Source organism: Triticum dicoccoides, chromosome 6B, assembly GCF_002162155.2.
Source record: "Triticum dicoccoides isolate Atlit2015 ecotype Zavitan chromosome 6B, WEW_v2.0, whole genome shotgun sequence".
Taxonomy (NCBI): Eukaryota; Viridiplantae; Streptophyta; class Magnoliopsida; order Poales; family Poaceae; genus Triticum; species Triticum dicoccoides.
The window spans coordinates 441,009,466-441,081,554 of record NC_041391.1 but is presented as its reverse complement, the minus strand read 5'-3'; positions in this window follow the sequence as shown (position 1 = coordinate 441,081,554).

Genomic DNA, 72,089 nt, shown 5'->3' with positions numbered 1-72,089 from the left:
TCATGGTCCTACTGTCCTTCAGTTCCTGACAAATCTCCGGTATCTCGAGGTTTAGCTCCTCCAGGTTGGCTACTTTCAGCTTCTGGGTCATGAGTTCTCCACGAACTGCTGCCTTGTCAAATATAGCTTCCTGCAGGTCCATCTTAAGGTTCCTGATGTAATTCTCCAGATCCTAGTGATACGCCAGCTAAGGTTAAAATTCCAATGTTAGCTGATAGATGCTCCATTAGCCTTCTACCATCCAATTCTTTCGAAAGATGCATGCTTAACACCTCACGGTGACAATAGCATAAGCGGGTAATAACACCATGGTTAGCTGTGTCTATGCCCATGTTACTGCCATGAGCTTTCATTCCATAATTGATATCTCCTGTGTTAGGGTTTTCCTTGACGTAAACTTCAAGTTCTAATGCTCCATGTTCTGCTCTTTCTCCGATACACCTTGATCTCGGGTATTGACAACTTCCCTAGTCTGCCAAGTTCCATAAGGGGTGCCTTCCTAGGTCATAAAAAAATCTGGGAATTCTTCAGAGCCTTCAAATTCTCCTAGTCTCCAGAGTCATCAACAGTTGTAGTTTCCATTATCATAATGTATGGTAAAATCCTCTTCATTCCGAATAGTCTTAGTTGTCCGATATCTTGTACTTCTTGAAGTGGTCTCATCAGTCGAATCTTCGAGTGGTCAAAAGGGGAAAGGGGTATAGTCTCACTAAAAGGAATTTTTGAATAAGCTCAGAAGAGAAGAGAGGTAAAAGATCCTTTTGAAAATGAAGTTGTAGAGAAAATCTTTCCTACAGGCTTGCCAGTTTCTAGGGTCACGTCCTACAGTCAAGATGGCTCTAATACCATCTTGTAGCAACCCGACCCGAATGGATCAAGTCTCTGTGCTTAAGTGTCATCCCTGGATCGGTATGCTGACACACACAGTACTCGAGGATTTATAACAGAGGTAAATCACATGTATAAAGTAACGTAAATACTATTACCTCAATCCAAATAGCGGAAGTAACAAGGTTGTGGATTCCCATCAACACCAACGGCAAAGTTGAGTGTAGAAATCGTAACCCTAACGTATCACTTACTCGTCGTAAGATTCCTGCAACATGAGACGTTGCAGCCATAGAGGGTCAATACATTGAATGTACTGGCAAATTCACACCATAGAGCAATGATGAATAAAGGCTATCACTACATGCATATTTGGCTGGTGGAGGCTCTATGGTTATAATGTTTTTGCGAAAAGCCAATTTTTCCCTACTGCAAAGGAGTAAATTTAATTAACTATCATGGTGGTTGTTAAACATTGAGAATGGTTGACAGCATTCTCAATCCCAATTAAGCATCACCATCAAAACCCAACAATATTAATTAAAGTAACATGATGAGATTCACATGATAATCCATGTACTAGATACTCAAGATGTCCATAACAGGGGACACGGCTAATCATGATTAGTTTATACACTCTGCAGAGGTTGCGCACTTTTCCCCACATGACTCGATCTCCTCCATTGGGATTCTCGCACTACATGGTGTTTGAGAAACAGATCTTTCAGAAGTGCTAGCACCTTACGATGGGTAGACCGTACCAACCTGCATCCCCTACATCTGCTAGTCTACCACTATAAGAGTTCGCACGACTTAGTCAACTATGCTAGAGCCCATAATAGCATGTGGCTGCACATGGAAGTTTCTAGCATGAATAATCTTATGATCCCTTTGAGCCTGGGTGGCTGTCCAAAACAAACAGGCAATCCTGGAATACCCAAGTGCCTCAATCCACCCATATGTGTATTAAAGTTGCCACCTTAAATAAACCCTTAATTAACAATCTCACATCTGTCATGGAAATTCACTCACCAAATCCACGTCTACTAGCATAGCATGGCATAATAAGAAAATGTAGAAGTAACTCCCAAGGGTTTGATAATAAAAATGCTGATAGGTACTACCTCATCTACTTCCCAAAACCCACATATTAATCAGTTCCTAATCATGTGATTGTTTGAGGATTGATCTAATGCAATAAAACTGGGTAGTAAAGAGGCATGATCAAAGTGTGAACTTGCCTGTACTGTTGATGAAGATGATTCGCACTCAAAACTCTTGATAGTTCTACTCGTCACACTCCGGTCAATCTATCGTGAGCAAGCAATAGTAACCACACATAAGCAATCACTCAAAAGATCGGAAAGAATGAAGAAAACAATTCGAAAAACTTCGAAACCAAGCAAATGACTCTTGCAACAGAAAACAATTGTTACAGTGCCAAAATTAAGTAAATCTGGCCTTATCAGAAAGTTTGGGTCAAGAGCTTCGATTTGCAAAAAGAATCAATTCAAACGGAGTTATAAAACTCAAGTTATGATCAAAAGGTGTTCAAATACTAAACTGTCTGAAATTCAAATTTTAAACTTTCAAAAATATGTTTAAGTTGTTTTACTGGATAGAGGGGATCATAACGAAGAAGTGGGCGTTGGTTTCGTCTGATTCCGACTAACGAGCAAAAAGTTATGGTCATTTGAAAACTAGGGGCTAATCTGTAAATAGATATATTTACAGATAGGTCCCTGATGAAAATAACAAAAAAAGAAAAGGCTATAAAGCGAACGTTCGTTTTTTTTATCTAAACAGCGGACGTTCTCTAAATAAAAACAAAACGTTTCGGAGAAAAAAACTAAAACGATTTGGATCGGTGGATCCAGATCCAACAGCGAGGGATGAGGCGGCGGTTACCGCGGCGGCGGCGGCGATTTCCGGCGGCGGGACGGCGGCGGCGGCTCTGCTCCAGTCGGGACGCTGGCTCCGGTCGTTGAGGAGGGCAACGGAGGGGTCAGGGAGGGGCGGCGCGGCAAGGCGAAGAGGATGGCGGCGTCCGCGGTGGTCCATGGTGGCGGGACGGAGTGGGACGGCGGCGGCTTCAGCGAGCGCGGCGAGAAGTGTGGCGGCGTGTTGTGAAAGAGAGAGAGGGTCGAGGCCGCGGGATTTATAGGAGAGGGGGGTGGGCGGCCTTGGGAGGCGTGGGGAAGGGGCAAGGGGAGGCCGGGGCGAACACGAACGCCGAGGTCGGCGCAGCGGCGCGCCGTGTTGGCGGCGGACTAGGAGCGGAGCTCGGGCACACGGGCAAGCGACATGGGCCGGCTGGGCTGGCCCGGTCCGGTCGGTCCAAAAGAGAGATTTTTTTTAGACAGACAAAGAGAAAAAAAATTAAGAACAATAAAACAAAAATATTATATAGGCATATAATATATCAAAATTTACAGAAAAAGATTCCCTACAACTTGAACATTTTTCTAGCATCAAATAAAATCTACACAAATTTAGATAATTCAAACAGTGCTCCTGCTCTACTAAAATCCAATAAAAATCATTTTCAAAATACCAAAATTAATTCAAATTTATTTCTCTCCATTCTTCTAATGCAGGGAATCATGTTACCCTAATTTCTGTATATTTTATTTTTGGAGAAAAATAATTTGAATAAAACTCAAATAACTCCAAAATTTAAGATATATTCAAAAGAACTTTGAATTTAATTCTTTGAAACTCCCAACTCATATTTCATATGTTTTGAAGAAGTCATTTTATATTCGCTCGTGAAAATCATTGAGTTGCATAAAGTTCCTCGGTTGGAAATATTTTCCAAATGAAATTCAAATATTTTCAACACCCCTTGTCATTTAAATAAATGGAAGAAGTCATGTCATCTTCTCTCCAGGGTTTTGTGGTGAAAAGAATCTGAATTCATGAAGATCACGAATGCAAAATGAAAGTTTGGGAAAGTCCTTTTATTCCCTCTCATTTAACTTTCAAAAAAGTTTCGAATTTACTCACTTTCAGTAAATCAATCAAACATTCAATCAACACTATCTATTTGTTTATAACATTCCAAAATTTAGAATTTTGGGATGTTACATGAACGACAATGTAGGTAATTACCCAAAATTTATCGGTGGTAGGGATCGCAACGGCGAAGGGTACAAGAGTATCGAGAAAACAACGAAGAGTATCTTCAGAATCTTCTAGTGCACCAAGCAATCATCTGGAGTGAGGGGCTCTCCGGGAGAAAGTACCTACGAGAACCTAATGTTAGAGTTAACAAAGTCATTTAACCCGAATAGAAGAGAGGTCAGAGTCCCTGAGTATAGACGAGGAATAAAAGATCCTAATACCACCCAATGTGGACGTGGGTGCATAACCCACACAGCCATGTTAATATAACAGTTTTTTAGTGACTAGACTCAATTTCGGCCAAGCAGTTGGAAAGGGGGGTTCCTACAGGTAGTCGGCTCTGATACCAACTTGTGACGCCCTTGACTCAACCATACACTAAGCATACATGCAAACGTGTACAAGCAAGATCAGGTACTCACGGGAAGATGTCAGAAGACAAATCTAGACACAAATTGAAATAATACAAGCTTCATATTACAAGCCAGAGCCTCAAGGGCTCGAATACAGAAGCTCGAATACAAATGAGTCAGCGGAAGTAACAATATCTGAGTACAGACATAAGTTTAACAAGGATGCCTTAAGAATGCTAGCATAAAAGCAACACGACCAAAGAGGCAGGGCCTCCTGCCTGGGACCTCCTAACTACTCCTAGTCATCTGCGGTCTCCACGTAGAAGTAGGCACCCTCAGGGGGTAGTAGTAGTAGTCTATGTTGGTGGCATCTGGCTCCTGGGATCCACCATCTGGTCGCAAAAACCGGAAAGAAAGAAGAAGGGGAAAAGGGGTAGCAAAGCAACCGTGAGTACTCATCCAAAGTACTCGCAAGCATCAGATCTATACTAAGTATGCATTGGTATCAAATGGAAGGGTTGTATCTGTGGACTCAATTGCATAATGCCAGAATAGAGGGGAAGGCCTAGCCTATGGAAGACTAGCATCTTCAAGTAGCTCCAAGCATTGCAACATTCATAAGAGTATAGAATAGCAGTTTATAATTAACAAGCATGTTGTAACATTAACGCCCAGAGATCCTTCATCGACTCCCTGCGAGAAAGCAATCCTAGAGCCACATATCTATACATGTCTCAAGTAACCAGTTCTAGTTGTAATAGATCAGGATACAAGTCTTAACGTCCATTACCGTGGACATGGTATTCGAATAGATAAGTTCCCTACATGGTGCACCACATTACCCAACATGCTTGATTACTCTGGACGGACAGACTTTTCTGAGCCAATTCCCGGCCTTGGAAGATTAACACGTTGCAACCCTACCTAGGCTTAACAGAGAGGTCCCCATCAGTCCACATCCTAAGTACTCTGGGGTCTTGGGCCCATCGCCCGTTGCACTCTGGGTGGTTGCGAGCAGGGTGGATACCAGCACCGCCTCAGATGGTCGGCACGATCCGACCGTGCTGCAATGCTGAGACATCTGACAAAGCTTTGGCTGATACTGGGACGTCGAGGCCCATAACTATTCTCGTGTGGTGGTTAGTGCTTAAAGGCCAGAGGCCAACTCAGAACAAATACCCGAACCTGTTAGTGCATTGGGGGCTCACGGAGACGAGCAGAGACTCATGATAATGTGACCCCATCACCCCGTCTCATGGACTTACGGCAAGGGCCCAGAATGCCCGGCCGTGCCTCATAGAAAACTCACAGGTGCTCTATGGGCCCGCTCGATTTTCACAACAACTCGCGGGTACCCCTCAGGGTTGACCCGACTTCAACAATGGTCACAAGTAAAATCCGAATAACCGTGTGTCCAAATCATTAAGTGGAAAACCCGAGGAATCGCCCTCGGTGGATTCCAGTCGATGTAATCAAGGTGAACGTTGGAGAAGTCACCCTCGAGGTCCACACTTAAGAGGTTGCATGATAGAGTCATATCAGGAGTGGTGAAGAAGGAATCACCCTCGATGACCATGACCGAATAGCTACTCTATAGAGTTATCATCAGGAGTGTGTTACAGGGTATCACCCTTGGCTGGATGGTCAAAAGCAGATGGTCAAAAGCTGACCATATTTAACTAAAATTAACGACATTTCTTCTGGAATGGTTGTAGATGTTTACGACCAAAAAAATGTCGTAGGTTCAATGACCAATTATTTTGGTCACTAGCAATTCGCCCACACCATGCCAGATCCACCATGGCAAGCTGACCTGGCAGAATTACGACCAAATGAAAAGTTTGTAAAATAGAATCAACCCAGTCCATTTCGGCAGTCTACATGGGCCAAGCCCAATAATTCAGCCCATTTGATGTTTTTCTCTTTTATTTTGCTTATCTGCATGGTCCTGGCCCAATAATTTGGCCTTTTATTTTTTGGGATGGAGCCTTTTTCTGATCAATTTTTTTAAAGTCCACTCTTGTTTTGGGCCACAACCTTTTTAATCTAGTTCTAGTTTGGGCCTTGGCCTTTTATTTTCTAGGATGCAGCCTTTTACAAACTATTTTTTACAGTCAACTCTTTTTTTAGGCCCAAGCCTTTTTAGTCTAATTCTTGTTTGGGCCTCAGCCTTTTTACAGTCCAACTAAGTTTAGAGCCCAATTAATCCAAAATAATATTTTGTGATCCAAACAAAACACAAAATTCAGAAAATGCATAACCACACAGGTTCATAGCTTCAGAAAAGGCATAACTTCACAGGTTCATAACTTCACATGTTCATAACCACACAGCTTCCAAAATGCCATAGCTTCACAGCTTCCAAAATGAGGTATCACAACTTCACAGGTTCAACAACAAGTTCAATGACATGTTTTACAACAACTTCAACTTCACAGTTCCAAAATGAGCCATCGGATAGAGCTTCTACAATGCTTTAGCTCCAAAGAGAGCCATCATGTAGGCTAAGTTCTCATACTGTTCTTGAGACTTCTTGCGCAGTAGCTCAAGTTCCTTTTCACGTGCAACTTTAGCTTCTTTCGCCTTCGTCTTGATTGCCGCCAATTCTTCTTGCATCACTTCAGTTTGAAGCTCTGACCTCTCCAGCTTCTGCTCAAGATCACGAACATGAGCAGCCACAACAGCAGTTGCTTTGCCGGAGTTGTTCCTAGATGACTGGAGCCCAAGTCCTTAGGAATGTGCTTCGCTTGTCTTTGGTCTTGAACACTTCATCAACAATTTCAGCAGCAGACTTTCGCTTTTCACCTTCTGGTACCGGCGCGTCATTCATTTTTTCCATCTCAAACTAGCATATGGAGGAAAATGGTAGACATTAGTGGCAGATCTATTTCACATTTTGCAAACCAAACCAAGCAAGAAAACGAAACAAGAATGCCACCAAACCAGCGCACGAAATGGATTATTTGAAGTAATCAAACTAGCACACAAAATATATACGTAGAAATTTTACTCAAACTCAAACAGAAGAAGATGATGCCTAGTAACCTGATAGCATTATTTGAATCTACACGTAGATATTATCAATAACAGATTCATTATGGCAAGTGTGCACACTTATGTGATCTAGAGACATGCAATTGGAACAATATGATGGCTTCATTAAGCGTAGGATGGTGGTTCTATATAACATGGCATCTCGAGTGAGTCGATCATCAAACTAACATTCAGATCAATTTTCATCATATCATAAAAAATGCAACAAATAGCTATAGCAAATTCTGATATCTTTGTTGAACTATCTTAGGCTCTAGCAAACAGCATCAAAGCATGGAACAGAGTGTGTGTTCTTGCTGGCTGTGAATCAAACAAGGCTGAGGTTTCTAGACAAAACTTTGAACTAGCTGGACAAAGCATGGAGTGACTTACTATAGCAATCTTGACTGGCTCCGAAAATCCGTGCTTCTTACTCTTGTGGGTGGCCTTGAACAATTCAATCGTACACAGCTCTCACCCTTACGCTCTTCTTTCTGAAAATTTTTTCAACAAAAAACAAAATGTTATTCAACAAGAATAAGAAATGTTAGTCAACGAGGATCAAAGGGTAAGATCTCTGGAGAAAAGTTCTCACAGTGGCAAAAATGTCTGCTCTGTAGTGCCTAGAACCAGTTCTCTATTGGTACACGACTTTTTATCGATTCATCTTGTTCGACACATAGGTTTCCTAGAAAAAATCATACTGTCAGCATGATCTAGCACTAGCATGTCATGTGTAGAACATAAAGCAGCCAAAAAGCAGAGACAAACCTTGTGTCTTGGGGTAGACCACATCTCCACCAGAGCTTGCCATCCACCATCCGTCATAGCGGCACCACAGACTTGATGCTAACTTTGTTTGCTGCTATGGTATCAAAATACTTCTTCTTGATCTAATGGCGCCTGTTCTTTGAATTTTTCTATAGAATATCTTTGGGCGCGGTCTTGATGGTCTCTGAGTCCATGTTCATCTCAAAATTTGCCTACCAAGACAGCAAACAAGGTAGGAACAGTATTAGTGAGCATGCGTAGGTGTAACAGAAAATAGATAGCACATTAACTATGAAACAAGTAGCTTACATCAACTTTCCCAATGTATTTCTCTAATAGGCTAGCATTTCTTGTATTCCTTGAAGTGAGGAATAACTGGCAGATGGCTTCTTGTAACGAGTCCACACTCAGAAGCAAGCTTTGCTGCCTGCAGAGGCTTCTCTGGACGCTCCACCCCTTCGGCAATTTGGATAGCCACCTTGGTACCAAGCGACTTGGTGATTCTCTCTAGCCCTTTCACCTTTCTAAGTCTAGTCTTGGTAGTCATTGCATCTAAAGAAACTGAACTCATAAATTAGAAGAGAAATCAACAAATGCAGGAATTGTGGCACCCCGGCTCAGAGCGACCGGTTTACCCTGCATTGCGAGCCCAGAGACCTTGTCTTCTGGTAACACACAACAACTTGGTACAGAAAAACAACCGCTTTATTCATGCTAGCGGAGCATAGTTCATATTACAGCTGTTAGCGAGGCAAAGCAGCGCACACAGTGCGGCTGAACAATATGTACATTATTTAGTAAACATAAAGGGGGCCTCGATCATGACAACTACGCGGCAGCGGAACAACGTCATAGCGGGACTCCATAGCACAGGGACACCGATGTGGACACGATCTAGACTCGGACAGCTCTCCTTTCCAATGAGACTTTCCTGAAATCTAGCATGACACGCCAGGTCAATACATTGAATGTACTTGCAAGCTCACATCAAGCATAAACATAATGACAAACAATATCATGATATTTAACCAATTAATTAACAATGCAACAATATATCCAACATGTTGTGATTATGCTCAAGTGGTACTCGTCCCATGGACTGGCTTACCGAACGTGATCATTTCCAGACCACAAACGTGAAGATCTCAAAGACAATCGCGTGATCCTTACTCCCATCACAACCACGACCAACTCTTGGTCTCAAACCGTGATCCTTACGGCAATCACTACTCGACCACACCTGGTCCATCTCAACCCAACGGCCTTATTGCCATCACCTCAGTGCAATCTTAGTGTGCGTATTTATTAAGTGTCGACCCATGGTGTACCCTACTTTCGTGCGTGTCCATAACCGTGGACTCGGCTATCGATAGATTAATACACTCTATAGAGGTAGCGCACTGGACCCACACTACGGAACCCATGGCCTCGCACTCCCATTTGGGTGGACCAAACGACATTCCGATGAAACCACTTCATTGTCATGACACTCTCCCGGCCACTCCGACCGAATCCCCATCGGGCTAGTCCTGGGTGGCCCCGTGTCTACCTCAAGACACCTCAAACCATCGTCGTGGCAACGATCCACTCTGGGACCCAAAAACTTAACTCATCAACGGGCTCACAAGGTTATGCCTGCTTACCGGGCCAGGGTACAGCACCTCCATAACCTTCCCTAGATGGAGGCACTGACCAGAGGCACGACAATGAAACGCATTAAGGCCGTCCCATACCAGTAAATGTGGTTGCACTGGGAAAAACTTTTTTCAGCGGCACCACGACCCGGTCAACAACATATTCAAGTTGAGTTATTTATCAGGTTCAACTTAAAGTGAAAGTAACCGGTGTCATAATGCCATGCTATGCATCACCAACATATGCATCACATATCCATGAAAATAACTAAGTCAACTGTGCTCGCACGGAGCCATCATCAACTCATGATACATATCTGGTTAAGATCCAACCTCACTTAAACCAGAATCATTTCTAACAATCTCATCATTTTTCATCATGCAAGAATAATAATTAAACTAATTATTCATCATCATGACCATATCATTTTATCATTACTAATAACTAAGTTCTTGTTATCTTAGCAACAAGGTTAATTTCAAACTTTCTGTAAATCAAGCATATTTAACATGACAAGCATTTAACAGAATATAATATTCATGCTGATCTCTTACGGGTCTTGTTCAGGAGTCAACGCTATTCCATTGTTCAGCTAAGATACTTGTTCTTTAGGTAACGCTGTTCCATAGTTATCATCCATCAGCCAATGCTATCCCACAGGCCGGTGATTATAGTATCATACCACTTCTAGTATTACCTAAGTTGTTCTTTAATACTTTTTTGTGCCATCTAGTTAATCTCGAGTACAAACGATACATATTCTGTAGCTTTCATCTGTGTTATCCCTTTAGTTTATGAGACCTGTTGCTTCTAGTTAACCCCAATCCTACTATTTTCTTCGTCTCCTATAGGCACTCATTACATAAATCTAACTACTTGTTGTCTTCCATGCATGTCAGATGTAATTGCACACACTGATATATCCACAAGAACCTCACAGAGCAATGTAAAGGCCAATAAAATTGATGTCAATGATACCCAATATGATGGAACATGTAAAAGCAGTTCTTCAGAAGACTTGCAGAAAGATGATGAATCCTCTTCACCCCACAAGGTCCTTGCTCTAACTTGGCCTATGATATGGGTACAACATGCATATAATGTCCTGGAGTGTATCTACTCTGTTGCAATGCCGTGTGCTTAGCATGCTGATCATGCATGTAAATATGTCATGCCTTCCTGTTTTTCAGTACCTATTGCATTCATGTTAACATGTTTTCAAATTCAAGTATTGTCATTCTACTCTATCGCAATGCCATCTGCTTAATTTGGACATCATGCTTCTGAATATCTTATGCATAGTTAGTCATGAGTATGTACATCATCTGTCTACCATACCATATTTTTTTTACATTGAAGTGCTGTTCTAGTGCTCTGTCGCAATGCCATCTTAGTTTCCCAATCATACACGTGTATGTTGCCTTAGTTATTTCTGTACGTATTCCGCTAGCGTACAGTTTTACATTCAACTAGTGTTTTTTTGCTGTGTTGTCCTGTCGTATCCCTAGTTCTTACACCATACTCCCTCCGTCCGGATTACATGTTGCCGAAATGGATAAAAAGGATGTATCTAGAACTGAAATATGCCTAGACCCATCCATTTTTTTCTGGATGGAGGGAATACATGTCAATATGTCATGCCTTCTCTTCAGTACCTATTCCATCTCTCTGCTGTCGCATGTTTTATAATGAAAGCACCATTCTTCTATACAAGGCATGCAAGGGGAAGACGACTATGTTAGAATCTGAAGGGTTACAAACAAGGACTTTGCAAAAGATCCAAATGCCAGGAGATAATAAACCAACTCCAATTTTTATAGATACCGCTCCAGCACAGAGAAACCCAACTCCTACTAATAATAAGCAGATTCCAGTGGCCAAAGAAGTAGTCCGCTCCAGTCCAGCAAAAACATGTCAACTCCATTCTAAGAAGCGTGTGCGTATCCTTGCATCGTGAAATTTTATAGCATGCTGATCATATTTTCTACATGTTTCTTGCCCATCTCTCTTTTAGAAAATAAGCTTAACAGATAGAAGAATTTCTGCAATGGTATCGTTTATGAGGAAAGATTCTTGTAGGAATTCTCTGTGCTCCAATATAGATGTAAGTACCTGTTGTATATCACTACATTTTTACATCAGCATGTATTTTGTTAATTGGCATGAATCCAACCTTTATCTGATCTAAATTTCGTTGTAGCAAAATGTATGATTAAAGGCCACAATGTTGATTTTTGTAAGGAAAACTGCCTGGTAGTTTTGCATCCTGAGCTGCATGAGTGTACTATCTCATATCAGTGGGTTTGAATACTTTGGTTCTGTAGTGGGTTTTTTAGTGTTTATTTACTATGTTGTCCTGTCGTATCCCTAGCTCTTACATCATACTCCCTCTGTCTAGATTACATGTCGCAGAAATGGATAAAACTGGATGTATCTAGAAATGAAATACGCCTAGACCCATCCATTTCCGGATGGAGGGAATACATGTCAATATGTCATGCCTTTCTATTCTTCAGTACCTATTCCATATCTGCTGTAGCATGTTTTATAACTGAATCACCATTCTTCTATATAAGGCATGCAAGGGGAAGACGACTATGTTAGAATCTGAAGTGTTACAAACCAGGTCTTTGCAAAAGATCCAAACGCCAGGAGATAATAAACCAAATCCATTTTTCATAGAAACTGCTCCAGCACCGAGAAACCCAACTCCCACTGATAATAAGCCAATTCCAGTGGCCAAAGAACTAGTCCGCTCCAGTCCAGCAAAAGAATGTCAACTCCATTCTAAGAAGCGCGTGCGTATCCTCGCATCATGAAATTTTATAGCATTCTGATCATATTTTCTACATGTTTCTTACCCATCTCTCTTTTAGAAAATAAGGTTAAACGATAGAAGACTTCCTCCATTGGGATCGTATTCGAGGAAAATATCTTGCGGGAATTCTCTGTGCTCCAATGCTGATGTAAGTACCTGTTGTATATCACCATATTTTTACATCAGCATGTATTTTGTTAATCGGCGTGAATCTAACCTTTATCTGATTTAAAATTAGTTGTAGCAAAATGTTAAAGGCGCCAATGCTGATTTTTGTAAGGAAAACTGCCTGGTAGTTTTGCATACTGAGCTGCATGAGTGTACTATCTCATATCACGCACATTACTGAATTTTAGTGCTTCTCTGGTTGCCCATTCATTCATTGTGTCAATGTTGCTTTCGTATTACCTTACCTGGCTGATGATAGCTGTGCCATATTGTGTTAATTTGGTGTAGGCTAGTTGCCCAAACGTTTGTTTTGTCAATGTTGCTTTCCTATTATCTGACTTGGCAAATGATAGCAGTGCTAGTGTCTTAATTTTGTGCAGGCTGCTGAAGATAAGAAGACACACTCTGAAAATAGCAAGGCAACCCCATTGTTTCTTTCCAGTAAATCTAGGCCAGGTAATATGGCAATAACTCATGATTAATCTGTTTGGTTCCCGTACTAATTTATGATATGATGCAATGGTCGAGACACTCTCCACTATGAATAATACAAGCCTGCCAAAATCGCCATCTGAATCTGTTCAGTATCCTCTGTCTCGAATGCAATGGAATAAATGTATGTTTGTGAACCAATTAATGGCTGAAGCAATGATGGAAATGGTGGATGAATCAGAGGTGCAGAGTCGTGTCACAGAACAACTGATCAATGTTTTCAGAGATAGTGTAGCAAAGCAGCAAGAACTTGCCCACATGCTTATGGGCGTCATCTGTGCTGAGGTTGCAGATTGTGACATTGTAGATGGTTAGGTTCTGCTCATTTATTTGCATTGGCATCAATCTTTGATTGCCCAGTGGATGTAACTTCCTGTAATATATGCTGGATGTGCAACATTATTCCCTGTATGTCGTACCTTTGCTTGATCGGTTTTGGTCTTGTGCATATTTGCTCGTCGTAATGGGCTTAAATTATCTAATTTGGCCTAAAGACATGTACGAACTTTAGTGGGCCCATTAAGTTAATGGGCCATTACTAGGCCGAAAGTTAATGGTCGGCCCTATTACCTCCCGGGTCGGTAATAGGCCGACATCGAAGTGGGCAACGGGTGGGCCCAATTTATTTCACGGGCCGTTAATAGGCCCTTACTAAGTTTGGGCTACATATGGCCCAACTATACTGTAGGCCTTTAGCAAGCCGAAAGAGACAGCGGGCTTGTACTTGACCATGAAGAGCATTGGCCGCTAAGAGGCCGAAAGTCAGGTCGTATTGTAAATGGCCAAACTGTGTTGTGGGCCTTTAGCAGGCCGAAAGAGAAACTGGGTTGGTATTGGACCATGAAGGGCATGGGCGTTAAAAGGCTAGAACTAAGGTCCGACTACAAATGGCCCAACTCATTTATGGTCCGTTAACAGGCCGAAAGGCACACAGGGCCGGGAATTGGCCCAACACTTAAATGGGTCACTAAAAGGCCAAAACTCAGGTCTGATTACAAATGGCCCAACTGATTTATGGGCCGTCAACAGGCTGAAAGAGACACCGGGCTGGAAATTGGCCCAACACTTAAATGCCGCTAAAAGGCCGAAACTCAGGTCCGACTACAAATGGCCCATCAGATTTATGGGCCGTCAACAGGCTGAAAGACACATCGGGCCGGTAATTAGCCCAACATTTAAATGGGTCACTAAAAGGCCGAAAGATGTACATCCTGAAAATTTGCCCATCCATTGAATGGGCCGTTAACAGGCTGAAATCTCATCGGGCCAATATTGAGCCCAAATATATATCGGGTTGTACGGGCTCGAACTGACGATGGGCTGCAATGGTGTCAAATCTTTAACGGCTCATTGACAGGCCGAATTGGCACATCTTGTATGGGCCATGGGCTTAAATGGACCCGACACAAGTAGGCCTTATATGGGCCGGCCTGCTAATTTTTATTGGGCCGGCGTTTTTAATCGGAATGGGCCATTGTTGGGTCGTGCCACGTTTCGACCTATCATAGGCGCCTCCTGTCCAATGAGTGGATGACATCTATCCCAACAGTGAGGCAACACGTGTTTCCTGTGGCCAATGATGATATTACACGTGGAAAATCCCCATTGGTGCGGGCTGTTAATGGGTTATCGGATCCAAAACCGGACCCGATAGCTTAATGGCATTCCGTTACGGTGGATGATACGTCCATTTAGCATCATGCTTTTATAACAATATTTATTGCATTATGGGCTGTGATTTCACGTTATGTCACAATACTTATGGCTATTCTCTCTTATTTTACAAGGTTTACATGAAGAGGGAGAATGCCGGTAGCTGGAATTCTGGGCTGGAAAAGGAGCAAATACTGAAGGACTATTCTACGCAACTCCAAAAGTCCTGAAACTCCACGGAATGTCTTAAAAAATAAAGAAAAATCGTCACCAAAGATGAAGGCCAGGGGGCCCACACCCTTCTCACGAGGGTGGGGGGCGCGCCCTCCCCCTGGGCGCGCCCCCTACCTCGTGGGCCCCCTCGTGGCTCTCTGACGTCCATCTTCTCCTATATGAAGTCTTTCGATGAGAAAAAATAGAAGGCAACCTTTCGGGACGAGACTCTGCCGCCACGAGGTGGAACCTTGGCGGAACCAATCTAGGGCTCCGACAGAGCTATTCTGCCGAGGACACTTCCCTCCGGGAGGGGGAAATCATCACCATCGTCATCACCAACGCTCCTCTCATCGGGAGAGGGTAATCTCCAGCAACATGTTCATCAGCACCATCTCATCTCCAAACCCTAGTTCATCTCTTGTATCCAACTCTTGTCTCCAAGTCCGGGATTGGTGCTAGTAGGTTGCTAGTAGTGTTGATTACTCCTTGTAGTTGATGCTAGTTGGTTTATTTGGTGGAAGATAATATGTTCAGATCCTTTATGCACATTATTACCCCTCTGATTATGAACATGAATATGCTTTGTGAGTAGTTAAGTTTGTTCCCGAGGACAAGGGAGAAGTCTTGCTATTAGTAGTCATGTGAATTTGGTATTCGTTCGATATTTTGATAAGATGTATGTTGTCTAACCTCTAGTGGTGTTATGTGAACGCCGACTACATAACACTTCACCATTATTTGGGCCTAGAGGAAGGCATTGGGAAGTAATAAGTAGATGACGGGTTGCTAGAGTGACAGAAGCTTAAACCCTAGTTTATGCGTTGCTTCGTAAGGAGCTGATTTGGATCCATATGTTTCATGCTATGGTTAGGTTTACCTTAATACTTTTGTTGTAGTTGTGGATGCTTGCAATAGAGGTTAATCATAAGTGGGATGCTTGTTCAAGTAAGAACAGCACCCAAGCACCGGTCCACCCACATATCAAATTATCAAAGTACCGAACGCGAATCATATGAGCGTGATGAAAACTAGCTTGACGATATTCCCATGTGTCCTCGGGAGCGCTTTTCCTATTATAAGAGTTTGTCCAGGCTTGTCCTTTGCTACAAAAAGGAATGGGCCACCTTGCTGCACTTTATTTACTTTTGTTACTTGTTGCTCGTTACCATTTATCTTATCACAAAACTATCTGTTACCACTTATTTCAGCACTTCCAGAGAATACCTTGCTGAAAACCGCTTATCATTTCCTTCTGCTCCTCGTTGGGTTCGACACTCTTACTTATCGAAAGGACTATGATAGATCACCTATACTTGTGGGTCATCAAGACTCTTTTCTGGCGCCGTTGCCGGGGAGTGAAGCGCCTTTGGTAGGTGGAATTTGGTAAGGAAAAATTTATTTAGTGTGCTGAAATTTTCTGTCACTTGTTACTATGGAAAGTAATTGTTTGAGGGGCTTGTTCGGGGTATCTTCACCCCGTCCAGTAGAGCAAAGAGTTTCTCCTCAACCTACTGAACCTACTGAACCTATTGATAATGAAACTCCTTTTGAAATTCCTTCGGGTTTGATGGAAAAACTGCTTGTTAACACTTTTACAGGAGATGGAACAAAGCATCCTGATGAACATCTACGCTATGTGGATGATGTTTGTGGACTATTTAAGCTTGCAGGTATACCTGATGATGTTGTTAAGAAGAAGTCCTTCCCTTTATCTTTGAAGGGAGACACATTGAGATGGTATAGGCTATGTGATGATATGAGATCATGGAACTATAAAAGATTGAAATTGGAATTTCATCAAAAGTATTACCCTATGCATCTTGTTCATCGTGATCGCAATTAAATATATAATTTTTGGCCTCGTGAAGGAGAAAGCATCGCTCAAGCTTGGGGGAGGCTTAAATCAGTGTTATATTCATGCCTCAATCATGAGCTCGCAAGAGAAGTAATTATGCAAAGTTTTTATGCTTGGCTTTCTGATAACAATCGCACCATGCTCGATACTTCTTGTGCTGGCTCTTTTATGATGAAGCCTATTGAATTTAGATCGAATTTATTGGATAGAATTAAACGAAACTCTGAAGATTGGGACCTCGATGAAGGTAATGAGTCAGGTATGACACCTAAGTTTGATTGTGTTAAATCTTTTATGGAGACTGATATTTTCTGTAAGTTTAGCACTAAATATGGACTAGACTCTGAGATAGTAGCTTCTTTCTGTGAATCTTTTTCTACTTATGTTGATCTCCCCAAGGAGAAGTGGTTTAAATATCATCCTCCCATAGAAGTAAAAGTAGCTGCACCTATTAAAGTTGAAGAAAAGATTGTCACTTATAATGATCCTATTGTTCCCACTTCTTATGTTGAGAAACCACCTTTCCCTGTTAGAATGAAGGATCATGCTAAAGCTTCAACTGTTGTTCGTAAAAGCAATACTAGGACTTATACACCTCCTGAGCAAGTCAAAGTTGAACCCAATATTGCTATTGTTAAAGATCTCTTGTCTGATAATATTGATGGGCATGTTATTCATTTCTCTGGTGAAACTGCTAGAATTGCTAAACCATGTGATAGAGATAAACATAGACCTGTGGTAGGCGTGCCTATTATTTCTGTTAAAATAGGAGATCATTGTTATCATGGCTTGTGTGATATGGGTGCTAGTGCTAGTGTTATACCCATTGACTTATACAAAGAAATTATGCATGATATTGCACCGGCTGAGTTAGAAGAAATTGATGTCACAATTAAACTTTCCAATAGAGATACTATTTCACCAGTAGGGATTGTTAGAGATGTTGAAGTCTTGTGTGGAAAAACCAAATATCCTGCTGATTTTCTTGTTCTTGGTTCTCCACAAGATAGCTTTTGTCCCATTATATTTGGTAGACCCTTCTTGAATACTGTTAATGCTAAGATTGACTGCAAAAAGAATGTTGTTACTATTGGCTTGGATGATATGGTTCATGAGTTTAATTTCTCTAAATTTAGTAAACAACATCATGAGGAAGAATTGCCTAGTAAGGATGAAATTATTGGTCTTGCTTCCATTGCCATACCTCCTAGTGATCCTTTAGAACACTATTTGCTAGACCATGAAAATGATATGTTCTTGAATGAAAGAAGGGAAATAGATGAAGTATTCTTTAAACAGGAACCTATTCTGCAACACAATTTGCCTGTTGAAATCCTAGGGGATCCTCCTCCACCCAAGGGTGATCCCATGTTTGAGCTTAAACCGTTGCCTGATAATCTTAAATATGCTTATCTTGATGAAATGAAAATATATCCTGTCATTATTAGCGCTAACCTTTCAGAGCATGAAGAAGAAAGATTGTTGAAAACTCTGAAAAAGCACCTTGCCGCTATTGGGTATACTCTGGATGATCTTAAGGGCATCAGTCCCACTGTATGTCAACATAAAATAAATTTGGAAGCGGATGCTAAACCAGTTTGTGATCCTCAACGACATTTGAATCCTAAAATGAAAGAAGTGGTAAGAAAGGAAATACTCAAGCTTCTGGAGGCAGGTATAATTTATCCCGTTGCTGATAGTCAGTGGGTAAGTCCTGTCCATTGTGTCCCTAAGAAGGGAGGTATTACTGTTTTTCCTAATGATAAAGATGAATTGATTCCGCAAAGAATTATTACAGGTTATAGGATGGTAATTGATTTCCGCAAGTAATCATTACTCCTTACCTTTTATTGATCAAATGCTAGAAAGATTATGCAAACATACACATTATTGCTTTCTAGATGGTTATTCTGGTTTTTCTCAAATACCTGTGTTGGCTAAAGATCAATCAAAACTACTTTTACATGCCCTTTTGGTACTATTGCTTATAGACGTATGCCTTTTGGTTTATGTAATGCACCTGCTACCTTTCAAAGATGCATGATGGCTATATTCTCTGACTTTTGCGAAAAGATTTGTGAGGTTTTCATGGATGACTTTTCCGTCTATGGTTCCTCTTTTGATGATTGCTTGAGAAATCTTGCTCGAGTTTTGCATAGATGTGAAGAAACTAATCTTATCTTGAATTGGGAAAAGTGTCACTTTATGGTTAATGAAGGTATTGTCTTGGGGCACAAAGTTTCTGAGAGAGGTATTGAAGTTGATAAAGCCAAGGTTGATGCTATTGAAAAGATGCCATGTCCCAAGGACATCAAAGGTATAAGAAGTTTACTTGGTCACGCCGGATTTTATAGGAGATTCATTAAGGACTTCTCAAAAATCTCTCGGCCTCTGACTAATTTATTACAAAAAGATGTAACATTTGTCTTTGATGATGATTGTGTAGAAGCTTTTGAAATACTTAAGAAAGCATTAGTCTCTGCACCTATTATTCAGCCACCTGATTGGAATTTACCCTTTGAAATTATGTGTGATGCTAGTGATTATGTTGTAGGTGCTGTTCTAGGGCAAAGAGTTGATAAGAAATTAAACGTTATCCATTATGCTAGTAAGACTCTAGACAATGCTCAAAGAAATTATGCTACTACCGAAAAGGAACTTTTAGCAATTGTATTTGCTTGTGATAAATTCAGACCCTATATTGTTGATTCTAAAGTAACTATCCACACAGATCATGCTGCTATTAAATATCTTATGGAAAAGAAAGATGCAAAACCTAGGCTTATTAGATGGGTTCTCTTTATTCAAGAATTTGATTTACATACTGTTGATAGAAAAGGAGCTGAGAACCCCGTTGCAGACAACTTATCTAGGTTAGAGAATGTTCTTGATGACCCACTACCTATTGATGATAGCTTTCCTGATGAACAATTAAATGTCATAAGCACTTCTCATAGAACTCCTTGGTATGCTAATATGCTAATTATATTGTTGCTAAATTTATACCACCTAGCTTCACATACTAACAAAAGAAAAAGTTTTTCTATGACTTGCGACATTACTTTTGGGATGACCCACATCTTTATAAAGAAGGAGTAGATGGTGTTATTAGACGTTGTGTACCTGAGCATGAATAGGAACAAATCCTACACAAGTGTCACTCCGAAGCTTATGGAGGACACCACGCGGGAGATAGAACTGCACATAAGGTATTGCAATCCGGTTTTTATTGGCCGACTCTCTTCAAGGATGCCCGTAAGTTTGTTTTGTCTTGCGATGAATGTCAAAGAATTGGTAATATTAGTAGATGCCAAGAAATGCCTTTGAATTATTCACTTGTTATTGAACCATTTGATGTTTGGGGCTTTGATTATATGGGACCTTTTCCTGCCTCTAATGGATACACACATATTTTAGTTGCTGTTGATTACGTTACTAAGTGGGTAGAAGCTATTCCAACTAGTAGTGCTGATCATAACACTTCTATTAAAATGCTTAAGGAAGTTATCTATCCGAGGTTTGGAGTCCCTAGATACTTAATGACTGATGGTGGTTCACACTTTATTCATGGTGCTTTCCATAAGATGCTTGCTAAATACGACGTTAATCATAAAATTGCATCTCCATATCACCCATAGTCTAGTGGTCAAGTAGAATTGAGCAATAGAGAGCTCAAATTAATTTTGCAAAAGACTGTCAATAGGTCTAGAAAGAATTGGTCCAAGAAACTTGATGATGCATTATGGGCCTATAGAACTGCATAAAAAAATCCTATGGGTATGTCTCCGTATAAAATGGTTTATGGAAAAGCATGTCACTTACCTCTCGAACTAGAACATAAGGCATATTGGGCTATTAAAGAGCTCGACTATGATTTCAAACTTGCCGGTGAGAAGAGGTTATTTGATATTAGCTCACTTGATGAATGGAGAACCCAAGCTTATGAAAATGCCAAGTTGTTTAAAGAAAAAGTTAAAAGACGGCATGACAAAATGATACAAAAGAGTGAGTTAAATGTAGGTGATTATGTATTGCTATACAACTCTCGTTTAAGATTTTTTGTAGGAAAACGTATCTCCAAATGGGAAGGTCCTTAGGTTATCGAGGAGGTCTATCGTACCGGTGCCATAAAAATCAACAACTTCGCAGGCAGAAATCCGAAGGTGGTAAACGGTCAAAGGATCAAACACTATATCTCAGGTAATCCTATAAATGTTGAAACTAATATTATTGAAACCGTAACCCCTGAGGAATACATAAGGGACACTTTCAAGAACGTTCCATACTCTGAAAGGAATAGGTATGTGGTATGGTAAGTAAACCGACTCCAAAACAAATTTTAAGGCAACATTTCTCCGTTTTGGAATATTTAGAAAAATAGAAAAATAAGTTGTAGTCCGGGGACGACACGAGGCCTTCACGAGGGTGGAGGGCGCGCCCTACCCCCCCCCCCCAAGGGCACGCCCCCCTACCTCGTGAGCACCTCGTGTACCCTCCGGACTCCGTTTCCTTGCATGATACATATTTTGGTCGGTAAAAAATCATTATATATACTCCCGAAGGTTTTGACTCCTGTATCACGCAAATATCCTCTGTTTTTGTTTCGAGCTGTTGCTGCTGCAGATTAGACCAAGATGTCTTCCCAAGATTTGGAGGGAGAGAGCTACATGGCTGATTATATTGCAAATCCAAAAGTATATGGGGACGTGGAGTATTATGGCTGGACCACGGAGGAAGAAGAAGACTATGATCCAAAGAGGAAGGAAGAAATGAGTTCCGATGAAGAGGACTATCCCCTACCTCAACCTGGTGATATGCATGTGGAGTTCAAGAAGTCAAGCCTCCATAAGGTCCAATCTATCCCGCCTCATTTCTTGCAGGACAGCAAGCCAGCACTATGCAAAAAGCTAATGAAACTTGAGATTGAGAATGAGGATCTGAGGGATGAAAATTTTAGCCTTAGACGCAAGCTAGAGAAGAAAAATGCAACAACTCCATCATCAACAACACCTCCACCGCCAACAACAAAGAATGAGACATAATCACATGGGTATGGGCACTCCCCTTGGCAACTGCCAAGCTTGGGGGAGGTGACCTGGTATCGTATCACCATCACAACTCCTATCTTTACTGTTTTTCTTAGTTCGATCCTATTAGTAGTATCTTGATTTAGTAGAATAAAGTCATGGCATGATCTAGTTTTGAGTTTTGCTTTATGATCCTTCTTTGTAATCGAGTCCGTGAGCTATATAATAAAGATTAGTGTTGAGTCAAGGTCTTGAGTATTTTTCCATGATGTTGGGTGATTAGAAGAAAAAGAATAAAAAGAATCAAAGAGTTCATATTGATCTTATTGAAAGTAATGACTTCACATAGAAAGAGTATGATGATTAAAAGTTGTTGGGAGTTGGCAAATATAGCTTTGTTCATCGTTGCAATTAATAGGAAGTAATAAGGAAAGAGAGGTTTCACATATAGATATATTATCATTGACATCTTTTATGATTGGGAGCACTCATTAAAATATGACATGCTAAAGAGTTGATGTTGGACAAGGAAGACAACATAAAGAGTTATGTTTTCTTACATCTGAGATAAAGTATGTTGTCATGGATCCTCTACCGTGTTGAGCTTGCCTTTCCCCCTCATGCTAGCCAAATTCTCAGCGCTAAGTAGAAATACTACTTGTGCTTCCAAATACCCTTAAACCAGTTTTGCCATGAGAGTCCACCATACCTACCTATCGATTGAGTAAGATCCTTCAAGTAAGTTGTCATCGGTGCAAGCAATAAAAATTGCTCTTTAAATATGCATGACTTATTAGTGAAGAGAAATAAGCTTTGTACGAACTTGTTGTGGACGCAATAAAAGCGACGGACAACATAATAAAGGTTCACATACAAGGGGCAATATAAAGTGACGTTCTTTTGCATTAAGATTTTGTGCATCAACCCTAAACGCGCATGACAACCTCTGCTTCCCTCGGCGAAGGGCATATCTTTTATTATTATCCTCTACCTTATGCAAGAGTCACGGTGATCTTCACCTTTCCCTTTTTATTTTATCCTTTGGCAAGATCAGCATGTTGAAAAGAACATGATATATATATATCTAATTGGATGTGGGGGAGCATGAATTATTATTGTTGACGTTACCCTTGAGGTAAAAGGTTGTGGGGCAAAACTATAAGTCTCTATCTTTCTCTGTGTCCAATTAAAACTCCGTAACTACAAGTATTGCGTGAGTGTTAGCAATTATGAAGGACTAAGTGATAGTTGAGTATGTGGACTTGCTTTTAAGCTCTGACATAGACTCTTTCCGATGTTATGATAAATTGCAATTGCTTCAATGACTGAGGGTATAATTTGTTGGTGCTCAATAAGGTTTCTGATTCATGCTTTGGCTTTGTGAAAAGATCATCACTTGAACATAATTAATCATATGACAAAATCTATATATGTTGCTGTTATGAAATAATCATGATGCCTTCATGTCCGTATTTTATTTTTATCAACGCCTCTACCTCTAAACACGAGGACATATTTATTGTTATCGGCTTTTCGCTTGAGGACAAGCGAGGTCTAGGCTTGGGGAGTTGATACGTCCATTTTGCATCATGCTTTTATGACAATATTTATTGCATTATGGGCTGTTATTTCACGTTATGTCACAATACTTATGGCTATTCTCTCTTATTTTACAAGGTTTACATGAAGAGGGAGAATGCCGGTAGCTGGAATTCTAGGCTGGAAAAGGAGCAAATATTGAAGGATGATTCTGCGCAACTCCAAAAGTCCTGAAACTCCACGGAATGTCTTAAAATAAATAAAGAAAAATCGTCGCCAAAGATGAAGGCCAGGGGGCCCACACCCTGCTCACGAGGGTGGTGGGCGCGCCCTCCCCGCCTGGGCGCGTCCCCTACCTCGTGGGCCCCCTGGTGGCTCTCCGACGTCCATCTTCTCCTATATGAAGTCTTTCGATGAGAAGAAAATAGAAGGCAACCTTTCGGGATGAGACTCTGCCGCCACGAGGCGGAACCTTGGCGGAACCAATCTAGGGCTCCGGCAGAGCTGTTCTGCCGGGGACACTTCCCTCTGGGAGGGGAAAATCATCACCATCATCATCACCAACGCTCCTCTCATCAGGAGAGGGAAATATCCATCAACATCTTCACCAGCACCATCTCATCTCCAAACCCTAGTTCATCTCTTGTATCCAATTCTTGTCTCCAAGTCCGGGATTGGTGCTAGTAGGTTGCTAGTAGTGTTGATTACTCCTTGTAGTTGATGCTAGTTGGTTTATTTGGTGGAAGATCATATGTTCAGATCCTTTATGCACATTATTACCCCTCTGATTATGAACATGAATATGCTTTGTGAGTAGTTAAGTTTGTTCCTGAGGACAAGGGAGAAGTCTTGCTATTAGTAGTCATGTGAATTTGGTATTCGTTTGATATTTTGATAAGATGTATGTTGTCTAACCTCTAGTGGTGTTATGTGAACGTCGACTACATAACACTTCACCATTATTTGGGCCTAGAGGAAGGCATTGGGAAGTAATAAGTAGATGATGGGTTGCTAGAGTGACAGAAGCTTAAACCCTAGTTTTTGCGTTGCTTCGTAAGGGGCTGATTTGGATCCATATGTTTCATGCTATGGTTAGGTTTACCTTAATACTTTTGTTGTAGTTGCGGATGCTTGCAATAGAGGTTAGTCATAAGTGGGATGCTTGTTCAAGTAAGAACAGCACCCAGGCACCGGTCCACCCACATATCAAATTATCAAAGTACCGAACGCGAATCATATGAGCGTGATGAAAACTAGCTTGACGATATTCCCATGTGTCCTCGGGAGCACTTTTCCTATTATAAGAGTTTGTCCGGGCTTGTCCTTTGCTACAAAAAGTATTGGGCCACCTTGCTGCACTTTATCTACTTTTGTTACTTGTTGCTCGTTACCATTTATCTTATCACAAAACTATCTGTTACCACTTATTTCAGCACTTGCAGAGAATACCTTGCTGAAAACCGCTTATCATTTCCTTCTGCTCCTCATTGGGTTCGACACTCTTACTTATCGAAAGGACTACGATAGATCCCCTATACTTGTGGGTAATCAGTGGATGCCACATGTCGGTCACCCTTGAAGAAAGCACTTTTGTGACGCGCGATTTATCGTCATGGAAGTGGACACTTCCGTGATGATAATTTTGGTAATGTCACGGAACACTTCTACGACAGCACATGTATGACTATCTTGATTCTATCATAAAATCGTCATGGATGTACATGCATGACAAAAAACGCGACCTACTGTGACAAACACGTATCATCACAGAAGTGTATTTTTTTTGTAGGGAATGTACTCACAAGCTCACGGAAACCAAAGCAATCAAGACAAACAACATCGTGGCATTTACAAGTTAAAGATCAATGATGAACATGATTCAACCAGAACAATATAGGATGAGCATGCCATGATCCTGTTACTCATGATGTGGACAATGATGTTACTAGTAGGTAGCATGTTTACAAATATCACATACCAACTTACTCTGTTTGGAGGTTACCTCATAACAATCACACATATCAACTTACCATCATGGATGTCATACGGTCACCTCAGGATCAACCAAGCTTGGTATTAACAATATCGTAGTGATTATCACATGACCACAAGGAGCTCGATCTTTACCAGCGGTCATCACATGACACCACAAACATCAACCACTTCAGTATCCACGATACCCTTGTGATCCTCTCACGATCACATCAAGATTAACCAACTTCTTCCCTCATCGAAGAAGGGTTGTTTATTAGTCAGTTTATTATTATTACTGCTCACCCATGGTGCGACCTACTACGAACTGGGCCCATATCCGTGGGTGTGGCTACCATAGATTATACACTCTCTAGAGGTTAGTACACTGTACCCACACTACGGAACCCATTGGGTGGACCAACGGCATTCCGACAAAACTGATCTATTGCATGACACTCTCCCGGCCACTCTGACCAACTCCCTCCAGGGCTAATTCATGGGTGGCTCTGATGCCACTCTGGACATCCAACGGCCACTGTCATGGCAAAACTGAATGATAGAAATATGACCTAGAGGCAGTAATAAATTTGATACTATTATATTTCACTGTTCATAATAAAGGCTTATTATTCATGCTAGAATTGTATTGATCGGAAACTTAAATACATGTGTGGATACATAAATAAATATCGTGTCCCTAGGGAGTCTCTACTGGACTAGCTCGTCGATCAAAGTTGGTTAAGGTTTCCTAACCATGGACATATGTTGTCACTTGATAACGAAATCACATCATTAAGAGAATGATGTGATGGACATGACCCATCCGTTAGCTTAGCATATGATCGTTCAGTTTATTGCTATTGCTCTCTTATTGTCAAATACATATTCCTTTGACCATCAGATCATGCAACTCCGGGATATCAGAGGAATACCTTGTGTGCTATCAAACATCACAACGTAACTGGGTGATCATAAATATGCTCTATAGGTATCTCCAAAGGTGTCTGTTGAGTTGGCATGGATCGAGGTTGGGATTTGTCACTCCGTGTATCGAAGAGGAATCTCTGGGCCCTCTCGGTAATACACATCACAAGAAGCTTGCAAGCAAAGTGACTAATGAGTTAGTTATGAGATGATGTATTACAGAATGAGGAAAGAGACTTGCCGCTAACGATATTGAACTAGGTATGAAGATGCCGACGATCGAATCTTGGGCAAGTAACATACCGACAGACAAAGAGAATTGCATATGTTGTCATAAAGGTTTGACCGATAAAGATATTCATAGAAAATGTAGGAACCAATATGGGCATCTAGGTTCCGCTATTGGTTATTAACCGTTGCGGCATCTCGGTCATGTCTATATCATTCTTGAACCCGTAGGGTCTGCATGTTTAACGTTCATTGACAATCTAGTATTATATGAGTTATGTGAATTGCTGAATGAATGTTGTTCAGAGTCTCAGATGAGATCATGGACATGACGAGGAGCTCCGGATTGGTCCGGAGATAAATATTGACATATAGGGCGATAGTATTTCATCATCGGAAAGGTTTTGGAAGAACCGGGTATTTATCGGAATACCGAAGGGGTTCCGATAGACCTACGAGGAGTATATGGGCCAAATGGGCGAATGGGGGAACACAACATCCCACAAGGGGCTGGCGCACCCTCTCCTTGGCCGTTGGCCCCATAAGGAAGGAAAGGGGGATGGCTAAGGCAAGGAGCAGCCGCCCCCTCCTGTCTTCTCCTCCACCCACCCCCCCTAGGAAGGAAAGGGGGGCCCACATGGCAGGCGCCAAAGGGGGCCGGTCGGCAACCGTGGGGCGCACCGTGCCTACCTCCCCTCCCCTCCACCTATATATATGAGAGGAGGGGTGACACACAATCCACGACAATCTCTGCGGTGCCCCTCTCCACAGTTTCATCCTCCGTCTATTTTTTCTGCAGTGCACGGCGAAGCCCTGCGGGAACAAGTTAGCCACCACCGTCACCACGCCGTCGTGTTGCCGGAACTCATATACTACTTTGCTCTTCTTGCTGGATAAAGAAGCCGAAGACATCTTTGAGGTAAACATGTGCTAAACACGGAGGTGTCATATGTTCGGTACTTGATCGGTTTGATTGTGAAGGTGTTCGACTACATCAACCGCGTTGATTAATGCTTCCGCTTAACGGTCTATGAGGGTACGTAGACACAATCTTCACTCTCGTAGCTACGCATCCCCATGGATGGATCATGCATGTGCGTAGAATTTTTTTGTTTTCCATGCGACGTTCCCCAACGGTTGCATCATGAGCCTGGTCTATCCGTAGATGATATGCACAAGTAGAACACAAAGGAGTTGTGGGCAGTGATGGTCATAGTGCTTACCACCAACGTCTTATTTTGATTCGGCAGTATTGTGGGATGAAGCAGCCCGGACCAACCTTATATGTCCACGTACATGAGACCGGTTCCATCGACAGACATGCAACTTGTTTTGCATAGAGGTGGTTGGGGGTGTCTGTTTCTCCTACTTTAGTTGAATTGAATTTTACTATGGCCGGTCCTTGAAGAAGGATAAAACAGCAAACTCGATAATTACTGTTGTGGTTTTGCGTTGGTAAGAATGGTTCTTGCTAGTTGCCTGTAGCAGCCACGTAAAACTTGCAACAACAAAGTAGAGGACGTCTAACTTGTTTTTGCGGGGTATGTTGTGATGTGATATGGTCAAGACGTGATGTGATATATGATGTTGTATGAGATGATCATGTTTTATAATATTGACAACCGGCAGGAGCCTTAGGATTGTCTCTAAATTATTGTATGTAATGCAAGCGCCATGTAATTGCTTTACATTATTGCCATGCATTAGCAATAGTTGTTGAATAAATAGTTGGCGAGACGACCCTGACGCAACGATGGAGATCAAGGTGTCGAACCGGTGACGATGGAGATCATGACGATGCTTTGGAGATGTAAATCAAAAGCACAAGATGATGACGGCCATATCCTGTCACATATTTTGATTGCATGTGATGTTTATCCTTTATGCATCTTGTTTTTCTTAGAACGACGGTAGCATTATAAGATGATCCCTTCACTAAATTTCAAGATAGAAGTGTTCTCCCCGAGTATGCACCATTGCCAAAGTTCGTCGTTTTGAAGCACCTCATGATTATCGGGTGTGATAGACTCTATATTCACATACAATGGGTGTAAGACAGTTTTGCACATGCAGAACACTTGTGTTAAACTTGATGAGCCTAGCATGTACATACATGGTCTCGAAACACTGGAGACCGAAAGGTAGAATGTGAGTCATATAGTAGATATGATCAACATAGAGATGTTCACCATTGATGACTACGCCATCTCATGTGATGATCGGACATGGGTTAGTTGATTTGGATCATGTCACACTTAGATAACTTGAGGGACGTTAATTTAATTGGGAGTTCATTAGTAATTTTATTAATTGAACTTAATTTATCATGAACTTAGTCTTAATAGTTTTGCATATCTATGTTGTAGATAAATGGCCCGTGCTACTGTTCCCCTGAATTTTAACGCATTCCTAGAGAAAGCTAAGTTGAAAGATGATGGTAGCAACTACACAGACTAGGTCTGTAACTTGAGAATTATCCTCATTGCTTCCTAGAAGAATTATGTCCTTGATGCACCGATAGGTGACAGACCAGCTGTAGGAGCTACTGCAGATGTTATAAACGTATGGCATGCTCGATCTGATGACTACTAAATAGTTCAGTGTGCCATGCTTTACGGCTTAGAACTGGGACTTCAAAGATGTTTTGAATGCCATGGAGCATATGAGATGTTCCAAGAGCAAAAGTTGCTATTTCAAGCCAATGCAAGGGTTCAGAGATATGATGTCTCCAACAAGTTCTACAACTGCATGATGGAGGAGAACAATTCTGTTAGTGAACACATACTCAAATGTCTGGGTATCATAACCACTTGACTCAGCTGGGAATTAATCTTCCAGTTCAGAGTGTTATTGACAGAGTTCTTCAATAGCTGTGACCAAGCTACAAAGCTTCGCGATGAACTATAATATACAAGGGATGATGAAAATGATTCCCAAGCTCTTTGCAATGCTTAAGGCTGCGGAGGTAGAAATCAAGGAGCATCAAGTGTTGATGGTTAACAAGACCACTAGTTTCAAGAAAAAGGGCAAGGGAAAGAAAGGGAACTTCACGAAGAATGGCAAGCAAGTTGCTGCTCCTGTGAAGAAGCCCAGAGCTAGACCCAAGCCTGAAACTGCGTGCTTCTACTCCAAAGGGAATGGTAACTGGAAGTGGAACTTCCCCAAATACTTGGCGGCTAAGGAGGGCAAAGTGAACAAAGGTATATTTGATATACATGTTATTGATGTGTACCTTACTAATGCTTGTAGTAGCGCCTGGGTATTTGATACTGGTTCGGTTGCTCATATTTGTAACTCAAAACAGAAGTTGCGGAATAAACGAAGATTGGCTAAGGACGAGGTAACGATGCACGTCGGGAATGGGTCCAAGGTTGATGTGATCGCCGTGGGCATGCTACCTCTACATCTACCTTTGGGATTAGTTTTAGACCTCAATAATTGTTATTTTGTGCCAGTGTTGAGTATGAACATTATATCTGGATCTTATATAATGTGAGACGGTTATTCATTTAAGTCAGAGAATAATGCATGTCCTATTTATATGAGTAATACTAGCAAAATGGCCCATGCGTTGCAACGGGAGAAAAAACACCACACGTTCTTAATTTACAAAAAAAGTTCTATAATCTGAGAATTTGTAGCTATTTCTTAAGTACATGAAGAGTTAAAAAAGTTGTTAAAAAGATACAAGATTTTTTAATCATTAAAATAGATATTTTTTTGTCTGGAAAAGAACATTTTTATGGTCTCATGTTGACGCAGGTACTTGCGCCCCTATTTCAACACTATTTCTTGACATAGATGTCATAGGTATTGGTCCCTTTCATCACTATTTATTTCTGATCAATCTTGTCTTTTATTTTATTTTTTGTCATGCAGGCCTCCCTTTTACCTCTTTCATGCATGTCCTCTCTTTTCTTCTTATATATAGGAGAATAGCCCAACATCTGATCTTTATCGGATCTCCTCTGCATTTTCTCTTTTATTTATTTTATAGTGGACGTACCATATTTGTTTGGTCCTTTTATTTCTTGTCATGCATGTCCTTAATTATTGGTGTCTCTAACAAATTTATCTTCAATTTGATGTCCAATCTTGATTTTGCTGAGGTATTCATCCCAAATCTGAATCAGTACCGGTATGAAAAAAAGACAGATAATGCATTATTGATTAACATTGCAGCCTGGATACTATTTTTTAAATTTTTAACAAGTAAAATAACATCATATTTAGATTCTACATATTTTTCTAATCAAATTTCATATATAATATGTTAAATTTCAAATTACGATTTAAAAGATATGAGTATTTTAAAAAACATTTGATATGTACTGCGAGTTTAATGTCAGAAAAATCAAGGTTTTTTCTACAAAATAACATGACAGACTAAGAATACCTATTTCTTTCATTAGTAGGTATAGATATTTTATGGTCATGGACCTTTGATGAATGGTCTATTCTTGTTGAATCTCGATCGCAGTGACATACATATTCATAATATTGATGCCAAAAGATGCAAAGTTGATAATGATAGTGCAACATACTTGTGGCACTGCCATTTAGGTCATATTGGTGTAAAGCACATGAAGAAACTCCATGCGGATGGACTTTTGGAATCAGATGATTATGAATCAATTCATACTTGCGAACCATGCCTTATGGGCAAGATGACAAAAACTCTGTTCTCTGGAACAATGGAGCGAGCTAATGACTTATTGGAAATAATACATACCGATGTATGCGGTCCGATGAGTGTTGAGGCACGCGGCGGGTACCTTTATTTTCCAACCTTTACACATGATTTAAGTAGGTATGGGTATATCTACCACACAAATCTAAAACATTTGAAAAGTTCAAAGAATTTCAGAGTGAAGATGAGAATCATCATAACAAGAAAATAAAATTTCTACAATCTGATCGTGGAGGTGAATATTCGTGTTATGAGTTTGGCCTTCATTTAAAACAATGTGGAATTGTTTCACAACTCACGCCACCTGGAACACCATAGCGTAATGGTGTGTCCGAACGTCGTAGCCATACTTTATTAGATATGGTGTGATCTATGATGTCTCTTACCGATTTTCCTTTATCATTTTGGGGTTATGCATTAGAGAGAATTGCATTCATGCTAAATAGGGAACCATCTAAATCCGTTGAGACGACACCGTATGAACAGTGGTTTGACAAGAAACTTAAGTTGTCGTTTCTTAAAGTTTGGGGATTTGACGCTTATGTCAAAAGGCTTTAACCTAATAAGCTTGAACCCAAATCGAAGAAGTGTGTCTTCATATGATACCTTAAGGAAACTATTGGGTATACCTTCTACCCCAGATCCGAAGGCAAGATCTTTGTTGCCAAGAATGGGTCCTTTCTAGAGAAGGAGTTTCTATCGAAAGAAGTAAGTTGGAGGAAAGTAGAACTTAATAAGGAAACTATACCTTCTCTCGAATTGGAAAGTAGCACATCAGAGAAAATCGTTCCCCTGATGCCTACACCAACTAGAGAAGAAGCTAATGATGATGATCATGAAACTTCGGATCAAGTTACTACTAGAATTCATAGGTCGACCAGAGCACGTTCCACACCAGAATGGTATGGTAACCCTGTTCTGGAAGTTATGTTGTTAGACAACAGCAAACCTACAAACTATGAAGAAGCTATGATGAGCCTAGATTCCGATAAATGGCTTGGGGCCATGATATCTGAGATAGGATCCATGTATGAGAACAAAGTGTGGAATATGGTTGACTTGCCCGATGATAGGCATGCCATTGAAAATAAATGGATCTTCAAGAAGAAGACGGACATTGATGCTAATATCACTGTCTACAAAGCTCGACTTGTGGCAAAAGGTTTTCGAAAAGTTCAAGGGGTTGACTACAATGAGACTTTCTCACCCATAGCGATGCTTAAGTCTGCCGAAATCATGTTAGCAATTGCCGCATTTTATGATTATAAAATCTGGCAAATGGACGTCAAAACTGCATTCCTTAATGGATTTCTTTAATAATGATGCAACCAGAAGGTTTTGTCGATCCTAAAGGAGCTAACAAAGTGTGCAAGCTCCAGCGATCCATCTATGGACTGGTGCAAGCATCTCGGCGTTGAAATATATGCTTTGATGATGTGATCAAAGCATATGGTTTTATATAGACTTATGGTGAAGCCTGTATTTACAAAAAATTGTGGGAGCTTTGTAGCATCTCTGATATTATATGTAGATTTCATATTGTTGATTGGAAATGATATAGAATTTTTGGATGACATAAGAGGATACTTGAATAAGAATTTTTCAATGAAAGAACTCGGTGAAGCTTCTTATATATTGGGAATCAAAATCTATAGGGATAGATCAAGACGCTTAATAGAACTTTCACAAAGCACATACCTTGACAAAGTTATGAAGAAGTTCAAAATGGACCAGCCAAAGAAAGGGTTCTTGCCTATGTTGCAAGGTGTGAAATTGACTCAGACTCAAAGTTCGACCACGATAGAAGATAGAGAGAAAATGAAAGTCATTCTCTATGCCTCAGACATAGGTTCTATTATGTATCCCATGCTGTGTACAAGACCTGATGTGTGCCTTGCCATAAGTTTGGTAGGAAGGTACCAAAGTAATCCAGTAGTGGATCACGGGAGAGCGGTCAAGAACATCCTGAAGTACCTGAAAAGGACCAAAGATATATTTCTCGTTTATATATGGAGAGGTGACGAAGAGCTCATCATAAATGGTTACGTCGATGCTAGCTTCGACACTTATCTGGATGACTCCAAGTCACAAGCCGGATATGTATTTATATTGAATGGTGGAGCTATCAGTTGGTGCAGTTCCAAGCAGAGCATCGTGGCAGGATCTACGTGTGAAGCGGACACTACAAAAAAATACACTTCCGTGATGATATGTATTTGTCACAGTAGGTCGCGTTTTCTGTCATGCATGTACATCCATGACGATTTTATGACAGAATCAAGATAGTCATACATGTGCTGTCGTAGAAGTGTTCCATGACATTACCAAAATTATCATCACGGAAGTGTCCCCTTCCATGATAATAAATCACGCGTCAAAGAAGTGCTTTCATCAAGGCTGACCGACACGTGGCATCCACCATAACGGAACGCCGTTAAGCTATTGGGTCGGATTTTGGATCCGATAACCCATTAACAACCACGACCAATGCCAATTTTCCACGTGTAAAATTCTCATTGGCTGACGGATCCACGCATCAGCTCCGCATTGGCACAGGTGTCACTCATCCAACGGTCGAGATGGGCCTATGATATGTTGACACGTGGACCGGCCCAAAAGTGGCCCACAAAGTTTAAATGGGCCGGCCCAACCGAAGGCCCATAAGATTTAGCGGACCATAATTGGCCGGCCCAGCTAAAGGCCCACAAAATCTAGCGGACCATAATGGGCCGGCCCAGCTAAAGGCCCACACGATTTTGCAGACCATAATGGGCTGGACCAGCTAAAGGCCCACAAGATTTTGCGGACCACAATGGGCCGGCCCAGCTAAAGGCCCACAAGATTCTGCACACCATAATGGGTCGGCCCAGCTAAAGGCCCAACATTCTCTGTCAAATCATCCTGTCAACGGCCGGTCCTAAACATGTCATCAACGCGGCCCATGGTCACTTCTAGCCCGTTAACAGTCTGCTAAGTAATTGGGCCGAATTATGGCCTGGTGTATTTCCGGCCAGTTAAAGGTCCGGCTTCATTTGGGCCCATTTACAGGCCATCAAAACTTTCAGCCCATAAACAACCGTGAAGGATTTGGGTCATATTCGGCCATGTCTGACATTCGGCCTGTTAGAGGCCCACTATAGATTTAGGCCACTTTCGGCCTGTTGTCATTTTCGGCCTGTTAACGCCGGACGTAAACCATGGGCCATATGTGGCCCAACGTCATATCGGCCCCATTAACGGCCCATATAAAAATGGCGATAATCTTTCCCGAGCGAAGTTTCGGCCTGTTAAAGGCCCGTGTATTAGGTCGGCGCATTTACGGCCCGTCCGAATTTCGGCCTGTCAAAGATCCGCATCGTAAATGGGCCACCATTTCGGCCTGCTAACTCCAGTGAGTTATTTGGCACAATAAGGGCCCAATCTCACTTTCGGTCTATTAAAGGCCCATGTGTTTTTATGGGCTCGAGATATTTACACCTATAAATGGCCTATTTTTACTGAGGGCCCAAATTATGTTTACGCCTGTTAAAGGCCCACTATGGGCACAGGCCTACCAGAAAAATATGAAAGCTTATGCTGATTTAGGCCCGGATATTTTTAGTGGGCTACATGCCAATTTCGGCCCGTAATCGTTTTTAGCCCAATTGGAATGGGCCCGACGAATGTTGGCATGTTGGGATCCTACGAAGCTTTCGACCGAATGCATTACTAAGATAAACCTACACTATAAAAAATAGCTTCGTAATTACTGCAGCCTGTGGCAGCATCACAAATGTTGTATCACAACAAAATAAATTCCAACCATAGAACAAAAGGCCTGTTGGCATAGAGTTTACAGTCCTTCCAGATAAAAGCACCATCAGGTGTATAGAAGCACAAATCATTTGACCTAAGTGCTAATGTTTCAGGCTGTAGAATCTGATGGAGCAGCATGATCTCCACCTTTTTTCCGCCATTTCTCTTGAACAACGAAGCGAATGTCTGATAGTCTGGTTTCAAAACCATTCATATCTTGACGACATTTCTCAACCATTATTCTTGTTTCCGAAACAACGTCCATTAGGGATTGGACTTGTGTTTGGAGCACAGATATATCACTCTCTGTAGTAGGAAGATTTTGTTTAGTAGGCGATTTGGACGAGGTTACCTTGACAACCAACCCAGAATTACGCAAGAAGGTGCTTTTTGCACTGTTAGTGGAGAGATACTGACGCACTGCAGCAAGAGGTGACATTGTGCCTATAGTAGCCTCGTCACCTTCAGGTGGTTGTGGCTGTTCAATCATTTGTTCCATAGCTTCCTGAAAGTTTGAACTTGTAGATTAGTGTACCAGATATGTTACTAATGAGACAAAAACAAACAAAGTAGGTTAAACGTTTATACATAACTTATTTTTGTGAACTACTGTAATACATTAGCATGTATTGTAGTGCCAACTACATAATAAAATCACTTTCGGAACATATGTCCATGTAGCATGCCTACTGTATTGTCTATTTCCTCACATTCGTTGACATCTAAGGATAAAGAGAGATGGTTTAAAGTAGTATGAACATAGTATGACATCATTCATATCATGGGCAAACAGATATAAAACAAACAGGCTATTTTATCATTGTGTGCGCATGTGAACATAACAACTAGATTATAGATCAAGACCAAAAGAATATCCTTCATCTCTTTTAAACCATGTAAGGTGAAATGATATGTTAAGATAACTGTGTATAAAAGTGAACAGCGTAACTGACATTGGCTGCAAACCAAGTAGTTAAATGAACACATCATAGTACCAATCAGTTCAAGGCAGGAGGAGTAAGGACTTACAACAGCGGCTTGAACTGGTGTGGTCATGCCCTTCATCTTGCTGGTGTGGCAATCCTTGAAGATTTGCACTACATTCGGTTCAGGTTCTTTTTGGTCCGCACGGGCTTTCCTGTGTATTAGGAACAAGTCAATATAGATATGATAATATGGCACAAAAAAAGAAGGAAGTAGCAGCTATTTACAAGATCCTCGTAGTGTGCAATATAGCTACGAGATCTTGTTGTCTGTTGGAATTTCACTTTAGAACGGTTGGTTTTGTTCTTCAAATAGTTAGCCTAGAAGAAGATACACTTGTAAGGCACATACATAAATACAAGTTCAATATGTGGTCTGATCAAATACATATAGCCTACCTGATACTTTGGATCAGACCAGTGTTTAACAAGGGCTATCCAGTCTTCATCTGTAATATATTCCACTGGAGATGTTTGGGCGATTTCATTATTAGCCTTGCCTTCAAAGTGAGATTTTCTAAGGTGGTACCGATACTATCGCAGAGCAGACTGAAAAACATGAGTGCGTGCTTGTTTAGTTGCATCATCTTTCGGATCCAACTTGAACCTCACCTGTTGAAAAAAGAATGTGAGTCTTATTAGGAGGAAGCTAGAAAGTATGGGACAGAGCAAGACAATATTACTAATTGCGATGAATAACATTACTTACAGATAAATGGTCAAGGAAGGTGTTAAACTGGGTATTGTCTTTCTCATTCCTGTATTGGATCCACGTTGGGAGGATACGTGCATGGCACCTAACGGCAACGGTTGCCTCTGATACTAACTTGACTGACTCTATAGCATCACGTGGCCTTTTTTAACCTGCATCAAAATGGATCTCCATTCTTCCTCCTTTCGATTTTGTTAATCTGTCAAGCATTATCCCTGATGTCTATTTCCGCTTGCATCGTGGTGCTAGTTCAACACGAATATGGAAAGTGCTAGCGTACATCAAACTGTGAGAGTACATATAAAGGAGCATGCAACTGCAACTTGACTCGGTCAGGTACCGTCTTGGTGTTGATGCTCATGAGGTTCATCTGATCTTGCCAAGTCCTGTTGTGTCAGCAGTGCTTCAGAAGTAGTGTTAGGTGTGAAGGCAGCTTGGCAACTGGTTGTTGGGAAACGTAGTAATTTCAAAAAAATTCCTACGCATACACAAGATCATGCTGATGCATAGCAACGAGAGGGGAGAGTATTGTCCACGTACCCTCGTAGACCGTAAGTGGAAGCGTTATGACAACACGGTTGATGTAGTCGTACGTCTTCACGATCCGACCGATCCAAGCACCGAACGTACGGCACCTCCGAGTTCAGCACACGTTCAGCTCGATGACGATCCCCGGACTCCGATCCAGCAGGGTTTCGGGGATGAGTTCCGTCAGCACATGTTCTACCGACGCAGGGCTTCACCTAAGCACCACAACGATATGACCGAGGTGGAATATGGTGGAGGGGGGCACCGCACACGGCTTAGGAATGATCACGAAGATCAACTTGTGTGTCTAGAGGTGCCCCCTGCCCCCGTATATAAAGGAGCCAAGGGGGAGGGGGCGGCCGGCCAAGGAGGGCGCGCCAAGGGGGAGTCCTACTCCCACCGGGAGTAGGACTCCCTTCTTTCCTAGTTGGAGAAGAAGAAAGGGGGAAGGAGGACGAAGAGTGGAAGGAAAGGGGGGGGGGCGCCGCCCCCCTCTCCTTGTCCTATTCGGACTAGGGAGGGGAGTGGGCGCAGCCCACCTCTTGCCTCCTCTCCTCTTCTCCCTTAGGGCCCATGAAGGCCCAATAACCCCCGGGAGGGTTCCGGTAACCCCCCGGAGCTCTGGTAAAATCCCGATTTCACCTAGAACCATTCCGATATCCAAATATAGGCTTCTAATATATCAATCTTTATGTCTCGACCATTTCGAGACTCCTCGTCATGTCCGTGATGACATCTGGGACTCCGAACAACCTTCGGTACATCAAAACTTATAAACTCATAATAAAGCTATCATCGTAACGTTAAGCGTGCGGACCCTACGGGTTCGAGAACTATGTAGACATAACCTAGAACTATTCTCGGTCAATAACCAATAGCAGAACCTGGATGCTCATATTGGCTCCTACATATTCTATGAAGATCTTTATCGATCAAACCGCATAACAACATACGTTGTTCCCTTTGTCATCCGTATGTTACTTGTCCGAGATTCGATCGTCAGTATCCAATACCTAGTTCAATCTCGTTACCGGCAAGTCTCTTTACTCGTTACATAATGCATCATTCCGTAACTAACTCATTAGCTACATAGCTTGCAAGGCTTATAGTGATGGGCATTACCGAGAGGGCCCAGAGATACCTCTCCAACAATCGGAGTGACAAAATCTAATCTCGAAATACGCCAACCCAACATTTACCTTCGGAGCTCCTTTATAATCACCCAGTTACGTTGTGACGTTTGGTAGCACACAAAGTGTTCCTCTGGTAAACGGGAGTTGCATAATCTCATAGTTACAGGAACATGTATAAGTCATGAAGAAAGCAATAGCAACATACTAAACGATCAAGTGCTAGGCTAACGGAATGGGTCATGTCAATCACATCATTCTCCTAATGATGTGATCACTTTAATCAAATGACAACACATGTCTATGGTTAGGAAACATAACCATCTTTGATTAATGAGCTAGTCAAGTAGAGGCATACTAGTGACGTTATGTTTGTCTATGTATTCACACATGTATCATGTTTCCGGTTAATACAATTCTAGCATGAATAATAAACATTTATCATGATATGAGGAAATAAATAATAACTTTATTATTGCTTCTAGGGCATATTTCCTTCAGTCTCCCACTTGCACTAGAGTCAATAATCTAGATTACATAGTAATGATTCTAACACCCATGGAGTCTTGGTGCTGTTCATGTTTTGCTCGTGGAAGAGGCTTAGTCAACGGGTCTGCAACATTCAGATCCGTATGTATCTTGCAAATCTCTATGTCTCCCACCTGGACTTGGTCCCGGATGGAATTGAAGCGTCTCTTGATGTGCTTGGTCCTCTTGTGAAATCTGGATTCCTTTGCCAAGGCAATTGCACCAGTATTGTCAGAGAAGATCTTCATTGGTCCCGATGCACTAGGTATGACACCTAGATCGGAAATGAACTCCTTCATCCAGACTCCTTCATTTTCTGCTTCCGAAGCAGCTATGTACTATGCTTCACATGTAGATCCCGCCACGACGCTTTGTTTAGAACTGCACCAACTTACAGCTCCATCGTTTAATAAAAACACGTATCCGGTTTATGATTTAGAATTGTCCGGATCAGTGTCAAAGCTTGCATCGACGTAACCATTTACGACTAGCTCTTTGTCACCTCCATATATGAGAAACATATCCTTAGTCCTTTTAGGTATTTCAGGATGTTCTTGACCGCTATCCAGTGATCCACTCCTGGATTACTTTGGTACCTTCCTGCCAAGCTTATTGCTAAGCATACGTCAGGTCTGGTACACAGCATTGCAAAGATGATAGAGCCTATGGCTGGAGCATAGGGAACATCTTTCATTTTCTCTCTATCTTCTGTTGTGGTTGGGCATTGAGTCTGACTCAATTTCACACCTTGTAATACAGGCAAGAACCCTTTCTTTGCCTGATCCATTTTGAACTTTTTCAAAACTTCATCAAGGTATCTGCTTTGTGAAAGTCCAATCAAGCGTCTTGATCTATGTCTATAGATCTTGATGCCCAATATGTAAGCAGCTTCACCGAGGTCTCTCATTGAAAAACTTTTATTCAAGTATCCCTTTATGCTATCCAGAAATTCTATATCATTTCCAATTAATAATATGTCATCTACATATAATATCAGAAATGCTACAGAGCTCCCACTCACTTTCTTGTAAATACAGGCTTCTCCAAAAGTCTGTATAAAACCATATGCTTTGATCACACTATCAAAACGTTTATTCCAACTCCGAGATGCTTGCACCAGTCCATAAATGGATCGCTGGAGCTTGGACACTTTGTTAGCACCTTTTGGATCGACAAAACCTTCTGGTTGCATCATATGCAACTCTTCTTCTAGAAATCCATTCAAGAATGCAGTTTTGACATCCATTTGCCAAATTTCATAATCATAAAATGCAGCAATTTCTAACATGATTCGGACAGACTTAAGCATCGCTACGGGTGAGAAAGTCTCATTGCAGTCAACCCCTTGAACTTGTCGAAAACCTTTCGCAACAAGTCGAGCTTTATAGACAGTTACATTACCATCAGGGTTAGTCTTCTTCTTAAAGATCCATTTATTCTAAATGGCTTGCCGATCATCGGGCAAGTCAACCAAAGTCCATACTTTGTTCTCATACATGGATCCCATCTCAGATTTCATGGCTTCTAGCCATATTGCGGAATCTGGGCTCATCATCGCTTCCTCATAGTTCGTAGGTTCGCCATGGTCAAGTAACATGACTTCCAGAATAGGATTACCATACCACTCTGGTGCGGATCTTACTCTGGTAGACCTACGAGGTTTAGTAGAAACTTGATCTGAAGTTTCATGATCAATATCATTAGCTTCCTCACTAATTGGTGTAGTTGTCACAGGAACCTGTTCTTGTGATGGACTACTTTCCAATAAGGGAGCAGGTACAGTTACCTCATCAAGTTCTACTTTCCTCCCACTCACTTCTTTCGAGAGAAACTCCTTCTCTAGAAAGGATCCGAATTTAGCAATGAAAATCTTGCCCTCAGATCTGTGATAGAAGGTGTACCCAACAGTCTCTTTTGGGTATCCTATGAAGACACATTTCTCCGATTTGGGTTCGAGCTTATCTAGTTGAAGATTCTTCACATAAGCATCGCAAACCCAAACTTTAATAAACAACAACTTTGGTTTCTTGCCAAACCACAGTTCATGAGGCGTCGTCTCAACGGATTTTGATGGTGCCCTATTTAACATGAATGCGGCCGTCTCTAAAGCATAACCCCAAAACAATAGCGGTAAATCAGTAAGAGACATCATAGATCGCGCCATATCTAGTAAAGTACGATTACGACATTCGGACACACCATTTCGTTGTGGTGTTCCGGGTGGCGTGAGTTGCGAAACTATTCCGCATTGTTTCAAATGTAAACCAAACTCGTAACTCAAATATTCTCCTCCATGATCAGATCATAGAAATTTTATTTTCTTGTTACGATGATTTTCCACTTCACTCTGAAATTCTTTTAACTTTTCAAATGTTTCAGACTTGTGTTTCATTAAGTAGACATGCCCATATCTGCTAAAATCATCCGTGAAGGTGAGAAAATAACGATATCCGCCGCGAGCCTCAATATTCATTGGACCACAAACATCAGTATGTATGATTTCCAACAAATCAGTTGCTCACTCCATAGTTCCGGAGAACGGCGTTTTAGTCATCTTGCCCATGAGGCACGGTTCGCAAGTACCAAGTGATTCATAATCAAGTGATTCCAAAAGTCCATCACTATGGAGTTTCTTCATGCGCTTTATACCGATATGACCTAAACGGCAGTGCCACAAATAAGTTGCAGTATCGTTATCAACTCTGCATCTTTTGGTTTCAACACTATGAATATGTGTGTCACTACTATCGAGATTCAATAAAAATAGACCACTCTTCAAGGGTGCATGACCACAAAAGATATTACTCATATAAGTAGAACAACCATTATTCTCTGATTTAAATGAATAACCGTCTCGCATCAAACAAGATCCAGACATAATGTTCATGCTTAACGCTGGCACCAAATAACAATTATTTAGGTCTAAAACTAATCCCGATGGTAGATGTAGAGGTAGCGTGCCGACCGCGATCACATCGACTTTGGAACCATTTCCCACGCGCATCATCACCTCGTCCTTAGCCAATCTTCGTTTAATCCGTAGTCCCTGTTTTGAGTTGCAAATATTAGCAACAGAACCAGTATCAAATACCCAGGTACTACTGCGAGTATTAGTAAGGTACACATCAATAACATGTATATCACATATACCTTTGTTCACTTTGCCATCCTTCTTATCCGCCAAATACTTGGGGCAGTTCCGCTTCCAGTGTCCAGTCTGCTTGCAGTAGAAGCACTCAGTCTCAGGCTTAGGTCCAGACTTGGGCTTCTTCTCTTGAGCAGCAACTTGTTTGCTATACTTCCTGAAGTTCCCGTTCTTCTTCCCTTTGCCCTTTTTCTTGAAACTGGTGGTCTTGTTGACTATCAACACTTGATGCTCCTTCTTGATTTCTACCTACGCGGCTTTTAGCATTGCGAAGAGCTCGGGAATAGTCTTGTCCATCCCTTGCATATTATAGTTCATCACGAAGCTCTTGTAGCTTGGTGGTAGTGATTGAAGAATTCTGTCAATGACACTATCATCAGGAAGATTAACTCCCAGTTGAATCAAGTGATTATTATACCCCAGACATTTTGACTATGTGTTCACTGACAGAACTATTCTCCTCCATCTTGCAGCTATAGAACTTATTGGAGACTTCATATCTCTCAATCCGGGCATTTGCTTGAAATATTAACTTCAACTCCTGGAACATCTCATATGCTCCATGACGTTCAAAACGTCGTTGAAGACCCGGTTCTAAGCCGTAAAGCATGGCACATTGTACTAACGAGTAGTCATCAACTTTGCTCTGCCAGACGTTCTTAACGTCGTAGGTTGCATCAGCAGCAGGCTTGGCACCCAGCGGTGCTTCCAGGACGTAATTCTTCTGTGCAGCAATGAGGATAATCCTCAGGTTACGGACCCAGTCCGTGTAATTGCTACCATCATCTTTCAACTTTGCTTTCTCAAGGAACGCATTAAAATTCAACGGAACAACAGCATGAGCCATCTATCTACAACAAACATAGACAAGCAAAATACTATCCGGTACTAAGTTCACGATAAATTTAAGTTCAATTAATCATATTACTTAAGAACTCCCACTTAGACAGACATCTCTCTAGTCATCTAAGTGATCACGTGATCCAAATCAACTAAACCATGTCCGATCATCACGTGAGATGGAGTAGTTTCAATGGTGAACATCACTATGTTGATCATATCTACTATATGATTCACGTTCGACCTTTCGGTCTTTGTGTTCCGAGGCCATATCTGTTATATGCTAGGCTCGTCAAGTTTAACCTGAGTATTCCGCGTGTGCAACTGTTTTGCACCCGTTGTATTTGAATGTAGAGCCTATCACACCCGATCATCATGTGGTGTCTCAGCACGAAGAACTTTCGCAACGGTGCATACTCAGGGAGAACACTTCTTGATAATTTTTAGTGAGAGATCATCTTAAAATGCTACCGTCAATCAAAGCAAGATAACATGCATAAAGGATAAACATCACATGCAATCAATATAAGTGATATGATATGGCCATCATCATCTTGTCCTTGTGATCTCCATCTCCGAAGCACTGTCGTGATCACCATCGTCACCGGCGCGACACCTTGATCTCCATCGTAGCATCGTTGTCGTTACGCCATCTTGCTTCTATGACTATCGCTACCGCTTAGTGATAAAGTAAAGCAATTACAGGGCGTTTTCATTTCATACAATAAAGCGACAACCATATGGCTCCTACCAGTTGCCGATAACTTCGGTTACAAAACATGATCATCTCATACAATAAAATATAGCATCACGTCTTGACCATATCACATCACAACATGCCCTGCAAAAACAAGTTGGACGTCCTTTACTTTGTTGTTGCAAATTTCACGTGGCTGCTATGGGCTGAGCAAGAACCGTTCTTACCTATGCATCAAAACCACAACGATAGTTCGTCAAGTTAGTGCTGTTTTAACCTTCGCAAGGACCGGGCGTAGCCACACTCGGTTCAACTAAAGTTGGAGAAACAGACACCCGCTAGTCACCTGTGTGCAAAGCACGACGGTAAAACCAGTCTCGCATAAGCGTACGCGTAATGTTGGTCCGGGCCGCTTCATCCAACAATACCGCTGAACCAAAGTATGACATGCTGGTAAGCAGTATGACTTGTATCACCCACAACTCACTTGTGTTCTACTCGTGCATATAACATCAACGCATAAAACCTAGGCTCGGATGCCACTGTTGGGGAACGTAGTAATTTCAAAAAAATTCCTACGCACACGCAAGATCATGGTGATGCATAGCAATGAGAGGGGAGAGTGTTGTCCACGTACCCTCGTGGACCGTAAGCGGAAGCGTTATGACAACGCAGTTGATGTAGTCATACGTCTTCATGATCCGACCGATCCAAGCACCGAACGTACGGCACCTCCGAGTTTAGCACACGTTCAGCTCGATGACGATCCCCGGACTCCGATCCAGCAGGGTTTTGGGGATGAGTTCCGTCAGCACGACGGCATGGTGACGATGATGATGTTCTACCGACGTAGGGCTTCGCATAAGCACCACAACGATATGACCAAGGTGGAATATGGTGGAGGGGGGCACCGCACACGGCTAAGGAACGATCACGAAGATCAACTTGTGTGTCTAGAGGTGCCCCCTGCCCCCGTATATAAAGGAGCCAAGGGGGAGGGGGCGGCCGGCCAAGGAGGACGTGCCAGGGGGAGTCCTACTCCCACCGGGAGTAGGACTCCCTTCTTTCCTAGTTGGAGAAGGAGAAAGGGGGAAGGAGGAGGAAGAGGGCAAGGAAAGGGGGGCGCCGCCCTCCTCTCCTTGTCCTATTCGGACTAGGGAGGGGAGGGGGCGCAGCCCACCTCTTGCCTCCTCTCCTCTTCTCCCTTAGGGCCCATGAAGGCCCAATAACCCCCGGGAGGGTTCCGGTACCCCCCCGGAGCTTCGGTAAAATCCCGATTTCACACGGAACCATTCCTATATCCAAATATAGGCTTCCAATATATCAATCTTTATGTCTCGACCATTTTAGAGACTCCTCGTCATGTCCGTGATCACATCCGGGACTCCGAACAACCTTCGGTAAATCAAAACTTTTAAACTCATCATAAAACTGTCATCGTAACGTTAAGCGTGCGGACCCTACGGGTTCGAGAACTATGTAGACATGACCTAGAACTATTCTCGGTCAATAACTAATAGCGGAACCTGGATGCTCATATTGGCTCCTACATATTCTATGAAGATCTTTATCGGTCAAACCGCATAACAACATATGTTGTTCCCTTTGTCATCGGTATGTTACTTGTCCAAGATTCGATCGTCGGTATCCAATACCTAGTTCAATCTCGTTACCGGCAAGTCTCTTTACTCGTTACGTAATGCATCATTCCGTAACTAACTCATTAGCTACATTGCTTGCAAGGCTTATAGTGATGTGCATTACCGAGAGGGCCCAGAGATACCTCTCCGACAATCGGAGTGACAAAACCTAATCTCGAAATACGCCAACCCAACATGTACCTTCAGAGACACCTGTAGAGCTCCTTTATAATCACCCAGTTACGTTGTGATGTTTGGTAGCACACAAAGTGTTCCTCCGGTAAACGGGAGTTGCATAATCTCATAGTTACAGGAACATGTATAAGTCATGAAGAAAGCAATAGCAACATACTAAACGATCAAGTGCTAGGCTAACAGAATGGGTCATGTCAATCACATCATTCTCCTAATGTTGTGATCCCTTTAATCAAATGACAACACATGTCTATGGTTAGGAAACATAACCATCTTTGATTAATGAGCTAGTCAAGTAGAGGCATACTAGTGACGTTATGTTTGTCTATGTATTCACACATGTATCATGTTTCCGGTTAATACAATTCTAGCATGAATAATAAACATTTATCATGATATGAGGAAATAAATAATAACTTTATTATTGCCTCTAGGGCATATTTCCTTCACTGGCCAGTTCCGGATTAAACAAACGAGTAACTGGTTGAGATGCTGGTACAGTTGAAGCGGATGCTGCAGCTGGTGGAGCAGGTGATACTGTGTTTGTAGATTTAGCCTGTGGACTTGGACCTTCTAATGAACTATAAGTACCAGTAGAATCTCAACTGCAGAACCTTTTCCGTTTCACCGGACGAGTAACAACACTCCCTACTATATTATTTTCCTTGCTCTTTTTTGACTTTGCCATGTCAAGCTGTACCCACAACACAAAAGAATAAAATCACTCTTCAGAACTCATCGATGCATGATACAGATAAGCAATACTTTGATGTAAGACAACCGTATGAGGATGGAATATGTAAGAAAAATAGGACGGCATGACATATTCATAGCTACGATGTGCAAACTAAGCAGAAGGATTTTCAAAAAAAAAGAAGTAATGCAAGCTAGACACCATACGAAAGATGCAACGAATATTACTCTGACAAGTTAAAAGTGTCTTGTCATAAGTGGCAATTCGAAAAATTAGAAGCAGTACAACGCAGAAATCAATGCAAGATGCAACCACTATCAAACTGCCATGTTAAAAGCATCCAATCATGAGTGACTAATGCGGGATACACAACAGCAGTACTTTGATGTAAGAACATGGTATGATAGATAGATGCAATGTATTCTAGACACAAAAAGCCATGTCATATGCACATGTATAACGTATAAACTCAGTAGGTGCAATTTAATCAAAATAGAAGAAATGCAGGCTAGACAACATATGCAACATGAAACCAATTATCACACTGCCAACTTAGAGCAAGCACCTGCGATGGTGGAGTACGGGAGATGAACTCATCATGTAGACTTGGGAATTCAACTTCATTAGCAGTAGCAGTGGCAAATCTAGAGAGTCTCTGTTTGCGTCGGTGCGGAGGACCACCAACATCCCCTAACTTACTCTTTTCCTTCCTATTTTCTGATATTGCCTTATGAAGTCAAAACCACAATAAGATGAATAAAATTAGCTCTGCATAACTAGTTGATGCATGATACAGACGAACACTACTTTGATGTAAGGCAAGCGCATGATAGGAGGATGGAATATATACAAAAAAAGACAGCGTTTCATATTCACACGTACGATAGGAGGATGGAATATGTATGAAAAAATAGTAAGCAGAAGGCATTTCAACAAAATTAGAAGAAATGAAAGCTAGGCACCATATGAACATGCAACCAATATCACTCTATCAGGTAAAAAGTGTCTTGGTGTAAGTGCCATTTCAAGAAATTAGAAGCAGTACAAGCTAGAAGACAATGCAAGATGCAACCTACATCACAGTCCCAAGTTAAATGTGTCTTATGGGTAAGTGATCATTGCAGGTATAAGTTTTAAGCTACGCAGATGCATTTCAACATAATCAGAAGCAATACAGACTAGACATCATACGGAAAACGCAACCACGTATAACAGTTCCAAGTAAGAGCAAGCACCTGTGATGGTGGACTAGGGGAGGTGTGCTCATCATGTACACGTATGTTCTAGAAACAGGAACACGTGTCATATTCACATGCATTATGTGTAAAGTAAGCAGTTGCAATTCAAGTTAGAAGCAATATAAGCTAGACATCATACGCCACATGCAACCACATATAATAGTGTAAAGTTAGAGCAAGCACCTGTGATGGTGGAGTAGGGGAGATGTGCTCATCATCTACACAGCTACGTTGACTGTCCAGCCTTGTGTTGTCTTGCGAATCTCGTTGGGAGGATGGCGGAGTAGAATCTGTAGAGACCCCCTGTTTGAGTTGCTCCGAAGGACCACCATCATCCACTGCCGGACTAATTTCCTTCAACTGTAATGATTTGGTATTGTGGAGTCAAACCGATAAGAAAAAGGAATAAAATTCGCTCTTCAGAACTCATTCATGCATGATACTGACAAACACTACTCGGATGAAAGGCAAAAACATGATGCGAGGATGGAATATGTATGAAAAACAGGATGGTGTCACATATTCACACCTATGATGTGGTAACTAAGCAGAAGACATTTCAACAAATTAGAAGCACTACAAGCTAGACACCATATGAAATATGCAACAAATATCACTCTACCAAGTTCAAACTGTATGGCATTCAACAAATTAGAAGTAGTACATGTTAGAAATCATATGCAAGACACAACCAATATCAAAGTGGCGACTTAAAGGTGCCTTATCATAAGTGACTGATGCGGGATATGCAAGAATAGTAGTCTGATGTAGAAACAGGAACACATGTCATATTCACAGGCATTATGTGTAAAGTAAGCAGATGCAATTCAACAAAGTTAGAAGCAATACAAGCTAGACATCATACGCAACATGCAACCACACATAATAGTGCCAAGTTAGAGCAAGCACCTATGATGGTGCAGTAGGGGAGATGTGCTCATAATCTACATAGCTACGTTGACTATCTAGCCTTGCGTTGTCTTGCGAATCTTGTTGAGGATGACGGAGTAGAATCTGTAGAGAACCTCCATTTCAGTTGCTCGGAAGGACCACCATCATCCAATGCCTTGCCAATTTCCTTCAGCTTTATTGATTTTGCATTGTGAGGTCATACCGACAAGAAAAAGGAATATCATTCGCTCTTTAGAACTCATTCATGCATGATACTGACGAACACTACTCTGATGAAAGGCAAAGTCATGATACGAGAATGGAATATGTACGAAAAAATGGACGGCTTGACATATTCACACCTATGATGTGGTAACTAAGCAGAAGGCACTTCAACAAATTAGAAACGCTGGAAGACACCATATGGAAGGTGCAATCAATATCACTCTACCAAGTTAAAACTGTCTCATCATAGGTGGCGTTCATCAAACTAGAAGCAATACATGCTAGAAATCATATTCAAGACGCAAACCAATATCACACAGCCAACTTAAAGGTGTCCCATGGTAAGTAACTGATGTAGGATACACAAGAAGAGTAGTTTCATGTAAGAACATGGTGTGATAGACAGATATAGTATGTACCAAAAACAGGAAAGCGTTTCATATTCACATGTATCATGTGTAAGCTAAGCAAATGCAGTTTACACTAATTAGGAGCAATACGAGCTAGACACCATATGCAACATGCAACCAGATATCACACTGCCAAGTTAGAGCAAGCACCTTGGATGGTGGAGTAGGGGAGCGGAGACTTGGACCTTGTAATGCAATATCAGTACAAGGAGAATAAGTATAGATGCTCCGTTTACGTTGCTGTAGAGGACCACCATCATCGCCTTCCTTACTCTTCTCCTTCCTCTTTCTTGATTTTGCCTTGTCAAGTCAAACCCACAAGAAAAAGGAATAAAATTTTCTCTTCAGAACTCATTGATGCATGATACTGACGAACTCTACTTTCATGTAAGGCAGCCGCATGATAGGAGGATGGAATATGTAGGAAAAACAGGATGACGTGACATATTGACATGTATGATGTATAAAGTGTAAACTAAGCACAAGGTGCTTGAACTTGTTAGAATTGATGCAAGCTAGAAACCATATGAAAGATGAAACCAATATCACTCTGCCAAATTAAAAGGGTGCCCTAACTAATGTATTTGACAAAATTAGAAGCAATACATGGCAACAGGCTAGAAATAATATGCAATATGCAACGAATGAAGGTGACTCATCGTAAGTGATTGCTGCAGGATACAGAAGAGAGGTAGTTTCATGTAAGAACAAGGTTAACACATAGATGTAGTGTGTACCAAAAATAGGAAGGCATGTCATATTCACAGGTATAGTGTGTAAACTAAGCAGATGCAATTTACCCTAATTAGAAGCATTACAAGCTAGACACGCAACATGCAACCACATATCACGCTGCGAAGTTAGAGCAAGCACCTATGATGGTGGTGTAGGGGAAGTGCGGTCTTCAGGTACAGAACTATGTTCAATATCTTCATTTAGGCTTGTTGTTTCTTGAGAATCATGTGGAGAGGATGAAATTGCATTCTTTATAAGAGTATTGCATCTCATATTAACCCACGCGCGTGACTGTCTCATCATAAGCGATAGACGCAGGATACACAAGAACAGTAGTTTGATGTAAGAAGCTGGTGTGATAGGCAGATGTAGTATGTACCAAAAACAGGAAGGCATGTCATATCACATGTATAATGTGTAAGCTAAGGAGATGCAATTTAACAAATTAGGAGCATTGATGAGGGATACACAAGAAAAGTAGTTTGATGTAAGGACATGGTTAATAGAAAGACGTAGTATGTACCAATAACAAGAAGGCATGTCATATTCACAGGTATAATGTGTTAACTAAGCAGATGTAATTTACCCTAATTAGAAGCATTACAAGGTAGACACCATATGCAACATGCAACCACATATCACACTGCCAAGTAAGAGCAAGCACCTGCAATGGTGGTCTGGGGGAATTGTGGTGATCAACTAGAGAGCTATGTTGACTATCTTCATTTAGCCTTGCTGTTTCTTGAGAATCATATGGGGAGGATGACACTACACTCTTTAAACGAGTAGGGCATCTCACAGTAACCCACTCGGGTGACTGTCTCATCATAAGTGATTGATGAGGGATACAAAAGAGAATTAGTTTGATGTACGAACATGGTTAATAGACATATGTTGTATGTATCGAAAGCAGGAAGGCATGTCATTATCAAAGGTGTAATGTGTAAAGTAAGCAGATGCAATTTAACCAAATTGGAAGCAATACAAGCTAGACACCATATGCAACATGCAACCACATTTGACAACGCGAAGTTAAAGAAAACACCTGGGATGGTTGTGTGTGGCAATTGAGATCATCAACTACGTTTACTGTCTCCAGCTGCTGACACTTAGTGCTTATCTTCGAATTACACTGGAGCAACTTCTGTCTTTTCTTTTCTGCATTCATCAACACTGCGTTAGAGTCTGAAATACCCATGCATAAAAAAACAATAGTGTGAGTATGGGTGAAGTGTGTGCACAATTAGTACAGTGTAAAGGTAGCAGATAGCAGGTCGGTGAGAAATAAATGACGGGAGATATATGATAGCTCTACAACATGCATGGCACACTAAATTACTATAGGATTTTATGAAAATAACAGTTGATTGAAAGCAAATAGGTCAGTCCATTTTTTTTGCACCGTCCGATGTACAAAGAATGGGAAGATCGCCTTCATCTACCTCCAGCCAGTCAGTGTTGACGATCTTCTTCGAAACGCCAGCGACCACTGGCCCAGTATTCCTCGCCTGCCTGCGCCCTCCCCTCGACCTCACCACACCGCCGTTCTTGGCGCCGCCCCCCGGCCATCCATTCAAGCCCCGCCGACCTCCAGATCGGGCGCAAGCATCTCCTGCGCCCCACACCCGTATGATAGACACTGATGCGCCGTTTCCCCGGGAACAGGCGGACTAGGTGCTCCGCGCGCCTAAGAGGGTGGTGCTTCTTTTAATTGTGGTTCGACTAACCCTGAATTGAAATCCAAGCGGGCTACTGACCTCTAGCAAAGGTGAAATAGTAAAAGGGAGGAAACCTTGTGAATTTAGTATCACAAAAAGATGCAGTAAGAAGCGCTCAACTAATTTCTTTCGTGGGATGAATATGGTGTGAGAGGAGACCTAAGATTTGCACGAATAAGGGAAGAGGAGTACCTCTTTTTGCTGTCAGTGTTGTGTCCTCCTTCTGTTTTTCTGACAATCTTCTTGTTGTTCGCTGGAAACCAAAAGTTGTGGAGGACGGTGCAGCCTTGGACGAACCCATGGCCAAGTTGTTGAGTGTGGTGCAGTGGCCGTCTGTCGGCGGCGGGGAAGCAGATCCGAGGCGGCGAACGACGGTGTAGCGGGAATAGCTCCGATGCGGTGGATGGTTGCAACAGTGGAGCCACAGCAGTGAGGCGCGGGACGGCATGGTCGTAGTGGTTCTGGTATGGCGCATGTTGGCATCGGCAACGTGGAGGCAGCTCTGCCTCGGCTTCAGCTGCTAAGTCATTGATGGCATTGAGGTTGCGGTTGTGTTGGACGATGACGTCGGGGTACCGGCTCCAGCGTGTTGGAGGAGGGCGGCGGTGGATTGGCTGCTATGGGGTGGAGGACGGAGGAGGCTGGGGTTTCGCGGCTGGTGGAGAGGGCGTTTTCGCGCCACGGAGTATGAATGGGGAAACGGAGGGAGGCAGGGAACTAAGGGGGAACAATGTTTCGGTTTGAGACGCGCTTGTTTGAAATTTGGGGAAAGTTACAAACTTCGCCCCATCTAAAATTTCGGACATATTGCGGGTTGGGGATAGGACAGTCATGTCAGGTGTCCCAAATGTGGGCGGGATAGATTTTGGCCGAGTGCATGGGTGTTTAGGCGCCCACGGCGTATGAATTCTTCTCGGAGGCAGTTGAGACTGGCGTCTTGGTGAAGTTACAAACCTACCCCGGTTTAGACCTTTGGACATCGGGCCGATAGGCTACACGGAGTCAGTATAGTAATTTCCTACCACCAAAACATTAGTCTCGCGCGGTTTCGGGTGACCAGAGGCCTATTTGGTGCTTCGTTCAATATTTGGGAGCAGAAGCATTAACGTTTTCGGGTCTCTTGAATTGAACTTTCAGGATTTGTCAAACTTCACAAATCTTTACTCTTGAAAATTCTAAAGCTACGATTATTTTGGAATGGAGGGGGTACATTTGAATATACATTGTACACGAGTATATATTAAAAAATATGCAACTTACCTTAGTTCATGCATGGTTCCAGATTTAATCTCCTTGGTTGCAAAAAAAAGTTAGATATGCGTATGAATATATATAGCATGTTCAAACTCACAACAAAGATTGATGCGCCCTTTTACATCTGATTTACAAATGCAATTATCTCGGGTTCAAATAGATGAATGCACTTCCTATGAATTCGAATCTTCGAAACCCCCTTTATGTTGAATTCGACATGTATTCTATTTTGTAGCTAGCAATTTGGAATGTATCCATGCAAGTGACAAATGTATAAAGTGCTTCACACTAACAACATGGAGTGCACTAATTAATGTTTATATATGAATTGCAAAAGCATCGATTTCCCGTATTTCAAACCGCTCTCACTCTATGGATCGATAATATGAAATAAACACATGCACATGCTAGAGTTCAATAGAGTATGGGTGTCTGATAGACCAATTTTCGTCCATACGCAATTTGGAAAATTCATGGTCTCATCCAAAAATAATAATGTAATTTATATTTTAATTTAATGCGTAGAACCGCCTTTTACACGTAGATGCACTATGGCTCGCCCCGTTCTCACAAACGCGTTATATATCTCTCTATCTAACGCATAAGTGCACACACTTGATATGCATCGGCATTTCTCTTTCACACATGCTCACAATCTCTCTCAGGGTGTCGGGGTGTCTCACGCACATGCTCTCTCTCTTTCCATCTCTCTCTCTTTTTGACTACTATGTACCACTCTTTTCACTAATCTCAGTTGGAAAACACTATTTCTCTCACATGCATATATATACATGCACGGTCTCTACTAGCCCTCTATACACACATATATGTGCCTATGTGTCTCCCGCATGCACATTATCTTTAGGCCTCTCTCGCACACATTGCCCCCCCCAACACACCTCTCTCTTAGTAGTTGGCAGATATGATTTCATCATATCATTCGGTAGGATATCCCTGGTTGTTAGGCTGGATGGTATTACGAGGCAAAGTTTTACCCTAGTTCGGATCAGACCCTTGCAGTTGAAGAAAGAGCCTACTCCTGGTACTGTATATTAGTGATAGGGGTGTGTACAAAGTACACGTGAATACCAGGCATTGTGCGTGTGTGTATACTATCGACGAACTAGCCCCCACGCTTGTATAACATACTAAGGGCCTAGGGTTACAAATCATATATAGTCGGCTTATCACCAGTGGGGATAGAGTCCTCTGCGACTCTGGTAGCTTCATGTTGTACGTTGAGTCCTCCACATGGGTCTTCGTATAACACGTCTCGGTCCAACCTATATGTGGCGCAGGATGGAACCGACCCATGAGTCTTCATGTTGTCCCACCACAACTAGAAATGATGTGCCCACCACACCACACACGCAATTGGCCACTAAGAAAATAAGCATATATAATAGTACAACGGTATCTAGCTCACGATACGTCTCCATATTTTGTTGATGACACTGACGGACTTTGCATTTGATGAGTGCTCCGTATTTTGTTGATGACACTTACGGTCATTGTATTTGAAGCGAAAGCACGATATGGTCACTGGACTTCAGAATAAGCTCATCACGATCACCACATACATTTTGTCGTGCTAACCAACATGTGGTTGGATGGTTAGAGGACAGTGGTTTCTCGAGCCCACCAAGGTTAAAGTCCCGGTGCTCGCATTTATCCTGTGTTAATTTTAGTATTTTCCGGTGATGTACGTTCAGTGGGAGGAGATGTTCCACTCGACTACGAGGCCCCTATGGTGACTTCGTAAAATCTCAAGATCATATATGCTGGCCCACTCTCTCGAAGGTGCTCATTGGGGTAGGGTTCACGTGTGTGCGCCTATAGCGGTGAGTGCTTGCGCATATATATGAGCCCTTGCGTCTGTACCGTGTTAAACAAATACATGTCATGCTTATACAATCACTGGCTCCCCCGTACAACTCCGTATTTTGTTGATGACACAATCAATTGACCAGTCAAACATTCCATGCGGCGCAACTAGTGTTGCACCATCGGGGTGCGTAACCATGGGGCCCACCTGTCAGCCCGTATATGAAAGAAAGAAATGGTAGTTTGAGTCTGTACTGTGTTAATAAAATAGGAGTACATTTTAGGGTGATCATACGGTCACTAGCTCACCATACAGCTCCGTAATTTGTTGATAACACGATCAATTGACCAGTCAAACGGTCCACATTCAGCAGCGCACATTACCATAGGGCCCACCCATCAGCGTGTATAAGAAGGATAGAAATGGTAATAAATTAGTGGTCGGTGGGTATTCGAAGTCGTGAGACTTCTGGTTGGCAGTTACCGGCGGTTGGGGGGCATTCATTGGGCGGTGGGGTGGGGATCCCCGGAGAAAAAGCTTGGCGCGGGGGTGGGGGCTAGAGGGATGGCCGATGCGGCGGCGGACGGCGGGGGCTGGCGGGCCGGCCGGTGGTGGCTTGCAGCTCAGGGGGTGGAGTTTGATGATAAACTAGAGGCCCTTGATTTTGTATCGAACGGCTGGAAATTCTAATGGCCAGAGATGAAAAAGTCAGTCAACTGACGTTTAGCCTCACCCCGCACTTACACATGCACGCACGCAAGACACGCACGCATGTAGGCGTGCAACACTAACACGTACACATAACGTACACACGAACGCATGCTGGTGTGCAACACTGAGACGTACACATGCACTCAGGAACACGCACACATACGCACCCATGCATGCAACACTGAAACGTACCCTTGCACGCACGCAACACTCGCATGCCTGCATGCACACAGCACACGACGCAAGACACATGCTCAACCTATACGTGCATGCACCCTTTGTTAAGGAGATGGATTGTTACGGGTATTAATCAATCTTATCTGTGATAAGCAGAACATTGATGTTTGCAGCGGTCTTTATGAATCACAACGTATCGAACGGTCTATCAACATAGTAGGCTTATCTACATGAAAAAGATGACGTCACACTCAATGAACAATCATCGGTTTATGAAATGCCCGCTCCTGACTGCCCTGGCCCACCAAAGATTCCTCTGCTGTGCGCTGCCTGCGTTGGGTCACTGACATGCACGCCATGCACGCAAAGAGCCCACACGTCAGTGGAAGAATAGCGTGGTGTCCTAGGTCAGAGTCGAGGGTGCCACTCGCGGCACACCCGTCTGAACACGCCTCCGTGCCGCATTCAAACGCCTCCATGAAACCCGCCCGTGTGGAAGCTGAGAAACCCGCTCTAGACACACGTCCATTCATGACCGGGCCAGCGTTAAGCGCAACGCCGGCCGAGCTCCTCCCGTCCGCCGTCTATTTAATCTCCTATTTAAATGAGGCCAAACGCCGGCCAAGAATCGCACACCTCCGCCGCTCCCCTATTTCCTCCACCATTTTGTCCACTCTTACAATGGCTTACGTAGAGTAGTTATTCCGCATCCAAGCCGGCTGGGTAGCCCGCCGGATACGAGCTATGCACCTCGCTGATCCACCTCCCTCCCCTCGCCTGACGGAGCCACTTGCCGCCCCAAGCCGGCGCATGGCTCAGCAACTCGCCGCTTTAGGCCATCTCAACGAGGAGCGGCGCACGGGCGTCGTTGCTACCGTCCACGCCGCCGCCTCGTACCGCGTGTCCCATTTCTGTGGCTGAGACTCCCATGCCGGCGCCGCGCCATGCAAGCAGCAACAGAAGCCGGGTGCACGGAGAGTGACGAGTCGGTGGCCAGCGCCTCCGCGTCCACCGCCATCATCGAGGAGAAGTAGAACACGGGAGGCCGCCGCCGCTTGGGTCCCATGAAGGCCACCGTCGATGCGACATCGGCGTACACAGCAGGTGTCTTGCTGGATCCTTTTGTTGCGACGACCTTCATCGACCCCGCATGGGCTCCACGGAACAGGGGAATGTTAGGATGAACTCGAGCCGGTGCCGGCCATGGCGAAGTAGTGGGAAAGGCACCGGTGGACAAAAGGGTCGCCAATATTTTGGCTACCCCAGGCAAGATCCAAACAGCCCCTCCCAACAGATTCAAATCCCTCATTCGCCGTGGAATTTTTCCATGTGTTGTTTTCATGGACTAGGAGATGCATGTGCATTGCACGGAACATCAAGATGCATATTTTTACAAACTCCCGCATGCATGCAAGGGATAATTAATGTCCTCCTTTGCTAGTACCATGAGGCAAACACCATTAATATTGCATCGATTAGTGTTAGTGGCCTTGTATATCTGCAAATTGTAGTTTTGATAGTGGCCCCTTGTATATAAAAATGGAGGGAGAAAGATGAGAGATAAGGTGAGGAGGAGTGGGGCGTGGTGGTGACTGGTGGTCGGACTGGGCGGAGGCATGGAGATGGATGACGCATTATGTCTAGGTTTGTATCTCTCTCACACACACCCACGTAGGTGGGGGACGTGCACGAAGAGAAGAGGTGCATGCACTGCGCACGTACTCCAGTCTCTTTCCCAAGCACACCCGCGCGGGTACACGGTGGAGCTCATTTCTGTACAAAAAAGGCAGCCCACGTGGTAATTTGGCACGTGTACTGGTTGTCCACTTGGTGGAGGGAGGATCGTCTACCATAGGTGAACAAACAAATTTCGACTTGACGCGTTATGTTAAATTAAAAAAAAGAGGCAAACCATGTGGGGCCTACCTTAGAGGCAAGGCTCTATACACTGGAGTACTTTTGATGTGTCCCGTCAACTCGCAGAATGAGGAGAAGCTTGCTTAGTACGCCGTCTCCCCCGCCCACGGGCGCGGTGGCTCGCAAGATGAGGTGAAGCTTGCTTACGAGTAGTAGTAGTAGTACTACTACTGTACGCCTTTACGCCCGCTCCCTTGCCCACGCGCGCGGTGGCTCGCAGCACGAGGAGAAAATTTTACTACTCCCTCCGTTTACTCCTCGTCCCTAGTCCCTACTACGTACTACTTTGGTTAGTACTCCCTCCATTTACTTATACAAGGCCACTTTAAAAAAATACATTTTGCATCTATACAAGGCCACAAATAGTAATCAAGACAAAAGTTAATACTCCCTCGATTCTAGTTTATGGCTCAATTTCAAAATCTCTCCAACCAAGGTAGACGGTGAGTTGTCGAATTAATTTTGTAGTTTGCACAAGTAATCAGTACGCTTGTTTTTCTCAAGAAGTTATGTTTACCGAGGCATTAATTAGAACGAATGCATGAATGACCACTAAATTTCCATGAACTTGTACATGCATTGGTTAGTTTCCTCTTGACACTGCTTGCGTCGGGTGATCTAACGCACCTCGAAATCCAACATGTAATGGTACTACTACTAGTATAGTAGAATTGAGACTTATCAAATGGAAAAACGAATGTTTTTTAGATGAGCCCTATAAACCCTAGTGGGTACGTACTCCGTAAAAACAGATTTTTCCAAAACTAAGTCGCTCCCTTTCATGAATTCTGTAGTATACTCCTCCGTCGATGCTCCCTTTCATGAATTCTGTACTTCCTGCCGCCGACATGTGGAACATATAGCAACCGGGTCAACGTGTCAAGCACCAAATAACAGTGCAGAACAGCAGGGGGGACGCACCCCACTCGTACCGGCCAAGTACTAGTAATGAGCAATGAGACGTCAAATCACAATGCCGCACCTTACCAGACGGACGAAGCAACCATTATTTCACACTTTGGTTCGCCATCATCTCAAACCACGTAGTATTGCTTCCGCCTCAAGAGGGACGCGCGCATCGCCTTGGTACATCATGACACGTGGGACCGCATGACAGGCCATGCTCCCCCGCCGATCGCTCGGTAAAATCACCTCATTTTTACTATACTTCCTCCGTATCGGTTTACTACATGGTATGCACGTCGTTCTAGGTTGAGAGTTTAACAGGCTATATATGTGATGAACAGTACTCTAGCCTTTTAAAAAATGTATACTTTTGTACAGTAGTACTATCGATGGATTGCGCCATGGAGCAAAAATTGAAATTAAAAAAAAGGGTGGTACATATAAAGAGTGCTCGTCGCCAAATTATGCATATAGTACTATTAAAAAAGCTACTACGTGCTTAATTGGGGTGCTAAATTCTATTAAAGAAATACTAGTAGTATGTACATATTGAAGAGTTAAAGTAACGAGAAGAAACATAACATAGTTCTGCTGGGGGCTCAGCACAACACACCACTCAAATTAAACTAAGCACACCTGAAATTAAACTATGCAACTAATCCGGTAGACACTGCATTAGAAGTTTAGAACCACCATGAGCAACAACACTGCCACCTTACTCGGAGTCCTCGTCCATGTCCTCAACTTCGTCCTTGTCCCTCTTCCTCTTGGTTGATACTTCTTTGCTTGAACCGCACACTTGGCTGTTGCTCTTCATCCAACCCTTGTAGATATTGAAACAAAGGTAGCCATCCATTGCAGCGTAGTGGATATGGTCTATATCTAGTACATTCTGCTGCCATGCATGACGATGAAACGTGTAATGAGGTTTCTCAAGTTTATGGTACAAAGGATGAACCATGGCTCCTGCCAGGGTCAGCATTGAAGGCTGACGAGAGGGCACCAGCCGATTCTTCTAGAGGTCGAAGGGGTTGCCTACAACGAGGCCTATCCAACCCAGGACTTCTTTGTCGTTCTTAAAGTCTACAGTAACGAATTTCACTGTTTTGTCCTTGAGGAAGTTCTTAAAATCCTGGCACTCAACGTCGGCATGGTATATGAGGTAGACCAAGCAAACATTATGTACGCAAACCTGGATCACGGCAGGCTTCTTCCTATCTTTGTCCTTTAGATCCTTCTCTCATCCCAGGACTGTAGTGCAGTCAACTCTAGCCCAACGACCAACTCATCATCTGAGTTTTCGAACATGTGTCTGAAGAGAGAAAGGCACCCTTTCACCGTCGCGGAAGAACGGGTGTAGATGATGTCGAACTCATCGCCGGTGATGGTTCTAACCTTGTACTCACCGCCGATCATGGATATTTGGGACACCATGGATTTGGGAGGAGGGTTAGGATTAGTGGAATTGCCGTAATGTGAATGGACGGGACGACTAGGAGCGAACCACCGTACTATTGAAGGACGTGCGGGGACGAGTAGGAGCAAACTGCCAGAGTGTGAACGGCAGGGTAGTGGCTTTCCATTCTTCCATGATACGGGCTTCCGAGAGCCCTTGGATCTGAGATCGAATGGTTGCATGGCGTGATTCTAGACCTATGGGTGAATATCCTATCCTGGAGGGTTATTCTGCTAATTTTCATCAACTTAGCATGCAACCATTTGATCTCAGATCCAAGGGCTGCCAGCAGCCCGTATCATGGTCGCGCCTACCACGACCGTCGCGCCGCTCGCGCAGTCGCGCCCTTGGAGATTTAAGACGGTGCATTAGGCTATCTGGTGTTGGCATGTCATACATAATCATCACTTAGTCACTCATACTAAAACAAGGTTGGCTATAAGGTTGGCTATAAGTGTATTTTTTACTCCTCTCTATCTCTTTCTTCGTACTTCCTCTGTCCCATAATATAAGAACGTTTTTGACACTAGTGTAGTGCCAAAAATGTTCTTATATTATGGGACACAGGGAGTACTAGTATTTATTGCATTTTCCAAGGAGTGACCTCTTCCAATGAAATGGTGTTGCTAAGTTTGCTTCATTTAATTAGCTAGAGACTCAAAATTGTCTTTCACCTAAGTACACGTGCTTAGCACCGTTTATTCCTTGGGTCACCAAACTAGTCTCTCTCTTCTTGATTAACTTGCCACATCAGACTTTATGCCTATGTGGCAAGCTTAAGCACCTGTAGGAGCAAGTAAATACAATAGTGCACTTTACATGGCATTTTTGCATATGTGGAGGAAAGAGAGGCAAGGAAAAAGTGGAGAAGTAGGCTCTCATGCAAGAGCAACCACTACTATATGGTGGAGCATTGGGAGAGGCACCTGTATGGAGGTGGTCAGGAATCGGGAGACTCACGCCGGTCGTAGCGCCACAGTTAAAATGATAATGGCAAGTCAAATCACGAGGCCCCACCTGTCTAGAAGTAACTCACTGTCAAATCACATAGCCCTATGTTTGCAGCAGCCTACTCCCTTGTCTTCTCGTGTCTCTGTTGAACCGACTAGGCAGAACTGCCCCGCCTATCCCGCAGGAAGAGCCCCGCCCTCCACTTTTAAATACAACTACATCCGCTTAAGAATCCAATGATATACTTTTTGTGACATAGTAACTCATATTTAGTTAGTCAAATGGATGACCTAGAACTACGTGCAGGCCCTATAAACCGAGATGCCTAAAAATTAAAAGCCGAGACGGAGAGAGTAGTTCAGCACGTATCTTTTTAGATCAATATAGTTGGGATTCACCAAGGAGCAAAACCAAGTGGTAGGTTGCTCCTGTCATGTTGGCATAGCAACTTAAGCAAGGTCAGTCCGCACACGAAATGGCGACACACTTAACAGGACCCCTTTGGCCGACATGTGGCTCATCCACCGTCTTGTTCCACGTGCGATGCACCAAATTACAGTTCGGAGCAGCGGTTGGAATTGGAGTCACCCAGGTCGTAGCGCCGCAGTAGTAGAAAATGAGCGATGATGGGTCAAATCACAAAGCCCCACCTTTCCCGCATTAAGCTGGAAGGACGAAACAACCATCATTTCACTCTAGGGCGCAAGAGCATAAAGAAAAGAGAAAACAATGATGTGTGCGGCAGCTACCTAGGGCACCCTAGGGTAGGGGTATCCACTACATATCCTTTTCTTTTTTTTGAAAGCGCCTCCACTACAAATCGGCTTCTCCCGCGCCTCTTGAAGAAAATCGACGATGAGTGCGGCGGTAGGGTTTGTAGGAGTACTACGGTGTGCGGGGCCACGTCGTAGTAAATGGGTTCAAGTCGACGCCTTAAATATGTGTGGGCCACTTGGTTTTACGGGAACGAGGCAGCATTTTGGGTTCAGGGACCAGTGGAGATATAGTACGTACAAAAAATTGTGGACGTAGGTTCGACCGAAAGGCAATGATGCATGGGCCCTGCATTTTGATATACCCGGGGCCGCGTGAAATTTGCTACTCTACTCAAAACTAGTAAGGTACACATGTATTGAATGCATGAGATTTTGAAACCAAATTATGAATAAATACACACTATAGCATGTAAAGCTTTGAGTCATATATGCATGATGTAGATGTTTGTTTAGTTCTTATAGTTCATCTCATTCAAAATCAATTAGTTTTATAAAAATGTGAAGATTCATGGGGTTGTGCATTGTAAATCATAAAGTAAAAAACAAATAATGGAAATTCATTTAGAAAAAAATAATCAATTATGATACAGAAGATTCTAGAACAAAGGAGAAGTGCTTATGTTTTGAGGTTTGTGCATTATGCTTAAGTTCAACCATGGAGTCTTCTAAATTGTACATGTGGCAGATCTGGTGGAATGTTGATGATATCCAATGGCCAGTAGTGCACGGATTTGCCTATCTCTAGACTGTCGGGTTAGCTTCATCCAGCGATCATCTTTCAAAGTTATTGGCACACTATATAGTTCTTGTGCCATAGTTGCATGTTTTGGAAAAAAGCTACTAGTGGGTTGTACTATCTATTTAGGAATAGAAGATGTATACATGGAAGTTGTAGGGAAAGAGATGACATGGAGCATCTCAATTCCTATGAGTAGGGATTGGAAAAGAGATGTCATTTGGTTCACATCATAGGAACTTTTCTATTGAATCTAGAGATGACATGTATCTCAATTCCTATGAGGAGGGATTAGAAAAGAGATGTAATTTGGTTCATATCATAGGAACTTTTCTATTGAATATACGCTAATGTTTATTTTCCTTTGAAATTAAGGGAGTGTAGGAATCCATTCATATGAACCAAGTGGCTCTAAAGCTATAGAAATGATATCATGTTTACTTCCTTTGAAATGTGGAGTATGTGAATCTATTCCTATGAACCAATTGGGTCTAAAGGAGAAAATCCTATAAAAATCATATCATATAGAGTTCCTATGATATTCCTTGACACTAAAGGATGGTTGAAAATGCTGCGGGTGATACGATGGTCTTTCTTTGTAGACTCCTCACCCATCTTTATAGTTACCTCTCGAAGATGAATGAAATGATATATACAGGGTATTCTACATGTGAAATTTGGTACACGAAAACTCGGTAAAAGTTTGCAAGGTTCGAATTTTCTATAAAGCTATACGCACTGCATTTCGGAATAGAGGGAGCATACGGTAGTTGCTAACACTCATGTGGAAGATTTGTGTGTGGGAGGAGTGGCTATTCTGTTAAATGACATGGCAAAACTGACACTGTCGGATGCCGATCTAACGGTTCTTACGATGTTCATCAGGAAAAGGCTTGTGGTGAACGTTTGTTGGATAATGATTTACGGACACATGCATTGCATTGATACGTGCCCCCCTCTCTCTCACGCACACGCACCCTCACGAGTCAAGACTCTCCCGAGTCCTCTCGTAGACTCGCACGTCGCAGCCACTGTCTATCTGTAGGTAGATGTCACGCACATATGTGCTCTTCACACCCTACCCTTAGAACTTCTAAAAAACAAAAGACGGCGCGCACATTTTATTTTAGCTCACATGTCACACACTTATACTATTACTCTTGAGGCGAACGTTCTTTGGGCATAGTATATTGTACTCTCACGAAGAGAAGCGGTGCACGCACGCACTAGTTATCTCACACCCACTCACCAGTACATGTAGGAGCGCATTTTTTGATGCTGGTACAACAAAATCACTCCACTATATATAAAAGCAGGAGCCTTAGCGCTTGCTTTACTAGGGTTCCTCTCGTTCACTCTCTCATGCTCTCTAGATCTAAGCAAGACATAGGTGGCCACACTCTGTCTCAGCTCACGGCTGGTCACAAATCCGGCCGGACAACCTCGACCGGGGCAGGGGTGTAGGTGCATCGTTCACGCTATCATCGGCGGCGAGGGAGGAGACCTACGGCTGCCCACGCGTCCCGATCGGCGGCCGTGCCATTCTCTCCGAGAGAGCGCCGGCTCGAGAGGGCCTCCGACCCCTTTTTCCTCCCTGCGGTATTGTGGCCAAGATGCGCTCTCCCGACGCCGTCTTTGCCACATGCCGACGACCCTCAGGTATATATTCCTTCGAAACCTGCCTTGCTCTACTGCCCCAGCTCCCTTTGTGTGGATCCTTTTCTACTTCCGTCCGCTGTTCCAAAGCCACCTAGACTTCTACTATTATTAGAAGTAAAGCTAGTTCATACAGTTGACTCAAAGTGTTGGCTCAAATAGGGGAGAAAGTGGGAAAGCTGTGGCATGAATCTAGGACTTTGTTCCAAGAGGAAACGGGGGAAAGTAGTAATATCTGTCACTGTTTAAATAACCGTATTTTGTATTTGCGCAAACAGGGATGTCTGTCTCCATATCGTTTCAGGATGTCTGTCTCTGTATCGTTTCTATCCGCGCAATCAAAAGCACACACCTCAGTTTTAGTACAACTGCGGAAAATGAGATGGCTATCCCTCATTGTCGTCGTCTAACCTCCCGTCTTCAAGGTATAACTACATTGGTAGTAACTAAGGTAGAATGACCAACACAATCTAAAAGAAGCTGATTCGTACGTTTTACTTCCTGATTGCAGTGCAGGGATGAGCGAAAACAACCGCATCCTAGTCCGGAATGCACTTTCTACCAGTTCATCCATGGACCGAGGACTAGCTGGCACGGCTGCACGGCGGTTTTTTGGACAGGTGCGCAGACAAGAGGCATTGTGGTCTGCTTATTTCTGCAAATAACAGTGCTTAAATTTAGTGGAATGCACAAGCATTTCAGCTGGTCAGCACACTGCATGGTTTAGTTCAGCATTGCAGCTGAGACCACAATTATAATTGGTTATTCTGGAATGAGAGAACCTAACCCTGGATGGTGGCAACAAGAAAAACCCAGAGTGAACTCCAGGAAATTTAAGCCTGCCGGGAGGCCCTTTGCTCAGAGAAGCCTTGCTTGTTTTTTCCCGATTTGTAAACCTTCTCACAACTTCGTCTTTTGTTGTGAACTAGTATATGTTTGTTATGTTCTATGAATCATTGAGATGTATAAAATTGCTTAACTTATGATTTTCAAGTTTTTTATGAAGACGAGTTTAATGTGAGTGTTCCACATGAGCGCTGGACTAGCGTGTGAACATTTGGAATTTATTACATTGTGGCCTCAATTAACTGCATGAACCATTGTAACAAGATACATAGTTGCTTATATGTCAGACAACAGATTGTTGATTGTTAGCTGGTCGATAGCCTAGTGTTGAAGCGAGCTGAGCCAATGTGTCGTGTTTTGCACAACTGCTTACAAGTGGGGTAGCACCAACAGTATTTACAAGTACTTATGTATACGTCGGTGCACAGTTCTCGAACGAGTGCTCTATTTCATCAAAACACACACTGCTCATATGATAAACCGTGACAACTTATGTCTTACCATGCCATATTCATGAAAAAACTAGTGAGGACGCATCTGTTTCGGCAACAATTACGATGGTTCTCACATGATTCACGGGCACACAAAACTAGCAGCAGTTCCCATAGACGGATTCAAACATAGAACTAGCCCCAGAGGGGTCGATAACAGGCAAGGTTCGGATAATTAGACACAATCCAAACTACTATTAAACACTAGCTGGGGCAACTATTTCATGCCTCGATCTAATTTGGGCTGGACACAAGACGGACCTTGCCATGAACATCATCGAGGACGTCCCGCAGCACCTCAATCCTATGGACCTTCATGAAGACAACCTTGTGGCCTTGCCACTGATAAACTTGTTTGTGGAGGCATGCCATGTCATCTTCCTGCGTAAGCTTGACAAGAACAGTATGCCTCACAAACGAAGGAGTATCTTTGAACTTCTTGTGCTTCAGTACACACTGGACAACACGCCTGACAACAGTGAGGATGGAATACAACTCTTCATTGGTATAACCGCAAATGGCTTCCAGGATCCAACAGCCTAAGAACTCTGTTTGCCCAGTGCGTATGTTCAGGTCATCCGCCTCATAGCGAGTGACTTGTACAACCACACAATCCTTGTCAGCATCAGGGCCCTAATTGAAACAGAAACAAATTCTGGATTACTTTCCAGTATAAGAAACACAAGTTATTTAAACCACTATGTAAAGCATGGCATCGAAGCTAATAAAATTTTGCATTATTAATCACCACATATTTCCTTTTCTAAAAAAATCACAACATACTTAGATGAAAAACCACAATCCAGATCGGCAAAGAAGGAAATCACCTTGGGCAGCTCGGCGGGGAGGGGGGGGGGGACACATCCTCGAAGGGGGAAAACTGCTCCTGCAGTGCCACGGGGGCTGTAACCTCAAATGGGGCATTGGCCATCTCAGTAGTGGCCGTGAGTGTATCTGGGGACGGCTTGGTGGTTGCTTCCATCTTCTTGGAGCTCTCTGTCTCATGGGGATCAGCCTCCCGCGTCTGCTCCAATATCGGCAGATCTTTTCCTAGTTCTCCTTGGTCCATCATGAAACTGACGAATACTAGGAGACCACTGAAAGGAAAACACAATCGCAATGACAATGAAACAAAAAAGAGAGTGAGGATCGGTTACTGCTTTGCAAAAGTTCTTTTTTTTCTCTGAACGAAAATATACCAACATCACGGATCCGCTTACCTTCCCTTCGTTCGGAGAGAAGAACAGTGGCAGATGCGAGTGTTGCCTTTCTTGAAGACAATGAGGGAGAAGGGGATTCAGCGAAGAGTGAAATGATGGTTGCTTCGTCTGTCAAACTTAGACTGCGGGGAGGTGGGGTTTTGTGATACGACGGCTCGTTACTGCCGCGCTACGACCGGGGTGACTCTCCGCCTGCATACTACCTTCTAATTTGGTGGATGGCATTTGGGCCCGCACGCTGCATGGTCCACATGTCGGTGAACAAAAGTATAACGGCATTCAGTAGAGGGAGACATTTCAATGGCCTAGGAGGAGCCAGAAGCGGTAGAGTGTCTCCACTGTACTAGTAGCAATTGTTTTTCTGGGTAGCTGTAGAGTGTCTCCACTATACTAGTAGTAATTGTTTCTCTGGGCCCAAGACAAAACAGCCCATCCACACTAGTAAATAGTAAAATCAATTCAAAATCCCATATATTTACTGAATTGGAGGCGCTACCTACACCCAGCACACCGCCATCCCACCCCCCCAAAAAAACCTGGGTGCTCTTCTTCCTCCTCGCTCCCACCCACCTCACATCAGCTCGCTCCACTCGTACCCCCAAATTCCTCACCTCACTCCTACAGAAAACCCCAGCTCCCCTTCTTCCTCACTCCTACAGAAAACCACCAGCTCCCCTTCTTCTTCGCTGGCACTACAACTAGGCTCGTCATTCGCTACTCTACTCAAATCTGTGAGCGCAACGCGACACCCTCGAGGAAAATGGAGTCGGCTGACCCCAGCGCCAAGAAGATGAGGCTCCCGCTAGTGGCGATGCCTGTTGTAGATCCCGCACCAGGCAGCGCGGGGAGAAGTGGCGACCCCGCCCCCACGAGATCCCAGGAACCCGTAGAATCTCGGGTGGACCGCATCAGCAATCTCCCAGACGCCGTCCTTGAGGAGATCGTCTCGCTTCTCCCCACCAAGGATTGCTGCCGCACCCAAGTCCTCTAAATTCAGTGGACCTCTCTATGGCGCGCCATCCCCTTAATCTCGACTGTCATCAGCTATCTCTCTTCAATGATTTTGAAATCCCCAGAGCCATCATCTCCTCCCACCAGGGCTCCGTTCAAAGCCTCTGCATCCCGTCATGCTACCTAAGTAAGCATACCATGCCCTGCATGGTGGACGCCTGGATGAAATCCGCTGAATTCACAGAACTACAGCTGCTTGAATTCTACTATTCCCCTAGAAATCACATACCACATACCGAACGCCACAAACTTGTGCCCTCAGCAACGATGTCCATCTCGCGGTTTTCCTCCTCTCTCCACACCGCCACATTTGCGCTGTGCTACCTACCAGACAATCTAGTACTAAACCTTCGACTCCCATTTCTCAAGAAACTTTCACTTGTGCGGGTTCGTATATCGGAGACGTCATTGCAAAACATCATCCACTCCAGTTGCCCTGCACTGGAGTGCTTGGTGCTTGTTTTCACAGTTAGAATTGATTGTCTCCAAATAAAGTCGCCTAACCTTGTAAGAATTGGAATTTCTTTTGATGGAAGGCAGCTCATCATCCAAGATGCCCCTTCACTTCAAAGGTTGATCCTTGATTCTAGTTATTCACCGTTGCAAATAACCGTCCTCTCTGTGCCTAAACTAGAGACCTTGGGTGTAATACATGATCTCTGTGCTCATTTCAATGTGGTGTTTGGCTCCACAGTTCTTCAGGTACTTTATATTATCATCTACACTTGTAACAATAAGCTGCATTTTAAATTTCTGCGCATAATTTATATATCATCTTGGAGTACACATTTTGTACTAATATTATGTTCTATGCTGAATGAAGAGTTTCTCCATGGATGGCCTATCATATGGTGCTGGATTCTATCAAGATCTTATATATCCAAATGAATAGTTTTGATCTGAACAAGATTATTGGCTTGCTGCAATGCTTTCCATGTCTGGAGAAGTTGTATATAAAGGTGATAGTTTCACGCACATTGGAAGCCCGCATATAGTGTACTAGAATTAACCGTTCAGCTATTGCTCTTTCGACACTCTTCTTTTAGACCTTAACTGTTTTCAATCTTCATGTCTATTTAGGCAACAGGACGGGGTAAGAAAGTTATAACCAATCGGTGGATTCGTAAGCATCGGGATTTTCTCACTTTGCATGAGATTCAATTGAAGACAATAACGCTAGAATGATATGTAGCCAACCGTGCAAACACAAGATTTGTCACATTCTTCCTGCTGAATGCGAGGTTACTATTGTCCATCAGGCTTAAGTTTATCAGCAGCATGGTTTTGACGGATGGGTCTGTCGAAGAGTAAAAAAAGGAGTTTCAGGTGGGCAAAAGAGCTTCTAAACGTGCATGGCTTCTATTTACAACATATTGTGGTCATAATCCAGTTAATTTTACAACCCAGGATGTTCATTCTATGGACCTGACCGATCCATTTGACTGTGACTGCCGAAAACAATGCTGGAGTTAGATGTTGTTGCCCTTTTCAATCTGGTTTTTTTGTAAACCTGATGAACAATTAACCCTTGTGCTTTTGTACAGTTTGTAAGCTGGAGTTAGATGTTCCTGCCCTTTTCAACTCGGCTGTGACTGTCATATTTTCTTTGAAACAAGGCAACTGGCTTGCCATTCGTTTAATTTAGAGTAAAATATTGTAACAAATCCTAACCAAGGGAAATAACATCACTCTCGCCGGCTGCTTGAGCTCACTGTGCATTACAAAAGCCAAGTGATTAGCCCCCACCAGCACCCACAAACTTATTTCGAACTAGCACAACAAATGGGCTGTAAATTTTCATAGGAAAGGCTGCATGACCATGACAGATTTGGATTCTAACATTTGGGACCCGCGAAGAAATAGCCAATCCAAGGTGGTGTCGACTTACTATCCAGTCAACAAACGATTCTGCCTACCATCCGTTGGATTGACATCCAACATCTGTTGTGTATCTTCTATCTCTTGTCTTCTTCTTCCTCCAGCCGCCCAAACTAAACCACCCCGTCGGCTCCGCCTGCTCCCGCCTCCCATGGCTGGCTGCGCCTCCGCCGCCCTACCGTACGTACCCTCCAACGTTGGCCAGTCCCTCCCTCTATTCCCCCACACGTCATGTTATTCTCTGGCAACATCAGCCCCAACACGCACCCGCGACCAAAACAGTCAACCCTCGTACTCCCCTCGGCCTGTGACTGGACCGGTGCATCTTCAACGGCTCCTATTCGTTCCGTCCGAGGCCTCACCGTCGTCCTCCGCCTTGCGGCCTTGGTTTGCTCGCCGTGCACGATGCGCCATCCTCTTGCGTTGTCAACGTCCTCAACAACCGAGAGGAAGGAGGAGATGACTGTACGTGGAGAGGATGACAGTAGGGACCCACCAGGATCATGGCAGTACGCAAGCAAGTGCCTCTATAGTACAAGCCCAAAAATATGGTTCCTCCTAATGGATGGACATATGGGGCTCGCGCCATTGTCAACATAGTCAAATAACGAGCGAATTACACTACGAGCGGCTGACACCAGGGACCCAGCAAGTCACGCAGTTTTTTTGAGGAACAAGCAGTTGTTATTTATACTACTTTTAGCGATGGATCAGGGTAACAACGGGGCTGTGCGGGGGCTGTGGCCTGTCTAGCTAGGGTTTGATTTATGTTTACCTTATCATGAGCCCAGTTGCATTTTTTTCTTGCTGAAAATGGCTAGCCCAGTTCTATTTTTTAAAGAAATACCCAAACAAGGCCTACTTGCTTTATCGGCCCCGCTGGGCTGCAAATCTTTCAAGACGAGGAGAGTTTCATTCGGTTTGCCCAGAAATGGGCTGTACATTTTTAAAACACATCAAACTGGGAATTAGTTTCAATATTTTTCATTACAAGATCTTAAATTCCATTGATTTTTATGCATCGACAATTATTTGGATTTTATATTTATATAAATTATTTTTCAAAATAGTTTGAATGTGAATCGATATTTCTGGATTAAAAACAGTTGACCGCACCGAAATATGCAAAACTTCATATACTTTTTAACCGTGGCCACAATATGGGGTGTAGTGCTAACAAAAAGAAGATGGGATCCAAAAAAATTATTAAGAATTAGCAAATGGGCTGTACATTATTAGAAATAATGGCAGATGGGTTGTATGTTGTTTTCCACAGATTTGAGGCTGACTTGTGCGCCTACTACAGGTTGGCGCGTATGCTTTCATAAAAAAAGGTTGACACAGACGCAATGCCCTGTCAACTTAGTCAACACACGAGAGCAGTGACTCTTGGATGTCCATCCAACTGCTGTCGTGCTTCTTCAATCTCTGCTCTTCATGCTCCAGCTGCTCAAACAAGTGCCGGCGGGACTGCCTGCTCCCTCCTCCTGCGGCCGGCTATGCTGCCGAGCAGGCCTCACGGCCCCACCGTACTCCCTTCGCTGGCCTAGCCATCCCTCTACTCACCCACACATGCTGTTATTGTCCAGCGATGGCAGACAAACCAGTAAACCCTCGTACTCCTCCGCGTGGGAAACAACTGCCGAGTATTCCCTAGCTCCATGTCGTTCCCTTCCTAGGCATCGCCCTCGTCCACCGCCCTGGTGCTCTCTGCGCGGCCTGGTCAACGTGGTCAATGAACGACATCCATCGGTAGTGGACTGTACGTGGAGAGGCTGACAGCTGGGTCCACGGCCGCACGCAAGGAAATGCCTCCTTATTACGCACAAAATAATGATTCCTCCACCTGACAGCTAGGACCCATTGGAAGTGCCTCTGTATTTCACGAAAAAAATGTTCCCCCCGCTGACAGGTCGGACCCACCAGCTATATCTTTGCACACAAGGAAGTGCCTCCTTATTACGCCCAAAAAATGAATACCCCCTCCTAGCTGGGACCCACCATATTGTTGGGCTGACTTGTGGGCCTACTAAGTTGACGTGGACGGAAGGCTTTGTCAACCTAGTCAATACTCCAGTGACCATATGATGTCCATCAAATGGCCAAGGTGCTTCTTCAACCTCTGGTGTTCTTGCTCCAGCCGCCCAAAGCAACACCGGTCATGCCGCCTGCTCCTGCCTCCCGTGGCCGGCTGTGGTACCACGGAGGCCTCACCGCCCCCATACTACTCCCACCACTGGCCAGGCCATCCCTCCACTCACCCACACCCCCTATTATTCTGCGGCAATGGCAGCCTCACACCGTAGCCGAACCAGTGAACGCTCGTACTCCTCTCCGCGTGGGCATCCACTGCCGCGTCTTTCCCGGCTCCGTGTCGTCCCCTTCCTAGGCCTCGCCGTCGTCCACCACAGTGGTGCTCTCGGCGCGGCGTGGTCAATGTGGTCAACGACCGACTTCCATCGGAAGAGTACTGTACGTGGAGAGGCTGACAGCTGGGTCCACGACAGCCGCAAGGAAGTGCTCCTTAATACGCAGAAAATAATTATTCCTCCACCTGACAGCGGGGACCCACCGGCCGGGCCACCAGTATTTCGCGAAAAAAATCATTTCCCCCTGACTGCTGGGACCCACAGGACGGGCCACCATATTTCGTGAAAAAAAAACATTCCCCCCGCTGTCAGCTCGGACCCACTGGAAGTGCCTCCTTATTATGCACAAAAAAATGAATACTCCCCCGGCTAGCTGGGACCCACCTTGGTGGGAGGCTGACTCGTGGGCGTACTAAGTTGACGGGTACGAAGGGCTTCGTCAACTTAGTCAATATGAACGATTCTAGCTCCAGTGACC